Source organism: Pseudophryne corroboree, chromosome 9, assembly GCF_028390025.1.
Source record: "Pseudophryne corroboree isolate aPseCor3 chromosome 9, aPseCor3.hap2, whole genome shotgun sequence".
In the NCBI taxonomy this organism is placed as follows: Eukaryota; Metazoa; Chordata; class Amphibia; order Anura; family Myobatrachidae; genus Pseudophryne; species Pseudophryne corroboree.
The window spans coordinates 240,876,406-240,948,494 of record NC_086452.1 but is presented as its reverse complement, the minus strand read 5'-3'; the positions used below and the strand labels follow the sequence as shown (position 1 = coordinate 240,948,494).

General features: G+C 43.6%; 1 long non-coding RNA gene across 1 annotated transcript; it reads left to right on the top strand.

Annotated features, from left to right (window-relative positions):
• Nucleotides 1-22,109: 22,109 nt before the first annotated feature.
• LOC134956932 (uncharacterized) lies at nucleotides 22,110-70,486 on the top strand. Its single transcript, XR_010186310.1, has 3 exons — nucleotides 22,110-22,436; nucleotides 24,914-25,043; nucleotides 70,348-70,486. It is a non-coding gene; the product is annotated as an uncharacterized LOC134956932 (long non-coding RNA).
• The last annotated feature ends 1,603 nt before the right edge of the window (nucleotides 70,487-72,089 follow it).

Genomic DNA, 72,089 nt, shown 5'->3' with positions numbered 1-72,089 from the left:
GTGTGTTTTAAAAGGATCTTATTACATTTGTGCTACAAGTTTAAAAAAGTATAAATGTATTGGTACCAACAGGAGAAAAGCAGTTAGAGCAAGGATAAGACCATCCCAGGTAATAGTTAATGTAATGGCCATAACGTGCTAGAGCTAGAGATGTGAGCTGACCCCCATGTTTTGGTTTTGATGTTGGATCTGTATCTCCCTCATATTTTGGATCTGTATTTGGGGCCTAATTCAGATCTGATCGCAGCAGCAAATTTGTTAGCTAATAGACAAAACCATGGGGGTCATTCCGAGTTGTTTGCTTGTTGCCGATTTTCGCTATGCGGCGATTTGTTGCAAAATGCACATGCGCAAGGCACGCAGGGCACATGCGCTTAGTTATTTAACTAAAAACGTAGCACTTTTGCTGTGGATCCTGCGGCGCTTTTCAGTCGCACTGCTGATCGGCGAATGATTGACAGGAAAGGGGCGTTTCTGGGTGGTGACTGAGCGTTTTCTGGGAGTGTGCTAAAAAATGCAGGCGTGTCAGGGAAAACGCGGGAGTGTCTGGAGAAACGGGGGAGTGGCTGGCTGAATGCAGGGCGTGTTTGTGACGTCAAACCAGGTACTAAATGGACTGAGCTGATCGCAATCTGTGAGTAGGTCTGGAGCTACTCAGAAACTGCAAATAATCATTTAGTAGCAATTCTGCTAATCTTTCGTTCGCTATTCTGCTAAGATACACTTCCAGAGGGCAGCGGCCTAGCGTGTGCAATGCTGCTAAAAGCAGCTAGTGAGCGAACAACTCGGAATGAGGGACCATGTGCACTGTAGGGAAGGCAGATATAACATGTGCAGAGAGAGTTAAATTTGGGTGGGTTATTTTGTTTCTATGCAGAGTAAATACCATCTGCTTTATATTTGCAACGCAACTTAGATCTCAGTTTGAAGACACCACACCCAAATCTAACTCTCTGCACATATTATATCTGGCCCCCCACCCTGCTGTGCACTGGTTTTGACCATTAGCTAACAAATTTGCTGCTGCAATAAGATCTGAATTAGGCCCTTTGATTTTGCCAAAACCGCCCTTGTGGGTTTTGGTTTTGAATAGAGATGAGCGGGTTCGGTTCTCAGAGAACCGAATCCCCTCTGAACTTCTTGTTCTGAGCCGGAAACCGAGTCTGGCTCAGGACTTTCCACCAGAATCGGATCCCAGAGTGAGGCAACCATCATCATCCCACTTTCAGATTCTCACAGATTTTGGATTCTATTTAAAGAGACGCACGTCACCGCCATTTTCACTCTGGACTTGGAGAGTGAAGGAGACAGACCTCTGTCTCTCTCTGTGGGTGGTGGCATTGGGTGGGGTCACTGTGTGTTCTCTAGGGGTAATGTCCTGTCACTGTGCTGTCCTGTGCGGTTAGGGGTGCTGTCCTGTCACTGGTGTCATGTGCTGTTAGGGGTGCTGCAGCTGTACATGGGTGTTGCTGTCCTGGCTGTCACTTTGCTTTACAGGGTCACTGTATGCTGTGAAAATATAGGGTTGCTGGCCCTGTCCTGTATGCTGCAAAAATTCAGGAGTGCTGTGAAAAAAAATGTACACTGGCCCTGTCTTGTATGCTGTAAAATTACAGTGGAGTTGTTAAAATACAGGGGTGCTGTGAAAATAAATTTACAATGGCCATGTCCTTTATGCTGTAAAAATACAGGGGTTCTGAGAAAATAAATGTACACTGGCCCTGTCCTGTATGCTGTAAAAATACAGGGGTTCTGTGAAAATAAAGAGGCCCCGTTCTGTGTGCTGTAATAATAAAAGGGTGTTGTCCTATGAAATGGAGAAAAACAATTTGCTGCCTATTCTGTTTAAGTCCAGGAGTGCTGCCTGTCTGCTGTGTAAATACAGAGTCATTGTCATATACTTCCAGGGGTGCTGCTGTACTTGATACTAGGTTTAAATTAAAGCCTAGAGCAGAATAAGAAACAAGCTTCAACATCACAACCAGATTTGTGAAAACATATAGCCGCAAAGATGGAAATAAGTGTTTTCCAATTAGACCACATTTCTGGCCAAAGTCAGTCAGACTCAGAAGAGACATAATCATAGTCCAGCATAACTGCCGGAGAAAACTAGATTTTACACATACTTATGTCTATATGTCTGCCATATAATTCCAGAGGTGTCCTGTCTGAACCCGCTCATCTACATCTTCTAGTGTGCACTGTGTACCCAGCATTAGAGAAAGGTTCTTCTCAATTATTTCATGTTAGGGACTCAAATAAATTGCTCCAATTAGTCAACCTTAATTATGATTTATTATTAATGTTCCACATTTTGGGATTATTTACAAGATGCACATTTGTTGTACAGGGATCTTTTACTTTATTTTGCAAATGTTTTCTCCTTAATAATTGTACAATGTAAGGGCTGCGTTGGGTTATCGCAAGATCTTATGGTGTTCGAAGAACAGATTTTCAGTGATCTTGCAATGCATCAGCTTTCCATTGTACTGCAGCACTAGATGGGCCAGGAGTTCATGTGAGGCACAAACAGTTACTGAATAATGCCCAGTATGGAGTCTCATGGTGTCTTACAGCCAGGAAGATGTTTGGCTTGCCAGGCCGAGGCATGCTGTGGGCACAGAGGTTAGCATTTCTTCCTCTCACAGTCCTACTTATAGTATGAAATGAGTTTGGACAGTAGAATGGTAAGCTCCACTAGGGCAGGGGCTCAATAACAAAAAAATAAATGCACAGTCCTGCTTAGTACTGTACCGAACTCACCCAAATTCAAATTGCCTGATCCGGTGCTGTTGTGGGGGCTCAGGAGGGGCTGCTAAAACATCTAAGGGGCAGCTTTATTTAAAAATTAAATATGAATAAAATAAACAAGACACACAGTTATGTTCACATGCGTGCAACTGGGACACACAGGTATGCTCACATCTGTGTAACTGGGAGTGTGAAAAATGAAAATATGGCATCGGCCACAAAATATGTAAATAAAAATGCAATAAAAAAAATGGAAAGAAAAACCCCATGAAATTTTCACAAAATACAGTCAATTTCCAGACTCCGTGGAGGGGAAATATCCAGTCTTGATCCTGTGGTATACATCAGTTTATTTGCATACCAGCATTAAATCTGAGATGATCTAAATCCCTGAAAATGGAGAAGGGGGTACAAATTCAGAGGCTTTTTCCCCTAGTTTTTCGGTTTGTCCAGTAATGTGGTAATTATATATGCTTTGTTAAAGTCTTTTCATTCCACACCAATATAGGAGTGGAGGTGAAAGCCTGTGTGTTGTTCCTGATTGTGCCTCTCTATTTTTTAATCACTTTTTAGACACTGTCCTTTTCCTTTTGCCTCTTCTCATAATGTGAAAAGTCATCAAATATAGAGGTGGTATGTATGTATGAATCGGAGAACTTTTTCAAGCTGTTTCCATGGGGACCACCTATTGCTGAATTGATAGGTTTATTAAACTGTGCACGTCTTGTTTAAACAACATAACGGTGGGTGGGAGGGCCCAAGGACAATTCCATCTTGCACCTCTTTTTTTCTTTGCACTATGTGCTCTTTGGGGCCTAGTTTTTAAAACAACCATCCTGTCTTCCACTGCAGTGCCACTCCTAGATGGGCCAGGTGTCTGTGCCACCCACTAGTGTTGCTTAGCTTAGTTATCCAGCTACCTCCGTGCAACCTTTTGGCCTAAAAACAATATTTTGAGGTGTGAGGTGTTCAGAATAGACTGGAAATGAGTGGAAATAAATGTAATTGAGGTTAATGTAGGATCAAAACTACCTCCAAATTCTGTGATTTTACCTGTTTTTATGTTTCTTTAGAAAAAATCCAGATCCAAAACCACAATCTGAAAGGGTGGTTTTGGCAAATCCAAACCAGATCAAAAACACGACCGGAGATCCAGATCCAAAACATGACCGCAGATCCAGATCCAAAACTAAAAACACGAAAAGTGTCTTGCGCACATCTCTAGTTTTGAATCTGTATTTTTGTCAAATAAAAACATGAAAACAGCTAAAATCTCAGAATGTGGGTTTGTTTTTGTCCCTATATTATTATTAACCTCAAGAACATTAATTTCCAGTCATTTACAGTAAATTTTGACCAACTCACAGCTCACAATATTGTTTTCATCGATTTTAGGCTGAAGGCTGCAGCGAGCCAGTTGGTTACTAAGTGACACCGCGATACAAACACATGGCAGTCTATAGCACATCTATGAAACATTGTCGCACAGCAGTGCAGACATGAAAATGGTACAAGATTAATTTTTCCTTGGGCCCTCCCTCCCACCCTTGTATTGAATATTAGAAAGGACATGCACAGCTTACCAAATCAAGAACTTCAGTGACAGGGACTGACACTTTTGTGGCTGAAGTGTTTGCTTTGCTTGGGCCCCCACAAAGCTATTTTTTGGAAGGACTGCCGCCGATCACTAATGAGGATGTTGATGATGACAGTGTTATTTACATTATAATCTTGTACAATAAATTTCATGAACACACCGCAAATGACGTAACATGGAGAAGTTGCTAAGATGGCTAACGTCCCCATGTCTACTAATTTTTTCCTCACAAATGGAGCAGATGCCTTCACAAACATTGTCAGGATTTGGGTAAAAATAATCCCTCACCCAAGAGGTGGATTTTTTGGTCCTACGCCCAGGCATCATTGTGAGACCTTGCCTCCTAAATTAGGGCTTGGTTTTTTAAGTGATTTGTGAGTTTGAAACAGAAGCAGGTGTGTATTCTGAGTATTCCTTGTCTACCTATAAGGCTTGTGGGAGAAAACTGAGTGTGAATTTGGTTTTGATTGTATCTGTGCTGTGCTTTCTTAAATGATGTGAAGAAAAACTGGGAGGAGGGGCCCAATCTAGGTGTTAAGAGATTAGGAGGAGGGGCTGAATCTAACAGCTGCCTTAAATACTATTTAAACAAATGAAGAGAAGAAATAGGACACAAGAACATGCAGTGAGGCTGGAGGGAGGTAGGTACAGGGGAAATTTCAGGAAAACTTACATATGGAGCCCCGCTCATCTGAGGCGGCTCCATAGCAGGCGTATATATGTGTATGATTATACACTGTGGTCTTACCGGCAGTGTCACAAAAAAATAATAGTATTGTACACTGGGGTTTAGCACCAAGAAAAAAAATATGTATTTTTGAAATTATACATTAGCTTTTATAACTGGTGCAGAGCACTCCTAGATTGCCAAGGGACTCCTTTTTGTACAACAAAACATAGACCACGTACAGTTTCACTCACAATACATGTAGGTGGTCTGTGATGGGACTACTGTGTCCTCCAAGGGTTCTCTCTCAATCCATAAAGGGGCTGCTATATAATCGAAGTGTACACTTTAATATTACACAGCAGCTCCTTTAAGGATGGAGAATGCCCCTGGAGTATACAGCAGCTCCAGTCCCTTGATGGAACTCAGGAACCCCTCTAGCAGCCCCAGCTCCTTGATGGACAAAACTGGACAACAGAGTACTCCTGGAGCACCCCTGGATGGACACCGCATGGACAGGTCCATTCAATAAAGCTCCACAGCCGGAGTAGAATGGTGCGATCACCGGGGGTCTTATATAGAATTAAAAAAAAAAACATGGGAAACCAACAGCGGGAAGATGACGTTTTGCCTCGATTTGGGATCTGAGTCAGGCTGCGAATCACAGCTCAGATCGCAATGTTTGAGTGGGTCCGGTTCTAGGGGAACAGGACCCGGTCAACTCTAGCTATGTGGGTCATTCAGAGTTGATCGCTATCTGCCGTTGTTTGCAGCATAGCGATCAGGCTAAAAATCAGCATTTCTGCGCATGCGTATGGGCCGCAAAGTACTTTCACAAAAAACTATGCAGTTTTACACAAGGTTGAGCGACACTTTTCAGTCGCTCTGCTGATCGGTGAGTGATTGACAGGAAGTGGGTGTTTCTTGGTGCTATCTGAGCATTTTCCGGGAGAGTGCTAAAAAACGCAGGCGTGTCAGGTAAAAACGCAGGCGTGCCTGGGGAAACGGGGGAGTGGCTGGCCGAACGCAGGGCGTGTATGCGACGTCAAAACAGGAACTAAACTGTCTGCAGTGATCGCAAGGTAGGAGTAGGTATGAAGCTACTCAGAAACGGCATGAACATTTATTCGAGCAGTTCTGCTAACCTTTCGTTCGCACTTCTGCTAAACTAAGATACACTCCCAGAGGGCGGCGGCTTAGCGTTTGCACTGCTGCTAAAAGCAGCTAGCGTGCAATCAACTCAGAATGAAGGCCTATAACAGTACCATATTTGACCCCTTCCACCACAAACACACACACACACACACACACACACACACACACACACACACACACACTATACTGTACTGTGGACTATCACTTTGCAGTAAAAGGAGATATTACAACATGTGCAATGCAAAGCTGATGGACATTCTTAAAGAACAGGATATCCCTCCGTTTTGTCTCTGTTGCAGTGTAGTGTTTAGTGAAGGAAAAAAGGAGGCAATGGTGATCTCTGTATTGAATAGCTGTCAATACAATGCTTTTGTATAGTATGGCTGTCATTGCAGTGTTCTCAGTATAGGATGTATGTCACTAGGATTCTCTCATTGAATATCTGTCACTGTTGCTCTTAGTATTAAATATCTGACACTAGCATGCTCTCTCAATTCATTTTTGTTCCAGGATCCTCCCTATATTTTATGAAAATGATGTGGCTGCTATATGCTCTCTATAATGAATTGCCATAACTTGGCTGCTATTTGTACTGTATGATGGTCATTTATATACTGTCTGTATTGCTTTTAATAATTTGAATATGGAATTTAGATTTACATTGGGTAAATACATTTTATACTTTAATATATCTAGCAGTTTTTCCTAAACTGACTCAATTAACATATTAACTGTATTATTTTTATGAATATTATTTCATTATTCCTATTTTAATTTTAAATATTGAATCTATATCTATTTGTAAATTGTATATTATTAACACCATATAAGAATTGGTAGAGGTATTAATCAATTAATATATTAGTAGATCTAAATGACAATGGGTAAAAAAAACCTGTTGTAAATTGTGTAAGCAGACTTGGGAAAGGTTCTTTAACAAACAAAACATGTCAGTGGCCTGCTTACCGATCCATACAGAGGGTAAAACTTTGTTACAACAGTGGAGGTACAGTAGGAACCTTGGTTATGCAGCAAGTTCCCGTGAAATATATGAATACACTATACATTAGTATCTCACACCCCAGGCCTGGATACAGAGAGGAACTGCACATTACCTGGGACTGGTAATACCTCCTTGCTTTACTCTGACTGTTATCCAAAACTAGAGATGAGCGGATTCGGTTCACTGAGAACCGAACTCCCCCGAACTTCCGGTCCGGTTCAGGACTTTCCGCCAGACTCGAAACCCAGAACGAGGCAAAACGTCATAATTCTGCTGTCGGATTCTCATGATGTTTGGATTCCATATAAGCAGCCACAAGTCACTGCCATTTTTACTCTTGACTTGGAGAGTGAGGGAGAAAGACCCCTGTCCCTCTCTATGGGTGGTGGCATTGGGTGGTGTTAGTGTGTGTTCTGGAGGGGTGCTGTTGCAGTCTCTGTGGTGTACCTGTGCTGTGTTAGGGGTGCTGTCCTGGCTGTCACTGGCTGTCACTGGTGTTTCATGTGCTGAAGCTGTACATGGGTGTTACTGTCCTTGCTGTCACTGTGTTGTACAGGGTGCAGGGGCACTGGCCACCTGTATGCTGTAAAATATAGGGGTGCTACTGGTCCTGTATCTTGTAAAAAGTCTGGGGTGCAGTTGTTAAACATTAAAAGCACACTGCTGTATGCTGTAAAATATTGGGGTGTTACTGTTCAAATAACATTACACTGGCCCTGTATGTTATAAAAATCCAGGGGTGCTGTCTTGTATGTTGTAATAATTCTAGGGTGCAGTGAAAATCAATGTACACTGGCCCTGTCTTGTATGCTGTAATTATTCTAGGGTGTAGTGAAAATCAATGTACACTGGCCCTGTCTTGTATGCTGTAATAACTCTAGGGTGCAGTGAAAATCAATGTACGCCGGCCCTGTCTTGTATGCTGTAATAATTTTAGGGTGCAGTGAAAATCAATGTGCAGTGGCCTTGTCTTGTATGCTGTAATTATTCTAGGGTGCAGTGAAAATCAATGTACAGTGGCCCTGTCTTTTATGCTGTAAAATTACAGGGGGGTTGTGAAAATACATGTGTGCTGGCACTATCTGCAGTTGCGATGTCTAGGCCTGACCTTCATATCACTGTATGGGAAGAGGAGGCTCCTACCACCATTTGCATGCCCCCTGCAAGTGGTGGGTGGAGCACCGCCAGTACAGTTGCTGATATTGAAATTGGAGAGGTCACTGTAGAAGTACACCAGGATGAGGAGGATATGGGTGTAGCGGGCGCTTCGGAGGTAGTTGACGATGAGGATTCTGATGGTGATGTGGTTTGTTTGAATAAGGCACCAGTGGAGACAGTTGTTGGCCATGGGATGAATAAGCCCATTGTCATGCCTGGGCAAAATAACAAAAAAGCCACCTTTTCAGTGTGGAATTATTTCTTCACAAATCCAGTGTCCTGGTGTCAAGCCATATGTTGCCTTTGTCAATCCATAATATGTAGGTGTAAGGACGTTAACCATCTTGGAACATCCTGCCTTATACGTCACCTGCAGTGCATTCATCATAAGTCATTGGGGGTAATTCTGAGTTGATCGCAGCAGGAATTTTGTTAGCAGTTGGGCAAAACCATGTGCACTGCAGGGGAGGCAGATATAACAATTGCAGAGAGAGATAGATTTGGGTGTAGTGAGATAAATCTGCAATCTAAATTGCAGTGTAAAAATAAAGCAGCCAGTATTTACCCTGCACAGAAACAAAATAGCCCTCCCAAATCTAACTCTCTCTGCAAATGTTATATCTGCCCCCCTGCAGTGCACATGGTTTTGCCCAACTGCTAAAAAATGTCCTGCTGCGATCAACTTGGAATTACCCCCATTGTCAAGTTCAGAAACTTTGGGTAATAGCGTAAGCAGTCCACTGGCAACTAAATGATGTGGTTTTGTTTGAATATTATTTCTCTGTGAGGATGAGCATGTAAACATTGGAGGGGGGGGGATCTGAGGATGAGGACAACATATTGCCACCGTACAGCTAGTTTGTGGCAAGGAGAGATTAATTGCTTTTTTTTGGTGGGGGCCCAAGCAAACCAATCATTTCAGCCACAGTCATGTGGCAGACCCTGTCACTGAAATGATGGTTTGTTAAGGTATGCATATCCTGTTTATACAACATAAGGGTGGGTGGGAGGGCCCAAGGACAATTCCATCTTGCACCTCTTTTATTCTTTACAATTCTCTCCTCTTTTGTCAAAGCCGTCTTCAGTTACCTGTAACAAAAAAAAGTGTTGTAACTTTTGAACCATAACTGCTATTTCAAATCTGTTTGCAGCAATAAACTTTTTTCAACAAATTATGATGATGTTGTTTGACATGTTATATAACCCCCTTTCCATTTGAAATTACTGACTAAGATTCAAGATGACCGATTTCAAGATGGCTCCGATGTTCGGTACATACCCTAAAAGATAGCCCACCTCACCCATACCTTACTGCAGTATTCAGTTTTCCCATTTCCTGCACAGTTTTTGAAACAAAAGGGCGTACTGCAACTTATGAATCATATATATTAGAGATGAGCGGGTTCGGTTTCCTGAGAACCAACCCCCCACCCCACCCCAAACATCATGTCCCGAGCCTGGAACCGAGTCTGGCTCGGGACTTCCAGCCAGACTCAGAAACTAGAACGAGGCAAAACATCATCATCCCGCTGTCGGATTTTCGTAGGTTTTGTATTCCATATAAGGAGCCGCGCGACGGTGCCATTTTCACTCCAGTCCTGGAGAGTGTAGCGAGAGGACGTGTCACCTCAGTGTCTGTGCTGGAAAGTGGGGTGGCGACCTGCTCTTTTATGTCATTCCAGTGCTGTCTAGTGCTGCATCAGTCCAGTGGTGGTGTCTTGTGCTGCATCAGTCCAGTCACAGTGGTGGTGTCCTGTGCTGCCACAAGTCCAGTGCTGCTGTACAAGTCCACTCCAGTGCAGTGGTGCTGTCTTGTGCTGCATCAGTCCAGTGGTGGTGTCTTGTGCTGCCATAAATCCAGTGGTGGCGTCCTGTGCTGCCATAAATCCAGTGGTTCAGCTGTATAAGTCCAGGCCAGTGGTGCTGTGTTGTGCTGCATCAGTCCAGTGGTGGTGCCCTGTGCTTCAATGGAGGTGGTGTCTCACTTGGTCTTCCTCTTTGGCGTTGCACTATAGAGCCAGCAATGCTCGAGCAATGGATGATTTGAAATCCCTGATTCTTGTTATTGAATCCAGATATTCAATGCAGCAGGGCTGCATTTACTGTACACAAGTCCCATCAAGAAAGTGGAAGAACACGCAAATTTACCATCTCCTGTTTTTGCATCTGTGTGGGTATATTGCCACACACTTACCCATGAGATCCACTCCGCCATGTGCAAATTATACTACTCTGAACCTAATTCTGTTAATAAATGCTTTTGATATCTACAGAAAATACAAACAATACTAATAAAGTGTCCACCTCTTCTGCCACAGCTGTTACTAATGTTAATAATTTGAAATGATTTACCAATTTAAAAAAATTAATATAACATATAACGATACATATAAGGCTATCAGCTGCAAAACTGCCATATAGGGTTTTTATTTTAGGAAAATATTTAGGTTGTGCCTACATGCCAGGACAAGCCTTGCATATAGTATAGGTCTTTGTATTGCATGACATCCACTGAAGTGGACATATGATTTGACATCAATTGTGAAAAAAATAAATCGATCGTTTGATCAAAACATCTACCATATTGGAGGTCATTCCGAGTTGATCGCTAGCTGAATTTGTTTGCAGCGCAGCGGTCAGGCAAAAAAACGGCAGTTCTACGCATGCGTATGCAGCACAATGCGCACATGCGATGTATGGGCACAACGAATGATGTCGTTTTGCACAGGGTCTAGCGATGCATTTCAGTCGCAGTGCTTTCCGCAGAGTGATTGACATGAAGTAGGCGTTTCTGGGTGGCAACTGACCGTTTTCAGCGAGTGTGCGGAAAAACGCAGGGGTGCAAGGAAAAATGCAGGCATGGCTGGGCGAACACTGGGCGGGTTTGTGATGTCAAATCCGGAACTGAATAGTCTGAAGTGATCGCAAGCGCTGAGTAGGTTTTGAGCTACTCTGAAACGACACAAATTTTTTTTGTAGCCGCTCTGCGATACAACCATTTGCACTTCTGCTAAGCTAAAATACACTCCCAGTGGGCGGTGGCATAGCATTTGCATGGCTGCTAAAACTAGCTAGCGTGCGTTCAAGTTGGAATGACCCCCATTATGCCCTAAACGTTACTTTCCTTGATTTCATTTATTTATTTTTTTACCTCCTCTGCTATATTTGAGTAAAAATATTTGAGAAATCACTGAAGTGCTGGTGAACTTTTTCCACCATTTTATTTTAACCTTTTTGTTTTTGTAGGTATTAAAAACTGACACTAGGGGACATACCTTCTAAGTATGGTAGAGGTCCTAATGAGAGGACACTTTGCACTAGTTATATAAAAAGAGAGTTCCTATAAGAGATAATTACAGTACTTTAAACAACTACCCACCATAGTGGCCTCTAACCATTGCTCATATAGGACCTGACTCTGAGTTGGTAATAAAGCAAATAGCAAGTACAGTACAGTAACTGTGCACTTGGACATACCATGCTGCAATGCAGGTGGAGGACATTACAAATGTACTGAGATATTTAGATGTGAGAAAATAAATTCTAAATTGCTGTGTTAAAAATTAGCTGTTCAGCCTTTGTGATCTACATGCAAATGTATCTAGTATTTACTAGTGATGTGCACCGGAAATTTTTCGGGTTTTGTGTTTTGGTTTTGTGTTCGGTTCCGCGGCCGTGTTTTGGGTTCGAACGCATTTTGGCAAAACCTCACCGAATTTTTTTGTCGGATTCGGGTGTTTTTTTCAAAAAACCCTAAAAAACAGCTTAAATCATAGAATTTGGGGGTCATTTTGATCCCATAGTATTATTAACCTCAATAACCATAATTTACACTCATTTCCAGTCTATTCTCAACACCTCACAATATTATTTTTAGTCCTAAAATTTGCACCAAGGTCGCTGGATGACTAAGATAAGCGACCCAAGTGGCCGACACAAACACCTGGCCCATCTAGGAGTGTCACTGCAGTGTCAGGCAGGATGGCCCTTCCAAAAAATACTCCCCAAACAGCACATGACGCAAAGAAAAAAAGAGGCGCAATGAGGTAGCTGTGTGACTAAGATAAGCGACCCAAGTGGCCGACACAAACACCTGGCCCATCTAGGAGTGGCACTGCAGTGTCACGCAGGATGGCCCTTCCAAAAAATACTCCCCAAACAGCACATGACGCAAAGAAAAAAAAGGCGCAATGAGGTAGCTGTGTGACTAAGATAAGCGACCCAAGTGGCCGACACAAACACCTGGCCCATCTAGGAGTGGCACTGCAGTGTCACGCAGGATGGCCCTTCCAAAAAATACTCCCCAAACAGCACATGACGCAAAGAAAAATGAAAGAAAAAAAGAGGTGCAAGATGGAATTGTCCTTGGGCCCTCCCACCCACCCTTATGTTGTATAAACAGGACATGCACACTTTAACGAACCCATCATTTCAGCGACAGGGTCTGCCACACGACTGTGACTGAAATGACTGGTTGGTTTGGGCCCCCACCAAAAAAGAAGCAATCAATCTCTCCTTGCCCAAACTGGCTCTACAGAGGCAAGTTGTCCACCTCATCATCATCGTCCGATTCATCACCCCTTTCACTGTGTACAGCCCCCTCCTCACAGATTATTAATTCGTCCCCACTGGAATCCACCATCTCAGGTCCCCGTGCACTTTCTGGAGGCAATTGCTGCTGGTGAATGTCTCCACGGAGGAATTGAATCTTATATATTATATATATTGAATTAAGTCTTTTCATTTTTCTAGCGAGAGGATGAGTGCTTCCATCCTCATGTGAAGCTGAACCACTAGCCATGAACATAGGCCAGGGCCTCAGCCGTTCCTTGCCACTCTGTGTCGTAAATGGCATATTGGCAAGTTTACGCTTCTCATCAGACGCTTTTAATTTTGATTTTTGGGTCATTTTACTGAACTTTTGTTTTTTGGATTTTACATGCTCTGTACTATGACATTGGGCATCGGCCTTGGCAGACGACGTTGATGGCATTTCATCGTCTCGGCCATGACTAATGGCAGCAGCTTCAGCACGAGGTGGAAGTGGATCTTGATCTTTCCCTAATTTTTTAACCTCCACATTTTTGTTCTCCATATTTTAATGCGCACAACTAAAAGCCACCACAGGTATACAATGTAGATGGATGGATAGTATAGTATTATTATATTACTTATGGACGACGAGTGCATTGACGACACAGAGGTAGGTACAGCCGTGGCCTACCGTACTGCTATATGTATATATAATGTATAATAATAACGGACCTGGTGGACACTGTCAGCAGACTGCTAAACTAGTATGAAGAAAAAAAAAGCCACCACAGGTATACAATGTAGATGGATGGATAGTATAGTATTATTATATTACTTATGGACGACGAGTGCACTGACGTGACGACACAGAGGTAGGTACAGCCGTGGCCTACCGTACTGCTATATATATATATATATACTGTATAATAATAACGGACCTGGTGGACACTGTCAGCAGACTGCTAAACTAGTATGAAGAAAAAAAAGCAACCACAGGTATACAATGTAGATGGATGGATAGTATAGTATCAGTGGCGTCACAAGGCGGGTGCGGGGGGTGTGGCCCGCACCCGGGTGTGACGCCTGGAGGAGGGTGACACCAAATGTCAGCTCCTCCGCACTGACTGGAACCAGGTGCTGCAGTGAGAAAGTCTCCTACAGCACCCGGCTCCTGTCACAGAAGAGGAGCTGACAGTGGACGGAGACTGGCTTTGGGGGAAGCCCAGCATCTCCGGAGATGCTGGGCACGCCCCCAGAGTTACGATTCCGGGATCCCGTGAAGCCACGCCCCCTAAGTGCAAGGCCACGCCCCCTTTTTGCCGCGATCGCGGCAGGAGATCAAGGGCACGCACTGGGTGTCACCACACCCGGTGACGCCTCTGTATAGTATTATTATATTACTTATGGACGACGAGTGCACTGACGACACAGAGGTAGGTATAGCCATGGCCTACCATACTGCTATATATATATATATATATATAATGTATAATAATAACGGACCTGGTGGACACTGTCAGCAGACTGCTAAACTAGTATGAAGAAAAAAAAAGCCACCACAGGTATGCAATGTAGATGGATGGATAGTATAGTATTATTATATTACTTATGGACGACGAGTGCACTGACGTGACGACACAGAGGTAGGTACAGCCGTGGCCTACCGTACTGCTATATATATATATATATATATATATATATATATATATAATGTATAATAATAACGGACCTGGTGGACACTGTCAGCAGACTGCTAAACTAGTATGAAGAAAAAAAAAGCCACCACAGGTATACAATGTAGATGGATGGATAGTATAGTATTATTATATTACTTATGGACGACGAGTGCACTGACGTGATGACACAGAGGTAGGTACAGCCGTGGCCTACCGTACTGCTTTATATATATATATATACTGTATAATAATAACGGACCTGGTGGACACTGTCAGCAGACTGCTAAACTAGTATGAAGAAAAAAAAAAGCCACCACAGGTATACAATGTAGATGGATGGATAGTATAGTATTATATTACTTATGGACGACGAGTGCACTGACGTGATGACACAGAGGTAGGTACAGCCGTGGCCTACCGTACTGCTATATATATATACTGTATAATAATAACGGACCTGGTGGACACTGTCAGCAGACTGCTAAACTAGTATGAAGAAAAAAAAAGCCACCACAGGAGTATTTTTCAGGCAGACAAACGTATACTGGACTGGTGGTCACTGTCAGCAAAACTGTGCACTGTACTCCTGCTATAACTGCTCCCCAGTCCCCACAATTAGGCAGTGTGAGCAGTGCACTCAGCATAGATATATCATGCAGCAGTGCAGCACACTGAGCACAGATATGGTGGAGCGTTTTTTTCAGGCAGAGAACCAACGGATTAAACTGGTGGTCACTACTATTATAATCAAAACCCTGCACTGTACTCCCTAACAGCTGCTCCCCGTCCCCAATCCTCCCCACAATTATAACACTAAGTCACTCTGTGTCTTTTCTACTATAACGGAGAGGACGCCAGCCACGTCCTCTCCCTATCAATCTCAATGCACGTGTGAAAATGGCGGCGACGCGCGGCTGCTTATATAGAATCCGAGTCTCGCGAGAATCCGACAGCGGGATGATGACGTTCGGGCGCGCTCGGTTTACCCGAGCCACACGGGAGAATCCGAGCATGGCTCGGACCCGTGTAAAAAGGCTGAAGTTCGGGGGGGTTCGGTTTCCGAGAAACCGAACCCGCTCATCACTAGTATTTACCCTGCATGCAAACAGAAGCAAATGTATTTTCATCCCTTACTGTACATTACAACATGGTTTGTCCGGTTCCGGTGTGAATGGTCGACCATGTTATGGTCGACAGTCATTAGGTCGACCACTATTGGTCGACATTGACATGGTTGACATGGACACATGGTCGACACATGAAAATGGTTGACACATGAAAGGTCAACATATGAAAAGGTCGACATGAGTTTTTTAACCTTTTTTGGTGTCGTTTTTTGCGTAAAGTGACTGGGAACCCCAATTAGTGCACCGCGTCCCCACGCATGGCTCGCTTCACTCGCCATGCTTCGGGCATGGTGCCTTCGCTCCGCTACCGCTTTGCTCGGCACACTTTACCGTTCCAACCGTAGTCCATGTGGATCGTAAAGTATGGAAAAGTCCCCCAAAAGAAAAAAAAAGTTAAAAAAATCATGTCGACCTTTTCATGTGTCGACCTTTCATGTGTCGACCATTTTCATGTGTCGACCGTGTGTCCATGTCGACCATGTCAATGTCGACCAATATTGGTCAACCTAATGACTGTCGACCATAACATGGTCGACCATGTGAACGGATACCGGTTTGTCCAGGTGAACAGTTACTTGCTCTTTTTGCCTTGCTCTCAACTCAAAATCAGCCTATCCTCTGTCTGTATAGTTAATATTTAGAAACTTTCTCTTAAACTCCCTACAATTTTTTTTATTGTTTTTTATCCATTTTAGGAGTTGCAATACTCCTTGAGGTTGCAGTATAAATATATGGGGATTAGTTTGGTGAACAGGGCCCGAGTTGGTGTAGCCTGGATGTGGCCTGCAGTCAGTTGAATGGTCTCTGTACAGTATTTCACTAGGATGCATTAATTTATTTATTTATTTTTTCTTCTTTTACCCTGCCAGGGAAAATTTATTTTATCTTTACCTATATTTGTGTTTTCTAATCATACATTTGAAATATATGAGACCATTTTAAGTTCCCAATTCACCCCTGCATAGCAGCATATATATATATATATTTTTTGCAATTGCACATTGATCACTGAACAGCACATAGTATTACTAGCTGGTTAGTAACACTTTTTGCAGGAATTTCAATTGTTTAGCAAGTGTGCGCTTAACGGCCCTCATTCCGAGTTGTTCGCTCGCAAGCTGCTTTTAGCAGCATTGCACATGCTAAGCTGCCGCCTACTGGGAGTGAATCTTAGCTTAGCAAAATTGTGAACAAAAGATTCTCAAAATTGCGAATAGAAATTTCTTTGCAGTTTGAGTAGCTCGGGACTTACTCTGCCACTGCGATCATTTCAGTCAGTTTCGTTCCTGGTTTGACGTCACAAACACACCCAGCGTTCGCCCAGACACTCCTCCGTTTCTCCAGCCACTCCCGCGTTTTTCCAAGAAACTGTAGCATTTTTTCACACACACCCATAAATCGTCCAGTTTCCGCCCAGAAACACCCACTTCCTATCAATCACATTACGATCACCAGAACGATGAAAAAAACTCGTAATGCTGTGAGTAAAATTCCTAACTGCATAGCAATTTTACTTTGCGCAGTGCGAACATTGCGCATGCGCAATTAGCGGAAAATCGCTGCGATGCGAAGAAAATTACCAAGCGAACGACTCGGAATGACCACCAACAAGCGATGAAGACCAGAAATCTGTATACAGTATTGTATAGATGTTATAAAAGGCCAAATTAGCACTACAGTAAGTGAGACTTTCAACTGCAGAAAAGAAAAACAATCATAACAAATTAGAAACAGGTATTAAATAAAATTTAAAAAAAGTAAGATAACTCATCAGGGGTAAAGTGGACAAAACTGAGTTCATCAATTTTAATCTTAGGCGGAACCTCTGCCCGCCCACCTTGCCTGGCCACAGCAGAGCCAGATTTGTGCTTGAAATCTGTTCAAAAAGGTGCACAACATGTTCGGTAAACGTTGCGCCACATCAGTATGTTATGCCGGCGGAACCATCCGTACTCCCAGAGTCCCGCTGCCTGCACTGGGAGGAGGAGAAGGCTCTAGGGTAGGAGCAGGAACAACTGAAGATGAAGGTGAGGAGATCTCACTCTGGTTGCTGCCTTTTTCACTGACAGACCAGCCCACCCTCTCACTTGCCCTTGCAGTAGCCTGGCCACCACCACAACCTGCTCCTGCTTTACTGATGAGTGCCATGTATGAGGAGATCAGCAAATAAGGAGACCCAGGGAGGAGAGGGCACCCAATGGAGGACATAGGAAGGTGACGGGGCAGCCTGGGATCAGAAGAAGCTACAGAGCAGGCAGGGGATCAGCAGAGGGGACAGTGAAGACACTTGTCATAGCACAGAGGGTGATAGGGCATACCTAGAATAGATGGCAGACTGGTGTGTATGGTGATGGGGACATTACAGTTGGGCTGCAGGGATAGGGCACTGCAGACTGGACAAGAGAAGGATCTGGTTAGGGTTATCAGTGAGATTAGAGGGCAGAGATTTTTGGGCAGAAAGGAAAGAGGTACATGAAAATGATCAGAGTGTAATTGACATTAGCAAATGCTAAATAATGTATTACACTTGAAGGGCAATTCAGTTATCTGCAATAAATTACTGCAGAGCTATTCAATTAGCCCAGTAAGTTAGAACTATCAGGGATTTTTTTTCACCCCCCGGAGGCAGGAAAAATATATCCCCAATTACTGACCCATTTCCGTGACTGCGTTAGTGAAAACACATGGATCAGGGAACTTATCCCTGATCCATGTGTTTTCATGTGAAAATGGGTAAATTTTCACACAAAAAGCACACTTTGAAATGTCTGTTAAAACAACATTGGGTACAAATTGCGAAAACAGACTATTTCTTTTTTTGCAATAAAAATTATTGAGCGCAATTAAGTTTCCTCCTTAAATATCCTTCTAATGACTTGGTTTAACTAGTTTTTATTCCCTGCTGCAGAGGTTTCCAAATCTCTTTTGAATCACAGTGCCAAAAGTTTAAGAAATTTTGAAAAACATATTAAATTACGTAAATTGTCTTTATATGTCATCCTTAGGTTCCGTTATGTGGTGAGAGACAAAATGTATTTCTGTTTGTGCACATATTTATAATCGGCAGCAACCAAAACTGGTTTTGTCTATTTACATTGACCATAAATAATTTGAATTGGCCCTGGACCACCAATCCAAGGCACCCTTGCATGTGTCCTGAGGCACCCCAGGGTGCCGCAGCACGCAGTTTGATGAACCACTGCACTAGTGAATTAACAATTCTTACTTATGAATTGGATGCTAATTTTTAGTATCAAATCAAATTATATTGCTAATAAATAACAGTAAATAGAAACTGACTCTTCTGATGTACTGTATGTCAACAAGTTTTATTATGACTAAAAATATTTGTTGTGAAAAGTATCACAGATAAAGACATTGAATCTAGAATTACAGTAATACAGACATTATAATAAAAAACAATACAGTTGTATTTGCTTATACCTATTTTACCATGTCAGTTTTTGCTATATTTGGAAACTTGTAGATAAATAATTCCTTCAGATGGTCTATGTAATGAGTCCACTGACAGTTTTTGATCTGATTCAATCTTATAAGGTTTGTCATGCAGCCATATCATTTGTGAATGATGCCAATAAATCAACAGAATGATGCCATCCACCTGTTTCTTTCATTTATATAAAACAACATCAAATTCAGTCTTTACTCTGCTGCCAACCTGCTCTTGTAATAAGAACGATAATCTGCACAGTGTATTCATTGTCCCTTTCCTTCCAGCATGTTTAAAGATTGCTGCAGGTGGAAATCCATCTGTTGTGTTCCCCTGTGAGAAATATATTTTAGTCTCCAATCTTTCAGAATACTGAAGAAATAAAAGATGTAACTTTTGTTTTACTCTCATATTTTATTGTTATTACTCTTTATCTATCTATCTATCTATCTATCTATCTATCTATCTATCTTTACACACAACATGTCTGATTAAGCCTTCTTATACATGATCTAAAATTTTTATAAAAATGTTGTAACTCCACTTTAATTTGTAATAGCAATGACATTCCGATCATTAAGGCTGAAGCCTTAATGGACTTGTTCCTTGTGCCCTTGTGCTATACATACATTTGACCCTAAGTATAGGAGACTGGCAGAACTTGTGAGCGGTGGGCCCTGGTGCAAATGTATACTTTGGGACCCCCTCCTCTGACCCACCCCAAGTTCAGAATATGTCACACGCCAGTGGGTGACCGGGAAAACAGTGGGTATTAGCAGAAGTGGATTTAGACCTCATTGGGCCCTAAGCAAGACACTGATTTGGGGTCCCTTTCTGCAAACTGATTGTAGCATGCATTTCGACCACGGCCTAAAGCTGCAGTATACTGTGTAGAAAAGTTGCAGCTAATTGTGATTTTTTTATCCACTTATGATTCGAATGACCCCCACTGTAAACAACAAATAGCCTAGTACATCTGGACAAACCATAATATATAACATGTGATAGACAAAAATGTATATGCTGTAGAGCTGCACTGTCTCCTATGCTAGGGATCACCAGCAATCAGTATGTGATGGCCTGGGGGAAACTGGGAGTGCTAGTGTCTCAGAGGAGTTCCAATCCACTTTGCTGCGTTGCTGAATGCATGGAGTGCTCAGTGGGTCACCTGCACAACAGTGACGTGCGGCGGGGTGAGGCAGGGGAGGCAGAGCCTTTCCTGACATATCAACGTTTGTGCCAGAGTGTTGACTGTATAAAGTATATGAAAAATACAAAGAATATGTTAGAAATATCATCTTTGCATTATTCTAATTATTTTTATAGCCAAAACTCCAGCGTAAAAAGTCTTTGGCAGGTGAGGCAGTGCCTCACCTGGCTAACTTTTCCGCACATCTCCGTTCAAATCTCACCAAATTTCCAGGAGTTATTACAGCTGCACCTGTGTATAATGGCCGGATGTACGCTTTGGCTCATATTTTGCATGTAAATCTGGCTCTGGTGTTAGCCAGTGCCTCCTGAGCCATTTTGCTCACCGCACGTCCCTGCAGCACAATCACATTGCAAGGAGGTAAGAGGCAGTGGCTCTCTTCCTCCTCCTTCTTCCTTAGAGTATTTACTCTGATATCCCCGGCCCCTTACATTCTGTGCTGAGAGAGGATATGTGGCTGACTCCACTCTCACTCTTCTCCTTCTGTTCGGGCTGTTTGTCCAGAGTCCACAGCTATGTTATACCGATTACTGTAGCGCCACTGGTGGGAGCACCACATGCTCCATTTTCTGTGCAATCTTCTCCACAGGAAACGTCCCATAACACTGTCAGCCATGCCCCCTTCCATACTTACTGCAGTGACCAGAACACTCAGTTAAGCAAAGCAGATTCCCGTTACCTACGCTGTCATTACGCCCCTGCTGCCTCCCTTCCCCCGGCTTCGCTACTAACCTGAGCGCCACCCCTCTGTCAATCAACAATGCTCTCCAGCCTTCTCCTTCCTGCTGCTCAGCTGCTGGACATTTTACTGCTCCTCCTGCAATGCCATTACCAGGAACCACAGCAGCCCTTTAAGTGTCTGTCCATCCGCCAAGTCATACCCCCTGCAGTGGTTGTGCTGTGTTGCCTGGCACTACCACCCTGCTGGTGGCCCTGCTGGTGTATGACTGGGTGCAGAGGGGAAGGCGGGCCCATAAGTACTCAGCCATCCCGGCCATCACAATCAAACATGCGTCTGCCCTCCATAATGCATTGTGAGCTGTGAGGTGGTTCAAATTGCCTGAAAATTACTGGAAATTAATGTTATTGAGGATAATAATACTGTAGGAATAAAAACATACCCTAATTACATGATTTTAGCTGTTTTTAGCAATTTAAAAAGAAAATACCAAAAACCAAAACACTCAGAAACAGACAATATGTATTTCCATAAGTAACATGAATTATAGATACATGTCACATATTCTATTCAAAATGGGAGTAATCTAAATCTTAGTCTTCAGGACAAAGTGCAAATGTGCAATTAAAACAAATAAATAGACTTACTGTACTTACCCCCCACTGATTCCCCCCACCAGCGTTCACTGCGGCCATGCTGTCTGGACTTCCTGGGTGGCACCACCCTAGTGTATAACATATGATGCGGAAGTGACGTTGCGGCAACCAGCTGTGTGGCCATGGCAGCGCTGTCAAAAATAACAGCGTGATAAGCATGCTCAAACAGTGACAAGAGTTAATACCAAGAGCAAAACACAATTCAATTAGTATGGCATGCATATCTATCGTGATCTCCTAATCAAACAGACATATGTAATGCCCCACTGTGTGGGTTGTCATGTCCCGGACTATTCCTCACGCTACAGCACGTGAGTTGTGAGCGGTATGTCGTTGCATAGGCTGATGACAATTCCCAGCAGTCTCTGCAGCTGCTAAGGAGGTCAAGCGCACATCACATGACCTGTGTCAGGGAGTACAGCAAGTGACAGTTGAAAAGTGAGCAGCAGTTTGTCAGAGCAGTCCTGAGGTAAATGCTATGAGAGACTGGCAGCTGGCAGCGCCTGTGAGTGAGAGCAGAGCCGAGACCCTCTCGAGAGCCCTGGTGACGTCGGCCGTGAGGTCTTGCTGATCCGCCCCAGAGGGCGGGTAAAGGTGGAGCCCATTGACTGAGGGATAGTGCGGAGGAGTGGCCTGCTCCAGCTGGGGAGCTGTGGGCGTACCCATCACATCAGCCCCAGCGTAAAGAGAGACTTGGAAAGGCGAACTGTGAAGCGAAGCCACTCGCCATATAATGCTGTAGGAAGCCAGTTACAGCCGAGGCAACTGAAGAGGTACTGTATATTGAAAGCACAAAGCAGCGTTAATGCTATACCTCAGTGAACAAACACTATTTTCCCAGCAAGTCACCTTCAAACATTTCTGTATTAATAAGTGCACTTATTACATAGTGAGCCTATTACATACTCAGTCTACAGCATTCTGCATTTCTGCTTGCCTGTGATAATTCAACTATAACAGCAGTTATTTGGTAAACCAGTGTACTGTGCCAAAATCTCTTGGATATTTAATTTGGTACCAGCGGTAAGCAAAAGAAAGGGAGAAGAGAGTTTGACCTTAAGAATACCCCTCTCAGTTAACATCAGGATTAGCAATACAGTCTCTTTCCTGTGGAAGCATCTCCGCTAGCCCTAGCCACAGCCACAGCGTGACTATTATCTACATTTGTTAATCCTATCGTAGTCTTTCAGGAATAATAAATCCTCCTATTGTATACGACAATAATTTAACAGGAAGGAACTAAAGTGTTAATAAGCAATAACTCAAACTGGATTATTTGCAATAACCCCAACAGTTTTTTCATTTATCACATGGGAATTCTAAATTACACTGGCAAAGTAGTACCCAACCGAACTGTATTGTGTGGACAATCTTGGGGTAATTGTAGATGCTAATAGTAAGTATAGTATTTACGTTAAGTTAAAGTATATGTGTAAAGTAATACTGTTTCATATACCCTCAAGGGGGTTACGTAAAATTGCATTTATGGTCACATATAGCCTATTGTATATGCTTAAATGTCTAAATTTAGGTATCTGCTCACTGAGAGGAGAACGAAGGAGTCAAGATGACTGGAAGCAGTTTAATAAACGAGTTTATCGACCTTAGTGTGAAACACATTGTTATAATTTGAAGTTAATGTATGGCACTGTAACTGGTCTTTTACAAAGTACTGTTTCAACTTTCGCAAAGTTCACTATTGAAATCTGTGTGCTAAATAAACCGATATTTAGAGTTATATAAGTAGTTCATTCTGTGGAAGCTCTTATCCTCACCTCTGTGAAAAATCAAGAACCGGTAAGTCCTAAGGGAAAAGAAATGTCGTAAGGATTTACCTGTATAATTAACCACAAATTTAAACCTAATACTTACCTGGTTATTACAGATATACAGTGAGATTTCATAAAAAAAGAATGTGCTATACATCACTTAGTTAAAAGAACCCGCAACCTAAAAATGTAATTACATTTCCGGCATAAACAAAAACATTTACTTACACCTTCCAGTCCCAAGGACATGACGAACATAATCCCAGGAGTCAATGAATTTAATTCCAACAGTGAGTTTACAAACAGAAAGATAAAAGCATTATGGCCCATAGTGACATCTGACCCAGATTTAAGGGTGTTGCATAATAAGCAGCTAATGCCCAGTTATAGTATTAAATGTATTGTGATGAAGACAGACATAACAACATTTAAAAAGACACCTATCAACTTTCTGACCCATAAGAACAAGTGTTATAAGTGTACGGGCTGTACCACACGATAGCACATCCATTTTATGGAAAGAAATTCCCCATTATGTGGCCTCTGACATGTAGTACTTAGTTTGTCATCTACGCCACCAGTTATGCGTGTGGACGATACTACATTGGTAAAACCAAATGCCAATTTAAAACCAGGAAGGCTCAGCATAGACAAGCCATTCATAATGCATTGTCTTCTGTTAGTGGTGAGAAGCCAGTAGTCCACCACTTTGTAGAATTTACACACAACATGGCTATGCTCAAACACTGCATCATTGATTAATGTAACTAAATCATTAAGAGGGGAAAATAGAGGAAAACACTTCTGCAATTAGAGTCTATGTGGATACATTGACTAAACATGTTGCGACCTGGAGGTTTAAATTACACCTTGGGATTGGTTCATTTTCTGTACGGATCCTTATGATGCACTGTAATTAATATTGTGGTCATTTCTTTTAGCATGTTCTTCCAGCAGACCCGTTTTCATAGCTACTGTGATCTAGTCATAGCCATCATGTGCTGGACTAGTGAGGAGTATTGTAAAGCCAGTTTAGGGTCCTTTGCACGCACACACATATGTATATATATATATATATATATATACTGTATATGTGTGTGTTTACTTTATATGTCTGTATATGGCTACCTTGTGAGAGGGAACTGTATCATATTACTCAGTGTTTTTTCAGTAAGATTCTTTTTTTATTATCACTTTTTATAGTTGTTCACAAGCAGTTTTTTAGTCTAATGACATGCTGGGTATATGTATATGAATCAATGTTTTTTTAAGCCGGCAATGCAATTCCATTTTTAGGTTGTGGGTACTTTTAACTAAGTGACGCATAGCACATTCTTTTTTCATATCTCACTGTATATCTCTCTTTAATTAGGAGATCACAATAGAATGTATGCCTTACTAATTGAACTGTATTTTGCTACAGGTATTAACACTTGTCACTGTTTGATCATGCTTATGGCGCTGTTTGTTATTATTGACAGCACTATCATGGCCACGCGGTTGGATCCTGTGACCTCACTTCTGCATCACATGTTGTACACAGAGGTGTCGGGGCAGGAAGTCTGGACAACATGGCCACAGTGAACACTGGTGGGGGGGAATCAGTGGTGGGTAAGTAAGTCTGTTTATTTGTTTTATTTGCAACTTGCACTTTGTCCTGAAGATGGGGAGGTGGTTCCCGAAACATTGAATTCACTAATGCACTACTTGTTGTGATTTCAAGCCTGCATTGTTGTGACCAGTATATAGTAGTACAGTGCTACATTGTGGTGACCACCAGTATATAGTAGTACAGTACAGTAGGCCATTGCTGTATCTCGCAGCTCCGTGTCAGACTCAGTTCTATTCTCCTGATCAGTGCTCAATATCTGTGCTGCATTGTGGTGACCACCAGTATATATTAGTACAGTGCTGCATTGTGGTGACCACCAGTATATAGCAGTACAGTACAGTAGTCCATTGCTGTATCTCGCAGCTCCGTGTCAGACTCAGTTCTATTCTCCTGATCAGTGCTCAATATCTGCTGCATTGTTATGCCCGGTATATAGTAGTACAGTGCTGCATTGTGGTGGCCACCAGTATATAGTAGTACAGTAGTCCATTGCTGTATCTTGCAGCTCCATGTCAGACTCAGTTCTATTATCCTGATCAGTGCTCAATATCTGCTGCATTGTTGTGAACAGTTTATAGTAGTACTGTGCTGCATTGTGGTGACCACCAGTATATAGTAGTACAGTACAGTAGGCCATTGCTGTATCTTGCAGCTACATGTCAGACTCAGTTCTAGTATCCTGATCAGTGTTCAATATCTGCTGCATTGTGGTGGATACCAGTATATAGTAGTACAGTGATGCATTGTGGTGACCACCAGTATATAGTAGTACAGTACAGTAGTCCATTGCTGTATCTTGCAGCTCTGTGTCAGACTCAGTTCTATTCTCCTGATCAGTGCTCAATATATGTCCTGCATTGTTGTGACCAGTATATAGCAGTACAGTGCTGCATTGTGGTGACCACCAGTATATAGTTGTACAGTACAGTAGTCCATTGCTGTATCTTGGAGCTCCGTGTCAGACTCAGTTCTAGTATCCTGATCAGTGCTCAATATCTGCTGCATTGTTGTGACCAGTTAGTAGTAGTACAGTGCTGCATTGTGGTGACCACCAGTATATAGTAGTACAGTACAGTAGGCCATTGATGTATCTTGCTGCTCTGTATCACTTCTATTCTCCTGATCAGTGCTCAATATCTGTGCTGCATTGTGGTGGCCAGTAGATATAGTAGTACAGTGCTGCATTGTTGTGACCACCAGTATATAGTAGTACAGTACAGTAGTCCATTGCTGTATCTTGCAGCTCCGTGTCACTTCTAGTGTCCTGAACAGTGCTTAATATCTGTGCTCAGTGTCAGTGCTGCATTGTGGTGACTAAAAGTCCAGTGTCTTGTGCTGCATCTTGCTGCTGTAGGGAGCTGTGGTAGTGTCCTGTCACTTTGCATAGGTCATCATCATTCCAGTCACAGTGGTATCTGGTATCTATCTAGTGGTATCTAATTCCAGACATTACTGCCGTCTAATTCCAGATATATTGATGGCATATAATTCCACACATTATAAAATAGAGAACAAAAATGTGGAGGGTAAAATAGGGAAAGATCAAGATCCACTTCCACCTAGTGCTGAAGCTGCTGCCACTAGTCATGGCAGAGATGATGAAATGCCATCAACGTCGTCTGCCATGGCCGATGCCCAATGTCATAGTAGAGAGCATGTAAAATCCAAAAAACCAAAGTTCAGTAAAATTACCCAAAAATCAAAATTAAAAGTGTCTGAGGAGAAGCGTAAACTTGCCAATATGTTATTTACAACACGGAGTGGCAAGGAACGGCTAAGGCCCTCTCCTATGTTCCTCATGACTAGTGGGTCAGCTTCACATGAGGATGGAAGCACTCATACTCCCACTAGAAAAATGAAAAGAGATAAGCTGGCAAAAGCACAGCAAAGAACTGTGTTTTCTTCTGAATCACTAATTCCCAAAGAGAGTCCAATTGTGTCGGTTGCGATGCCTGACCTTCCCAACACTGGAAGGGAAGAGGTGGCTCCTTCCACCATTTGCACGCCCCCCTGCAAGTGCTGGAAGGAGCACCCACAGTCCAGTTCCTGATATTCAAATTGAAGATGTCACTGTTGAAGTACACCAGGATGAGGATATGGGTGTTGCTGGCGCTGAGAGGGAAATTGAGCAGGAGGATTCTGATGGAGAGGTGGTTTGTTTAAGTCAGGCACCCGGGGAGACACCTGTTGTCCGTGGGATGAATAAGGCCATTGACATGCCTGGTCAACATACCCCATAAATCACCTCTTCAGTGTGGAATTATGTAAACAGAAATGCGGACAACTGGTGTCAAGCCATGTGTTGCCTTTGTCAAGCTGTAATAAGTAGGGGTAAGGATGTTAACCACCTAGGAACATCCTCCCTTATACGTCACCTGGAGCGCATTCATCAGAAGTCATTGACAAGTTCAAAAACTTTGGGTGACAGTGGAAGCAGTCCACTGACAACTTTATCCCTTCTTCCTCTTGTACCCAAGCTCCTGCAAACCACACCACCAACTCCCTCAGTGTCAATTTTCTCCTTAGACAGGAACGCCAATAGTCCTGAAGGCCATGTCACTGCCAAGACTGACTAGTCCTATCCTGGCTGGGATTCCTCTGATGTATTCTTGAGTGTAACACCTACTGCTGCTGGTGCTGCTGTTGTTGCTGCTGGGAGTAGATCATCATCCCAGAGGGGAAGTTGGAAGACCACTTGTACTACTTCCATTAAGCAATTGACTGTCCTTTGCGAAGAAGATGAAATATCACAGCAGTCATCCTGCTGCAAAGCGGATAATTCAGGCCTTGACAGCTGTGTTGGTGTTAGATGTGTGTCCAGTATCCGCCTTTAGTTCACAGGGACTTAGAAAATTTCTTGAGGTAGTGTGTCCCCGGTACCAAATACCATCTAGGTTCCACTTCTTTAGCAGGCGATACCGAGAATGTACACAGACATCAGAAAAAGAGTCACCAGTGTCCTAAAAAATGCAGTTGTACCTAATGTCCACTTAACCACGGACATGTGGACAAGTGGAGCAGGGCAGACTTAGGACTATATGACTGTGACAGCCAACTGGGTAGATGTATTGCCTCCCGCAGCAAGAACAGCAGCGGCGGCACCAGTAGCAGCATTCTGCAAATGCCAACTCGTTCCTAGGCAGGCTACGCTTTGTATCATCACTTTCCATAAGAGGCACACAGCTGACAACCTCTTAGGGAAACTGAGGAACATCATCGCAGATTGGCTTACGCCAATTGTTCTCTCCTGGGGATTTGTGACATCGGACAACGCCCCCAATATTGTTTGTGCATTACATGTGGGCAAATTCCAGCACGTCCCATGTTTTGCACATACAATGAATTTGGTGGTGCAGAATTTTTTAAAAATCGACAGGGGCGTGCAAGAGATGCTGTCGGTGGCCTGAAGAATTGCGGGCCACTTTCGGCATTCAGCCGCCGCGTGCTGAAGAATGGAGCACCAGCAAACACTCCTGAACATTCCCCGCCATCAGCTGAAGCAAGAGGTGGTAATGAGGTGGAATTTAACCCTCTATATGCTTCAGAGGATGGAGGAGCAGCAATAGGCGATTCAAGCCTATACATCTGCCTACGATATAGGCAGAGGAGGGGGAATGCACCTGACTCAAGCGCAGTGGAGAATGATTTCAATGTTGTGCAAGGTTCTGCAACCCTTTGAACTTGCCACACGTGAAGTCAGTTCAGACACTGCCAGCCTGAGTCAGGTCATTCCCCTCATCAGGCTTTTGCAGAAGCAGCTGGAGAGATTGAAGGAGGAGCTAAAATGGAGCGATTCCGCTAGGCATGTGGGACTTGTGGATGGAGCCCTTCATTCGCTTAACCAGGATTCACGGGTGGTCAATCTGTTGAAATCAGCACACTACATTTTGGCCACCATGCTCGATACTAGGTTTAAAGCCTACGATGTATCTCTCTTTCCGGCAGACACAAGTGTGCAGATGTTCAAAGACCTGCTGGTGAGACACTTGTCAAGTCAAGTGGAACGTGACCCACCAACAGCTCCTCCTTCATTTTCTACCGCCACTGGAGCTGCCAGGAAAAGGATAAAATTTCTAAAACCACCCGCTGGCGGTGATGCAGGGCAGTCAGGAGCGAAAACTGACTTCTGGTTTGGACTGAAGGACCTGCCAACGATTACTGACATGTCGTCTACTGTCACTGCATATGATTCTGTCACCATTGAAAGAATGGAGGAGGATTATATGAGTGACAGCATCCAAGTAGGCATGTTAGACAGTCCGTACGTATACTAGAGATGAGCGCCTGAAATTTTTCGGGTTTTGTGTTTTGGTTTTGGGTTCGGTGCCGCGGCCGTGTTTTGGGTTCGACCGCGTTTTGGCAAAACCTCACCGAATTTTTTTTGTCGGATTCGGGTGTGTTTTGGATTCGGGTGTTTTTTTCAAAAAACCCTAAAAAACAGCTTAAATCATAGAATTTGGGGGTCATTTTGATCCCATATTATTATTAACCTCAAAAACCATAATTTCCACTCATTTTCAGTCTATTCTGAATACCTCACACCTCACAATATTATTTTTAGTCCTAAAATTTGCACCGAGGTCGCTGGATGACTAAGCTAAGCGACCCTAGTGGCCGACACAAACACCTGGCCCATCTAGGAGTGGCACTGCAGTGTCACGCAGGATGGCCCTTCCAAAAAACACTCCCCAAACAGCACATGACGCAAAGAAAAAAAGAGGTGCAATGAGGTAGCTGTGTGACTAAGCTCAGCGACCCAAGTGCCCGACACAAACACCTGGCCCATCTAGGAGTGGCACTGCAGTGTCACGCAGCATGTCCCTTCCAAAAAACCCTCCCCAAACAGCACATGACGCAAAGAAAAAAAGAGGCGCAATGAGGTAGCTGTGTGAGTAAGATTAGCGACCCTAGTGGCCGACACAAACACCGGGCCCATCTAGGAGTGGCACTGCAGTGTCACGCAGGATGTCCCTTCCAAAAAACCCTCCCCAAACAGCACATGACGCAAAGAAAAATAAAAGAAAAAAGAGGTGCAAGATGGAATTGTCCTTGGGCCCTCCCACCCACCCTTATGTTGTATAAACAGGACATGCACACTTTAACCAACCCATCATTTCAGTGACAGGGTCTGCCACACAACTGTGACTGATATGACGGGTTGGTTTGGACCCCCACCAAAAAAGAAGCAATTAATCTCTCCTTGCACAAACTGGCTCTACAGAGGCAAGATGTCCACCTCATCATCATCCTCCGATATATCACCGTGTACATCCCCCTCCTCACAGATTATCAATTCGTCCCCACTGGAATCCACCATCTCAGCTCCCTGTGTACTTTGTGGAGGCAATTGCTGCTGGTCAATGTCTCCGCGGAGGAATTGATTATAATTCATTTTAATGAACATCATCTTCTCCACATTTTCTGGATGTAACCTCGTACGCCGATTGCTGACAAGGTGAGCGGCGGCACTAAACACTCTTTCGGAGTACACACTTGTGGGAGGGCAACTTAGGTAGAATAAAGCCAGTTTGTGCAAGGGCCTCCAAATTGCCTCTTTTTCCTGCCAGTATAAGTACGGACTGTCTGACGTGCCTACTTGGATGCGGTCACTCATATAATCCTCCACCATTCTTTCAATGTTGAGAGAATCATATGCAGTGACAGTAGACGACATGTCCGTAATCGTTGTCAGGTCCTTCAGTCCGGACCAGATGTCAGCATCAGCAGTCGCTCCAGACTGCCCTGCATCACCGCCAGCGGGTGGGCTCGGAATTCTGAGCCTTTTCCTCGCACCCCCAGTTGCGGGAGAATGTGAAGGAGGAGATGTTGACAGGTCGCGTTCCGCTTGACTTGACAATTTTGTCACCAGCAGGTCTTTGCACCCCAGCAGACTTGTGTCTGCCGGAAAGAGAGATCCAAGGTAGGTTATAAATCTAGGATCGAGCACGGTGGCCAAAATGTAGTGCTCTGATTTCAACAGATTGACCACCCGTGAATCCTTGTTAAGCGAATTAAGGGCTGCATCCACAAGTCCCACATGCCTAGCGGAATCGCTCCCTTTTAGCTCCTTCTTCAATGCCTCCAGCTTCTTCTGCAAAAGCCTGATGAGGGGAATGACCTGACTCAGGCTGGCAGTGTCTGAACTGACTTCACGTGTGGCAAGTTCAAAGGGCATCAGAACCTTGCACAACGTTGAAATCATTCTCCACTGCACTTGAGACAGGTGCATTCCACCTCCTATATCGTGCTCAATTGTATAGGCTTGAATGGCCTTTTGCTGCTCCTCCAACCTCTGAAGCATATAGAGGGTTGAATTCCACCTCGTTACCACTTCTTGCTTCAGATGATGGCAGGGCAGGTTCAGTAGTTTTTGGTGGTGCTCCAGTCTTCTGTACGTGGTGCCTGTACGCCGAAAGTGTCCCGCAATTCTTCTGGCCACCGACAGCATCTCTTGCACGCCCCTGTCGTTTTTTAAAAAATTCTGCACCACCAAATTCAAGGTATGTGCAAAACATGGGACGTGCTGGAATTTGACCATATTTAATGCACACACAATATTGCTGCCGTTGTCCGATGCCACAAATCCACAGGAGAGTCCAATTGGGGTAAGCCATTCTGCGATGATCTTCCTCAGTTGCCGTAAGAGGTTTTTAGCTGTGTGCGTATTCTGGAAAGCGGTGATACAAAGCGTAGCCTGCCTAGGAAAGAGTTGGCGTTTGCGAGATGCTGCTACTGGTGCCGCCGCTGCTGTTCTTGCGGCGGGAGTCCATACATCTACCCAGTGGGCTGTCACAGTCATATAGTCCTGACCCTGCCCTGCTCCACTTGTCCACATGTCCGTGGTTAAGTGGACATTGGGTACAACTGCATTTTTTAGGACACTGGTGAGTCTTTTTCTGACGTCCGTGTACATTCTCGGTATCGCCTGCCTACAGAAGTGGAACCTAGATGGTATTTGGTAACGGGGGCACACTGCCTCAATAAATTGTCTAGTTCCCTGTGAACTAACGGCGGATACCGGACGCACGTCTAACACCAACATAGTTGTCAAGGACTCAGTTATCCGCTTTGCAACAGGATGACTGCTGTGATATTTCATCTTCCTCGCAAAGGACTGTTGGACAGTCAATTGCTTACTGGAAGTAGTACAAGTGGGCTTACGACTTCCCCTCTGGGATGACCATCGACTCCCAGCAGCAACAACAGCAGCGCCAGCAGCAGTAGGCGTTACACGCAAGGATGCATCGGAGGAATCCCAGGCAGGAGAGGACTCCTCAGAATTGCCAGTGACATGGCCTGCAGGACTATTGGCATTCCTGGGGAAGGAGGAAATTGACACTGAGGGAGTTGGTGGGGTGGTTTGCGTGAGCTTGGTTACAAGAGGAAGGGATTTACTGGTCAGTGGACTGCTTCCGCTGTCGGCCCAAGTTTTTGAACTTGTCACTGACTTATTATGAATGCGCTGCAGGTGACGTATAAGGGAGGATGTTCCGAGGTGGTTAACGTCCTTACCCCTACTTATTACAGCTTGACAAAGGGAACACACGGCTTGACACCTGTTGTCCGCATTTCTGGTGAAATACTTCCACACCGAAGAGCTGATTTTTTTGGTATTTTCACCAGGCATGTCAACGGCCCTATTCCTCCCACGGACAACAGGTGTCTCCCCGGGTGCCTGACTTAAACAAACCACCTCACCATCAGAATCCTCCTGGTCAATTTCCTCCCCAGCGCCAGCAACACCCATATCCTCCTCATCCTGGTGTACTTCAACACTGACATCTTCAATCTGACTATCAGGAACTGGACTGCGGGTGCTCCTTCCAGCACTTGCAGGGGGCGTGCAAATGGTGGAAGGCGCATGCTCTTCACGTCCAGTGTTGGGAAGGTCAGGCATCGCAACCGACACAATTGGACTCTCCTTGTGGATTTGGGATTTCGAAGAACGCACAGTTCTTTGCGGTGCTACTGCTTTTGCCAGCTTGAGTCTTTTCATTTTTCTAGCGAGAGGCTGAGTGCCTCCATCCTCATGTGAAGCTGAACCACTAGCCATGAACATAGGCCAGGGCCTCAGCCGTTCCTTGCCACTCCGTGTGGTAAATGGCATATTGGCAAGTTTACGCTTCTCCTCCGACAATTTTATTTTAGGTTTTGGAGTCCTTTTTTTACTGATATTTGGTGTTTTGGATTTGACATGCTCTGTACTATGACATTGGGCATCGGCCTTGGCAGACGACGTTGCTGGCATTTCATCGTCTCGGCCATGACTAGTGGCAGCAGCTTCAGCACGAGGTGGAAGTGGATCTTGATCTTTCCCTAATTTTGGAACCTCAACATTTTTGTTCTCCATATTTTAATAGGCACAACTAAAAGGCACCTCAGGTAAACAATGGAGATGGATGGATACTAGTATACAATTATGGATGGACTGCCGAGTGCCGACACAGAGGTAGCTACAGCCGTGGACAACCGTACTGTACTGTTTCTGCTGCTAATATAGACTGGTTGATAAAGAGATGTAGTAGTAGTATGTATGTATAAAAAAGAAAGAAAAAAAAACCACGGGTAGGTGGTATACAATTATGGACGGACTGCCGAGTGCCGACACAGAGGTAGCTACAGCCGTGGACTACCGTACTGTACTGTGTCTGCTGCTAATATAGACTGGTTGATAAAGAGATGTAGTAGTAGTATGTATGTATAAAGAAGAAAGAAAAAAAAACCACGGGTAGGTGGTATACAATTATGGACGGACTGCCCAGTGCCGACACAGAGGTAGCTACAGCCGTGGACTACCATACTGTACTGTGTCTGCTGCTAATATAGACTGGTTGATAAAGAGATGTAGTAGTAGTATGTATGTATAAAGAAGAAAGAAAAAAAAACCACGGGTAGGTGGTATACAATTATGGACGGACTGCCCAGTGCCGACACAGAGGTAGCTACAGCCGTGGACTACCGTACTGTACTGTGTCTGCTGCTAATATAGACTGGTTGATAAAGAGATGTAGTAGTAGTAGTATGTATGTATAAAGAAGAAAGAAAAAAAAAACACGGGTAGGTGGTATACAATTATGGACGGACTGCCCAGTGCCGACACAGAGGTAGCTACAGCCGTGGACTACCGTACTGTACTGTGTCTGCTGCTAATATAGACTGGTTGATAAAGAGATGTAGTAGTAGTATGTATGTATAAAGAAGAAAGAAAAAAAAACCACGGGTAGGTGGTATACAATTATGGACGGACTGCCCAGTGCCGACACAGAGGTAGCTACAGCCGTGGACTACCGTACTGTACTGTGTCTGCTGCTAATATAGACTGGTTGATAAAGAGATGTAGTAGTAGTAGTATGTATGTATAAAGAAGAAAGAAAAAAAAACCACGGGTAGGTGGTATACAATTATGGACGGACTGCCGAGTGCCGACACAGAGGTAGCTACAGCCGTGGACTACCGTACTGTACTGTGTCTGCTGCTAATATAGACTGGTTGATAAAGAGATGTAGTAGTAGTATGTATGCAGGGCCGGCCCTAACCAATATGATGCCCTAGGCAAGATTTTGGCTGGTGCCCCCTAGCACCACCACTGGTTGCACCTCTTTCCCAGCACCATCACCCCTCACCCATAGCAGTCCTTATTTTGGTGTTTGTACCCCCTATATTTAAAATAGGAACAGTTCGCACATTTGGCGCACAGCCCAAAAAGGGTGTGTTTTTGCTTGCAAGGGGCATGGCCACACAATAGTAACCCCAATTCCAATTACGCCACACAGTACTGCAACTTTATTCACATTTGATCATGCGATAGTGTCCATAATTCATATTACATCCCACAGTAGTATTACTTTACCTTATAAACATTACTCCTCACAGTAGAGCCCCTTATTCACATAACATCACATTGAATTGCTCCTTATTCACATTACATCACACCCTATTGCTCTTTATTCATATTAGATGACACAGTAGTGCCCTTTACTATACGCAACGCCACATAGTAGAGCACCCTACACACATAATGCCACACATTAGTAATGCATTTATACACATAATTCCACACAGTAATGCCCCTTACACATTATTAATGTCCTTATAAACATAATGTGCCTTACACATTATGACAACCTTTATTAATGCCCTTTTACACATAATGTCCCTTACATATATGCCGCACATTATTAATGCCCTTATACACGTAATGACACATAGTGCACCCTACACATTTGCTGCACATTATTAGTGCCCCTATACACATAATGACACACATACAGTAGTACCCTGTTACACATATGCCACACATTATTAATGCCCTTATACACATAATGACACACATAGTGCCCCTTACACATGTGTTGCACATTATTAATGCATTTTTACATGACACACATAATGCTCCTTACACATATTCCGAACACTACTGCACAACCAACCCACTCACATGCACACAGCACTCACACTTCCACTAACACTGTGACCTCTGCCTCTGCTTGGATACAGATGTGTACTCATAAATCTTGCCTCAATGCTAACGTCGGGCACCTTTTTTTTATGAAAATGCATCTTATTTGCATTTGCTATGTGGCTAGGATGCACAAGCAGATTCTGCTGATTAAAATGATATGCAGCATGCCTATATACTGTGTGAGACTGTGGCTGTATCTGCATATGAAATGCTATACAGAATATAGGCATGCCGCATATCATTTTAATCAGCAGAAGCTGCAGATGCCCTTAGGCATATCAAATGCCCTAGGCAATTGCCTGGTTTGCCTATAGCTATGGCCGGCTCTGTATGTATGTATAAAGAAGAAAGAAAAAAAAACCACGGGTAGGTGGTATACAATTATGGACTGACTGCCGAGTGCCGACACAGAGGTAGCTACAGCCGTGAACTACTGTACTGTGTCTGCTGCGACTGGATGATAAATAATGATATAAAAAATATATATATATCACTACTGCAGCCGGACAGGTATATATTATATAATGACGGACCTGCTGGACACTGTCTGTCAGCAGAATGAGTTTTTTATAGAATAAAAAAAAAAACACCACACAAGTGAAGTCACACGACGAGTGTTTAACTTTTTCAGGCAATCACAATATAGTATACTATACTACTAACTATACTGGTGGTCAGTGTGGTCAGGTCACTGGTCAGTCACACTGGCAGTGGCACTCCTGCAGCAAAAGTGTGCACTGTTTAATTTTAATAATAATATGTACTCCTGGCTCCTGCTATAACCTATAACTGGCACTGCAGTGCTCCCCAGTCTCCCCCACAATTATAAGATGTGTGAGCTGAGCACAGTCAGATACGAGTGTTTAACTTTTTCAGGCAATCACAATATAGTATACTATACTACTAACTATACTGGTGGTCAGTGTGGTCAGGTCACTGGTCAGTCACACTGGCAGTGGCACTCCTGCAGCAAAAGTGTGCACTGTTTAATTTTAATAATAATATGTACTCCTGGCTCCTGCTATAACCTATAACTGGCACTGCAGTGCTCCCCAGTCTCCCCCACAATTATAAGATGTGTGAGCTGAGCACAGTCAGATATATACATAGATGATGCAGCACACTGGGCTGAGCAGTGCACACAGATATGGTATGTGACTGAGTCACTGTGTATCGTTTTTTCAGGCAGAGAATGGATATATTAAATAAAACTGCTCTGTCTGGTGGTCACTGTGGTCAGTCACTAGTAAACTCTGCACTCTCTACAGTTCTACAGTACTCCTAAGCTCCAGTAAATCAGGTCAATCTCTCTCTCTCTCTCTTCTAATCTAAATGGAGAGGACGCCAGCCACGTCCTCTCCCTATCAATCTCAATGCACGTGTGAAAATGGCGGCGATGCGCGGCTCCTTATATAGAATCCGAGTCTCGCGAGAATCCGACAGCGTCATGATGACGTTCGGGCGCGCTCGGGTTAACCGAGCAAGGCGGGAAGATCCGAGTCGCTCGGACCCGTGAAAAAAAACATGAAGTTCGTGCGGGTTCGGATTCAGAGAAACCGAACCCGCTCATCTCTAACGTATACTGGCAGGAAAAAAAGGCAATTTGGAGGCCCTTGCACAAACTGGCTTTATTTTACCTAAGTTGCCCACCCTCCAATGTGTACTCCGAAAGAGTGTTTAGTGCAGCCGGTCACCTTGCCAGCGATCGGCATACGAGGTTACTTCCACAAAATGTGGAGAAGATGATGTTCATCAAAATTAGTGATGTGCACCAGACATTTTTCGGGTGTTGTGTTTTGGTTTTGGATTCGGTTCCGCAGCCGTGTTTTGGATTCGGACGCGTTTTGGTAAAACCTCACCGAAATTTTTTTTGTCGGATTCGGGTGTGTTTTGGATTCGGGTTTTTTTACAAAAAAAACTAAAAACCAGCTTAAATCATAGAATTTGGGGGTCCTTTTGATCCCATAGTTTTATTAACCTCAATAACCATAATTTCCACTCATTTCCAGTCTATTCTGAACACCTCACACCTCACAATATTATTTTTAGTCCTAAAATTTGCACCGAGGTCGCTGGATGGCTAAGCTAAGCGACACAAGTGGCCGACACAAACACCTGGCCCATCTAGGAGTGGCACTGCAGTGTCAGACAGGATGGCACTTCAAAAAAATAGTCCCCAAACAGCACATGATGCAAAGAATAAAAGAGGTGCACCAAGGTCGCTGGATGGCTAAGCTAAGCGACCCAAGTGGCCGACACAAACACCTGGCCCATCTAGGAGTGACACTGCAGTGTCAGGCAGGATGGCACTTCAAAAAAATTGTCCCCAAACAGCACATGATGCAAAGGAAAAAAGAGGTGCACCAAGGTCGCTGTGAGACTAAGCTAAGCGACACAAGTGGCCGACACAAACACCTGGCCCATCTAGGAGTGACACTGCAGTGTAAGGCAGGATGGCACTTCAAAAAAACAGTCCCCAAACAGCACATGACGCAAAGAAAAAAGGAGGCGCACCAAGGTCGCTGTGAGACTAAGCTAAGCGACACAAGTGGCCGACACAAACACCTGGCCCATCTAGGAGTGGCACTGCAGTGTCAGGCAGGATGGCACTTCAAAAAAATTGTCCTCAAACAGCACATGATGCAAAGAAAAAAAGAGGCGCACCAAGGTCGCTGTGAGACTAAGCTAAGCGACACAAGTGGCCGACACAAACACCTGGCCCATCTAGGAGTGGCACTACAGTGTCAGACAGGATGGCACTTCAAAAAAATAGTCCCCAAACAGCACACGATGCAAAGAAAAAAAGAGGTGCACCAAGGTCGCTGTGAGACAAAGCTAAGCGACACAAGTGGCCGACACAAACACCTGGCCCATCTAGGAGTGGCACTGCAGTGTAAGGCAGGATGGCACTTCAAAAAAACAGTCCCCAAACAGCACATGATGCAAAGAAAAAAAGAGGCGCACCAAGGTCGCTGTGAGACTAAGCTAAGCGACACAAGTGGCCGACACAAACACCTGGCCCATCTAGGAGTGGCACTGCAGTGTCAGGCAGGATGGCACTTCAAAAAAACAGTCCCCAAACAGCACATGACGCAAAGAAAAAAGGAGGCGCACCAAGGTCGCTGTGAGACTAAGCTAAGCGACACAAGTGGCCGACACAAACACCTGGCCCATCTAGGAGTGGCACTGCAGTGTCAGGCAGGATGGCACTTCAAAAAAATTGTCCTCAAACAGCACATGATGCAAAGAAAAAAAGAGGCGCACCAAGGTCGCTGTGAGACTAAGCTAAGCGACACAAGTGGCCGACACAAACACCTGGCCCATCTAGGAGTGGCACTACAGTGTCAGACAGGATGGCACTTCAAAAAAATAGTCCCCAAACAGCACACGATGCAAAGAAAAAAAGAGGTGCACCAAGGTCGCTGTGAGACAAAGCTAAGCGACACAAGTGGCCGACACAAACACCTGGCCCATCTAGGAGTGGCACTGCAGTGTAAGGCAGGATGGCACTTCAAAAAAACAGTCCCCAAACAGCACATGATGCAAAGAAAAAAAGAGGCGCACCAAGGTCGCTGTGAGACTAAGCTAAGCGACACAAGTGGCCGACACAAACACCTGGCCCATCTAGGAGTGGCACTGCAGTGTCAGGCAGGATGGCACTTTAAAAAAATTGTCCCCAAACAGCACATGATGCAAAGAAAAAAAGAGGCGCACCAAGGTCGCTGTGAGACTAAGCTAAGCGACACAAGTGGCCGACACAAACACCTGGCCCATCTAGGAGTGGCACTGCAGTGTCAGGCAGGATGGCACTTCAAAAAAACAGTCCGCAAACAGCACATGATGCAAAGAAAAAAAGAGGCGCACCAAGGTCGCTGTGAGACTAAGCTAAGCGACACAAGTGGCCGACACAAACACCTGGCCCATCTAGGAGTGGCACTACAGTGTCAGACAGGATGGCACTTCAAAAAAATAGTCCCCAAACAGCACACGATGCAAAGAAAAAAAGAGGTGCACCAAGGTCGCTGTGAGACAAAGCTAAGCGACACAAGTGGCCGACACAAACACCTGGCCCATCTAGGAGTGGCACTGCAGTGTAAGGCAGGATGGCACTTCAAAAAAACAGTCCCCAAACAGCACATGATGCAAAGAAAAAAAGAGGCGCACCAAGGTCGCTGTGAGACTAAGCTAAGCGACACAAGTGGCCGACACAAACACCTGGCCCATCTAGGAGTGGCACTGCAGTGTCAGGCAGGATGGCACTTTAAAAAAATTGTCCCCAAACAGCACATGATGCAAAGAAAAAAAGAGGCGCACCAAGGTCGCTGTGAGACTAAGCTAAGCGACACAAGTGGCCGACACAAACACCTGGCCCATCTAGGAGTGGCACTGCAGTGTCAGGCAGGATGGCACTTCAAAAAAATTGTCCCCAAACAGCACATGATGCAAAGAAAAAAAAGAGGCGGATAAAAGAGATGGATAGTATACTTAATGAATGACGACACAGAGGTAGGTACAGCAGTGGCCTTCCATACTGCTATAGTATACTGGTGGTCACTATGTCAGCAAACTGCAAAACTAAAATGCACCACAGGTATAGAATGTAGATGGATAGTATACTTAATGAATGACGACACAGAGGTAGGTACAGCAGTGGCCTTCCGTACTGCTATATGTAGTATACTGGTGGTCACTGTGTCAGCAAACTGCAAAACTAAAATGCACCACAGGTATAGAATGTAGATGGATAGTATACTTAATGAATGACGACACAGAGGTAGGTACAGCAGTGGCCTTCCGTACTGCTATAGTATACTGGTGGTCACTGTGTCAGCAAACTGCAAAACTAAAATGCACCACAGCTATAGAATGTAGATGGATAGTATACTTAATGAATGACGACACAGAGGTAGGTACAGCAGTGGCCTTCCGTACTGCTTAATATAGTATACTGGTGGTCACTGTGTCAGCAAACTGCAAAACTAAAATGCACCACAGGTATAGAATGTAGATGGATAGTATACTTAATGATGACACAGAGGTAGGTACAGCAGTGGCCTTCCGTACTGCTATATATAGTATACTGGTGGTCACTGTGTCAGCAAACTGCAAAACTAAAATGCACCACAGGTATAGAATGTAGATGGATAGTATACTTAATGACGACACAGAGGTAGGTACAGCAGTGGCCTACTGTACCGTAATGCTATATATTATATACTGGTGGTCACTGGTCAGCAAAACTCTGCACTGTACTCCTGCTATATAATATTATACTGGTGGTCCCCAGTCCCCACAATAAAGCAGCACACTGAGCACAGATATGGAGTGTTTTTCAGGCAGACAACGTATACTGGTGGTCACTATCAGCAAAACTCTGCACTGTACTCCTGCTATATAATACAGCTGCTCCCCAGTCCCCACAATTAAGCAGTGTGAGCACAGATATATGCAGCACACTGTGAGCACAGATATGGAGCGTTTTTTTCAGGCAGAGAACGGATAACTGGTGGTCACTGATCAGCAAAACTCTGCACTGTACTCCTCCTATATAAAGCTGCTCCCCAGCCCTCCCCACAATTAAGCAATAGTGCACAGCACAATCAAGTTCAACAATAACGGAGAGGACGCCAGCCACGTCCTCTCCCTAACATTTCCAATGCACGAGTAAAAATGGCGGCGACGCGCGGCTGCTTATATAGAATCCGTATCTCGCGAGAATCCGACAGCGGGATGATGACGTTCGGGCGCGCTCGGGTTACCCGAGCCATACGGGAGAATCCGAGTATGCCTCGGACCCGTGTAAAAAGGGTGAAGTTCGGGGGGGTTCGGTTTCCGAGAAACCGAACCCGCTCATCACTAATCAAAATGAATTATAATCAATTCCTCCGTGGAGACATTTACCAGCAATTGCCTCCAGAAAGTACACAGAGACCTGTAATGGTGGATTCCAGTGGGGAAGAATTAATACTCTGAGGAGGGGGATGTACACAGTGAAAGAAGTGAGGAATCGGAGGATGATGATGAGGTCGACATCTTGCCTCTGTAGAGCCAGTTTTTCAAGGAGAGATTGATTGAATCTTTTTTGGTGGGGGCCCAAACCAACCAGTCATTTCATCCACAGTCGTCTGGCAGACCCTGTCGCTGAAATGATGGGTTTGTTAAAGTGTGCATGTCCTGTTTATACAACATAAGGGTGGGTGGAAGAGCCCAAGGACAATTCCATCTTGCACCTATTTTTTTATTTATTTATCTTTGCATCATGTGATGTTTGGGGCCAATTTTTTTAAGTGCCATCCTGTCTGACACTGCAGTGCCACTCCTAGATGGGCCAGGTGTTTGTGCCGGCCACTTGGGTCACTTAGCTTAGTCATCCAGCGACCTCGGTGCAAACTTTAGGACTAAAAATAATATTGTGAGGTGTGAGGTGTTCAGAATAGACTGGAAATGAGTGGAAATTATGGTTATTGAGGTTAATAATACTATGGGATCAAAATTACCCCCAAATTCTATGATTTAAGCTGTTTTTGCGGGGGTTTTGAAAAAAAAACCCTAATCCAAAACATACCCGAATCCGACAAAAACTTTTTAGGGAGGTTTTGCCAAAACGCGTCCGAATCCAAAACACGGCCGCGGAACCGAATCCAAAACTAAAACACAAAACCTGAAAAATGTCCGGTGCACATCTCTAATATATATATATCATGAACTGCTCTGGTACACAGCATATATACAAGCACATGCTGCTATTCACCATATGAAGAGCCACATGTATTTTTTTATTTTAGTGATTGGTTTATTTATGGTGTATGTCATGCTTATATGTCCTAACTCAAAAATGTATATGCATATATGATGTGACGATCAGGATGTCTTATTATTATTAACACACTTTTACAATTGAAACTAATGCTCCTCATCCCGGTGTGTTTTATATTGTTGTTTTTACCTGACCAAGACATTGGTGGTTTTGTGTACATTATTATTACTCTTTGTGGGACACTGCTCAATAATCTAAAAATAAAAAACTAGATACGGTAAAACTTTGCACTGAAAGATATTCAAAATTATTAAAAACCAAGTTACATCATGGAAAGAAAATTTATGAAATCTCCCATGTTTGTAACATGATTAAGCCCATAGGGAAATAATTCCTTAAGTTATTTGGCTTCCATGCATGGAGGAGCTCTTTAATCAGTGACCCAACATAAGACATCAGTCCCTAGATACACTTTGGTAATGAATGTCTAAAAAAATAAATAAGCAATGTCAATAAGGGCCTGTGTAAAGTGACTATGGCAAGTCAGTTACAGTAGTGTAGTACAGATTCCCCAATATCTTACAACTGGTGTTGGAACAGTATGACTGATATGAGGCATAGTCTAATGGCCGTGAGGGGAAGCAATGGTCTACCTGCTCCGGCCTTGTGGAACATTACAATGAATAGAGAACATTACACACGGATATGAGATAGATAGATAGATAGATAGATAGATAGATAGATAGATTTTTTAGCATATTATTGGCCAAACATATGTGGTTTGGCAGGCACTAAAGTATGAAAAACATTTATTCATTCACAAATAAAACCCACAAAGGCTCTTACTTGGGCCTAATTCAGATCTGATTGCTGTTGTTTGCGTTTGCAAGCACCAAACGTAAGGTTGTGAACATAATGCACATGTGCAATCACAAGGAAAATCACACCTATTACGCACGAGTACAAAAAATGTGCAACAGTGCACAAAAGAGGTGTTTACCATTGTACATCACAGAGGAGTGATGCAATCGCATAGTTGTGAATTGCAGCACTTGCATCAGTGAGCTTGTCGTACATGTGCATAGCAATCGCTAGTTTGCAAACAATGTTTTTTTATTTAAAGTTTAATCAACCAATAAACCTAAGAAATTGAACCTTGAGAAGTAAAACAAAGACAAAATGAAAAAAAAAAAAAAGAATTCCAAAACACACTCAGAAAAGACACATATAAACCACACACAGCACCCCAACACATAAAACCTTCACATACTTACCAGCGGAAGACAGCAAATGAAGACTACAGCAAAAAGCTTAAACGAAAAATAGCTTACTCTGTCAAAAAAGGAACTAAAATAACACGCGCCCTTGAGAAGTAAACCAAAGACAAAATGAAAAAAAAGAATTCCAAAACACACTTACTGTAGGTAAAAATGTACAAACACAGCACTACAACACACACTTACCAGTGAAACAAAAAAACATTGTGTCGACCACACAAAATGAATAAAGAAAACAACAGATGTATCCTTTAAGAGAAAACAAACAAAAAAAAACACATTATTTGAGAAACACGTGCGAACACAAACCACCATATACAAAAAAGCATACGTAAAAACGTCAGAGAAGATGAAAAAAATCGCACTACTTTGCACAATAAAATAAAAAAATCCCTATAACAATACACATGGACACATACATGTGTTACACAGACATGCTGTATGAACACAAACAACCATAGCAAACCACCACATACTTACTAGCACAATCACACCACTACTGAGAAACACGAACAGTCTACATAAAACATTATATAGTAAATATTAGTCTCAGGAAATATGACTACTTCTAATACACTTTTAACTTGAAAAACTAATAAAAAACACTTACCTTCACCAATAACACCTGACACGCTATCTCCAACAGCATCACCCACAATTAACAGATGCCTCGAGCCGCCTTAAATATGGTAGTCAATCAATTTAATTTTGGCAATTATGTATGCATCACCTGTGTGATATTACATTAATCATGCATACGCATGTATAAAAATGCACCCCCTGATCCATACGCAGATGCTACCACCACTATGAATCCCATTGAGGAAGAGTTAAATGTCCTTAATGCCCAGCTATGTGCAGTATTCCAAAAGAGAAGAGAGATACAACTCAGAAGTGAAGGTCAAATGGCACAGCAAATACCAGCACCTGGCTGTGCAGAGGAGGAAGGAGCTGGACCCAGTAGGCAGTAACTGTTATGTACACAACAAACAGCTGGTCCCAGTTCCCTGGCTGAGGAATATGTGAGTAAAAGAGAGGAAGAATCTGGGCCCAGTACCCAAACACAACAGTCTGGCTCACAAATAGAAGAGGAAGCTCACCCAAATTCCCAGTCTACTCAATCACAGACAGGGAAAGAGAAGAAAAAAAGAAAACCCCCATTTGGCAGGAGGGAGTTGGACATTCTTCTACCACAAGCCATAGATAAAATTCACTATGGTCCAAAGAACATGAGCACAGAAACCAAGGAGCGCATCTGGAGAGAAATCACCAATGCTGTGAATGTGGAGGCACCAATTGTCCGCACACCACAGGAAGTGAAGAGACGGTAAGTACATATTGATTCACACTCTAACACACTATTGGGTACATTTACTAAGATGGAAGTTCAATTTAAGATGGGATGTTGCCTATAGCAACTGAGACAATTCCATGTATTATCTCCTAGTAGGTGCAAGAAAAAGGAGCAGTTTAATGTTTGGTTGCTATGGCCAACATTCCCTCTTTAAATACAACTTCCATCTTATATTTACTGCTATGTATGTGTACAAGGAGAAGTAGGCCTAAGTAATGTAGTGTATGTTATTTGTGTTGTTTGATGTATACAATTAGACCAATATTTCACTAAAAAGACAAAAAGAAAACATGGTATGTTAAACATGGTGGACAGATTAATAAAAAGTCAAACATAAATTAATGTTAACAATGTTATGGTTATAAAGATAAATATGTATGCTAATTGTTGTTGTAAATCTGTAGATGGGCTGACTTCAAGTGCCGGCTGAAGGGCAAGATGGCTGCACGGTGTAGATTTATCAGGCAAACTGGTGGATGCAGACTCACTGAGAGTCTGGAATACTCGGCCTTTGAGGAGCTTGCCTTGGGCTGCATGGCCAATGAGGAGGTGTCAGGTGCGTCAGAGATGGACACAGACATGCCTGCCTTTGAAGCTCCGCATATCTTGCAAGGTAAATATTTAATTAATATGTTAATAAAGGTAAGCTGAATTACAAATGGGATTAGTATTTCTTTTGTCTCCTTAACAAAATACAGCACAGGAGGTGCAGCTCACCAAGGCTGGGAATGGTGTATCTGAGACCATCCCTGGCCTGGACAGCCCACCACCCTGGGAACACACAGAGGCACCCTCCCCCCCAACAAACTCTCCAGGACCTTCTGTTGGCCATCCAACACCAAGGCCAACGAAATGATGAATTTCAGCAACAGATGCTCCTGGAGGTCCGTGAGCTCACCTCTACTATGCGGAAAGGCATGCATGAGCTAACTTCCATTCTTGGCCCCATTGCCCAAGGCATGCAGGCCATTGCAGCACTCCATGGCCAGACTCTCAGGGAGTCAACAACACCAGCCCCATCCCCTAGCCCTGCCCAGGAACAAGATCTCACTGGACAGGTCCCTCGCAGATCAGCATGCAGAAGCCATTCCCCAGAACTACCCCTTCAGCCAGCTAAAAAAAGAGAAAGACAGTGATTTTTCTCCCCAGATGTGCTACCTGGTTCCTGCCCACATATTCTTTGGGACATAGTGGATTTGTTCCACGGCGTGCAGAACAAGAATGTCCAACTCCATCCTGCCAATTTTTTTCTCTTTACCTGGCTGCAATTGAGTAGACTGGGAATATGGGTCAGCTTCCTTTTCTGTTTGTGGGCCAGATTGTTGTGTCTGGGTACTTGTAGGCGCCCAAAATGGCTGCCTCATCTTTTGCATGCTCCTGATCATCTCCATAAAACAGCTTAAATTCTCCACAAAAGACCTATGAATCACCATAAATGTCCAAGGACTTACCTTTAACTTGTACTACTCTACGCGGACATCTCATCATAACCAACGGATTGCATTCCTGTGCTGAGATACAGACTAGATTGAATCCTCTGCAACTCTCCACTGAGAAGTCCTTCAGTTTGGAATCTGCTGTACTCTGCATTGGACATCCCAGACAAGGTACTGTGGACTACAACCTATATTTGGCTCCATCCAGCCCCTCATTTAGTCATCACCCACCTCTGTTCTCTGAGCAACAAATAACTCTGACTTCTTGCATTTTTCAACTAATATCAGTATAGTCAGGCTTTGAATGGTTAAGGGTCACCATTTCAAATAGCGGGTGTGGTATAGCTCATAGACAGATAAAAGATAGACAGTCATTAGTTAGACACTATATGGTTGACAGTCAAAAGTCAGACAGGGTCAAAAGTCAGACAGTCAAAAGTAAGACAGGGTCAAAAGTCAGACAGTCAAAAGTCAGACAGGGTCAAAAGTCAGACAGGGTCAAGAGTCAGACAGTCAAAAGTCAGACAGGGTCAAAAGTCAGACAGGGTAAAAAGTCAGACAGAGTCAAAAGTCAGACAGAGTCAAAAGTCAGACAGGGTCATAAGTCAGACACACAAAAAAATAATTTTCCTTTGTGTTTTTAAACATTTTTAACCCAAAATTGGTGAAATTTGTCCGCTCGCCACGCTTTGGGCTCGATGTCTCATTCCGCTCCGCTTCGCTCACCACAACTTTACTAAAAGGTAATAGTTTGTGTGACATGGATAGTAAATGAGGCAAAAGTTGTAAAAAACAGAAAAATCAAACATTTTTTTGTGTCTGACTTTTGACCCTGTCTGACTTTTGACCCTGTCTGACTTTTGACCCTGTCTGACTTTTGACTGTCTGACTTTTGACCCTGTCTGACTTTTGACCGTCTGACTTTTGACCCTGTCTGACTTTTGACCCTGTCTGACTTTTGACCTTGTCTGACTTTTGACCCTGTCTGACTTTTGACCCTGTCTGACTTTTGACCTTGTCTGACTTTTGACCCTGTCTGACTTTTGACCCTGTCTGACTTTTGACTGTCGACCATATAGTGTCTAACTAATGACTGTCTATCTTTTAACTATCTGTCTATAGACAGGAACCCTCAAATAGCAGCATTCTCCAGGACAAAGGATATCACTACCCCCACCAGAAATCTACTTCAAAGGCCCCTCACACTGAAACTTTTCCCACCTACACAGAAGGAATTGGATTCTAACACCATCCACTAGCCTGCTCTGTTCCAGAATAATTTACTAAAACAGCAATAGAAAAGTAAAGTTATTTTATTTATCACTTGTTTCAAACATACACATTGGATTATTGGAGCAGCAATAGGATATAGCAATAACTCTGTTCATGTACCCATTATAATTTTAGGATCACATATCGAATTGGGGGAAAGATAAAAAAAAATATGTATATATATATATATATATATATATATATATATATATAGATTAGTGATGAGCGTGTTCGTTTCGTCGGAATCCTAACCCCCCCCCCGAACTTCCCCTATTTTACACGGTTCCGAGGCAGATTCGAATCTTCCCGCCTTGCTCGGTTAACCCGAGCGCGCCCGAACGTCATCATCCCGCTGTCGGATTCTCGCGTGATTCGGATTCTATATAAGGAGCTGCGTGTCGCCGCCATTTTTCACTCGTGCATTGGAAATGATAGTGAGAGGACGTGGCTGGCGTCCGCTCAGTTTTATTCAGGTGGCTGCAAATATCTGTGCTCACTGCTTTATTGTGGGGACAGGGGACCAGCAGTATTATATAGGAGGAGTACAGTGCAGAGTTTTGCTGACCAGTGACCACCAGTATTATACCTTCTCTGCCTGAAAAATGCTCCATATCTGTGCTCAGTGTGCTGCATATATCTGTGCTAACATTGCTTTATTGTGGGGACTGGGGACCAGCAGTATTACATAGGAGGAGTACAGTGCAGAGTTTTGCTGACCAGTGACCACCAGTATTATACGTTCTCTGCCTGAAAAACGCTCCATATCTGTGCTGCATTGTAGTATATAGTAGGAGTACAGTGCATACATTTGCTGACCATCAGTATATAATATATAGCAGTACGGTACAGAAGGCCACTGCTCTACCTACCTCTGTGTTGTCAAGTATACTATCCATCCATACCTGTGGTGCATTTCAGTTTTGCACAGTTTGCTGACAACCAGTATATAATATATAGCAGTACGGTACAGAAGGCCACTGCTCTACCTACCTCTGTGTCGTCAAGTATACTATCCATCCATACCTGTGGTGCATTTCAGTTTTGCACAGTTTGCTGACCACCAGTATATAATATATAGCAGTACGGTACAGAAGGCCACTGCTCTACCTACCTCTGTGTTGTCAAGTATACTATCCATCCATACCTGTGGTGCATTTCAGTTGTGCGCAGTATATATAGTAGTAAGCCATTGCTATTGATAGTGGAATATAATTCCACACATTAAAAAATGGAGAACAAAAATGTTGAGGGTAAAATAGGGAAAGATCAAGATCCACTTCCACCTCGTGCTGAAGCTGCATCCACTAGTCATGGCCGAGATGATGAAATGCCATCAACGTCGTCTGCCAAGGCCGATGCCCAATGTCATAGTAGAGAACATGTAAAATCCAAAAAACAAAAGTTTAGTGAAATTACCCAAAAATCTAAATTAAAAGCATCTGAGAAGAAGCGTAAACTTGCCAATATGCCATTTACGACACGGAGTGGCAAGGAATGGCTGAGGCCCTGGCCTATGTTCATGGCTAGTGGTTCAGATTCACATGAAGATGGAAGCACTCATCCTCTCGCTAGAAAACTGCAGTGCCACTCCAGGATGGGCCAGGTGTTTGTGTCGGCCACTTGGGTCGCTTAGCTTAGTCACACAGCTACCTCATTGCGCCTCTTTTTTTCTTTGCATCATGTGCTGTTTGGGGACTATTTTTTAAATCTGCCATCCTGTCTGACACTGCAGTGCCACTCCTAGATGGGCCAGGTGTTTGTGTTGGCCACTTGGGTCGCTTAGCTTAGTCACACAGCTACCTCATTGCGCTTCTTTTTTTCTTTGCATCATGTGCTGTTTGGAGACTATTTTTTTGAAGTGCCATCCTGCCTGACACTGCAGTGCCACTCCTAGATGGGCCAGGTGTTTGTGTCGGCCACTTGGGTCGCTTAGCTTAGTCATCCAGCGACCTCGGTGCAAATTTTAGGACTAAAAATAATATTGTGAGGTGTGACGTGTTCAGAATAGACTAGAAATGAGTGGAAATTATGGTTATTGAGGTTAATAATACTATGGGATTAAAATGACCCCCAAATTCTATGATTTAAGCTGTTTTTGAGGGGTTTTTAGTAAAAAAACACCCGAGTCCAAAACACACCCGAATCCGACAAAAACTTTTAAGGGAGGTTTTGCCAAAAAGCGTCCGAATCCAAAACACGGCCGCGGAACCGAATCCAAAACCAAAACACAAAACCCGAAAAAAAATTCCGGTGCATCTCACTAATATATATATCTATACAGTTTTCTCTCCCTCTCTCATCATCATTTGCAGCTCATACTTATAGTAATCTGTCATTGATGACCCAATGTATATGTATGTATTCCTCCAGCTTCATTCTTTCACTCTGCCCACCACGTTCCGCAGTTCCTATAACACCATCACAGGCTTCTATCCTCCAATCCCTTGGCATTTTAAAAAGAAAACACAGGCGCATTCGTGGGAAGCGAGCAGGCCGGAAACTTCTTTTCCCCGGTAACCACCTAACACTTTTGCCCACCTGCTCACCCCCAGCTTCAAAGAACAATCAAATAGAAGTGATACCCAAAAGACGGCCCTGTGCTTGGAAGAACAGAACTGTCAATTCTAGCTTGGTAACCCCCATACCCAGAGCTCCTGCACCTAACATAAAGAAAACTGAAGGCACACTGGTATGCCCAATCAGGTCAGTCCTGTGTAATGCCAGATCTATAAGAAACAAGACTGCAACAATTGCTGACCTTATTGAATCTGCAGATCTAGCCTGTATTACAGAGACCTGGCTAGATGAAAATGCAGCACCTATATTGGAGGCTGCAGTCCCAACAAACTACTCTGTCATCCACAACCCAAGACTGGACCGCAGGGGTGGCGGGATGGCTATCTGCTTCATAAAAGAACTTAAACTTAGGGTCCACCCTGTTGAAATTACTCGCTCATTCGAGTGCATTGCTGCCCGGAGTTCGACAGGATTAGGTTTCAGAGTACTTCTCATTTACCGGCCCCCTGGAGATGGAAAGTTATTTCTACAAGAAATTGCAGACACTGTTGCTGGCCTGGTTCTGGAACATCAAAGATGGTTCATCCTCGGGGATTTCAATGCATGGGTAGATGATGAGCTCTCTCGCCTTGGCCAAGACCTCCTGTGCACAATGAATGGTCTGGGCTTCACACAGGTCATTCCTTCTGCCACACATAATAGTGGTCACACTCTTGATCTTGTCTATCAGATTGGATTAGATGTCACTGACCTGAAAATAAACCCAGTCATCTGGTCAGACCACCACGCCCTTTGGTTCTCAGTTGCAACCCCTCAAATAAAAACTCTGCCCGTGGAGTTGACCAGGTATCGTCCAAGGAGGGGTATGACTCCCCGGGCTCTAACATACAAATCTGGATCTCTCTGCTATACTGGGTGCCTGTGAAGATCCCTGTTCCCTAGTCCGTTATTATAATAGGGATGTTATGGCTGCAATTGATATTATCGCCCCTGTACGTATAAGACTTCATAAACCACAACGTCGAGCTCCCTGGTTCGACAACAGTGTTAGTGAGCTCAAGAAAAGGGGGCGTAGACTGGAAAGACGATGGAGGAAGACTAACCTAGTGGATGACAAAATAAAACTAATAAAGCATAATGAAGAATATCAATCGACAATCACCCGTAAGAAATCACAGTTTTTGTCAAATGAGATCACGGCAGCAAACAATAGGCCAGCTCAACTTTTCCGCACAGTAGAGATGCTTTGCAAGCCAGCATGCCTGCAGACTGATGAAACCCTCTCCCAGGCAAGATGCAACGAGTTTGCAAACTTCTTTACAGATAAAAAATCCACCATTCGGGCTGGAATTTCCACAGTGCCATCAAAGGAGTGTCAAACTACAAAACCTGCCAATATAAGCCACCTGCCTTCATGGACCAGCTTTCACCCAGTGGATGTAAAGGACATTGCTGAAATTGCTCGGATTTTGCGTCCCACCACCTGTGATCTGGACCCTGCCTCATCCAAGCTTCTAATAGGTTGTATGGATATAATTGGTCCTGTCTTTGCAAAAATTGTTCAATGCTCTTTGCAGACAGGCATATTTCCTGGACCCCTAAAGGAAGAAATTGTTAGACCTCTTCTTAAAAAATCTAATTTAGATCCCGACTGCATGACCAACTATAGACCGGTATCAAACCTTCCTTTTCTAGGAAAGGTTATTGAGAAAGTGGTTGCAAATCAACTGAATACCTGCCTGACAACCCATGATATCCATGATCCATTTCAATTAGGATTCAGGAGAAGACATAGCACTGAAACAGCCCTGGTGTGTGTGTTAAATGATCTTCTGACGGCAAGAGACAGAGGCGACTGTTCAATATTAATCCTTCTGGATCTCTCTGCAGCATTGATACCCTGGACCATGGGCATCTGATTGAGCGTCTGATACATTTTTGTGGACTGGATGGCACAGTCCTAAATTGGTTCAAATCATTTCTCACAGGCAGGTTACAGAGAGTATTGTCTGGATTATACTCATCACCACCAGTGCCATTGCCATGTGGTGTCCCACAAGGTTCTATACTATCCCCCATGCTTTTTGCAGTATACATGCTCCCGCTGGGTGAAATAATCAGGCGCCATGGACTAGTCTACCACTGCTATGCAGATGATACACAACTGTACTTGTCCTTTGCTCCGGGCACTGATAACCCAATAGCAACCCTAAATGGCTGTCTAGCTGAGCTACAGGAGTGGATGAGTGCTAGTTGGCTGTGACTGAACCCGGATAAAACAGAGGTCCTTATGATAGGACCGCAACATCAAAGGACAAGACTGCAGCATAGCCAACCAACTGGACTTACACTCGGGGATTCGGAATTACAAACCACTGATCGTGTGCGGAATCTTGGTGTTGTCCTGGATGGTGGCTTGACACTTAAACATCAGATATCAGCCACAATCAAATCCTCATTCTTTCACCTGAGGAACATATGCAGAATCAAGCACTTAATTCCCTCAGATGATCTGCCAAAAGTCATCCACGCATTTGTATCATCTCAATTAGACTACTGTAATGCCCTCTACCTTGGTCTCCCAGCAAAAGAATTGCACCACTTACAGCTGGTGCAAAACACCGCTGCCAGGCTGTTAACCAACCAGCCCCGTACTAGCCACATAACACCCATACTCTACTCCCTTCACTGGCTGCCTGTAAGATGGCGAATCATCTTCAAGATTGGCTTACTGAGTTTCAAAGCAATACATGACCAGGGCCCAAGGTACCTGAAGCAGCTACTGACCCCATACTGCCCCACTCGATTACTGCGATCTGTAGATGAAGGACTTTTAGCAGTACTTAGAATCTCCCGTAATTCATCTGGGGGTCGAGCTTTTAGTCATGCGGCTCCGACTCTATGGAACTCACTTCTCCGGACAGTGTGAGAGGCCCCAACTATAGAATCCTTCAAAAGTAGACTCAAGACTTTCCTTTCTACTCAATCATTCCCATAATTGTCCCTTTAGTATCTCCATGCTTCTGTATTTTATGAAAATCTGTTCTGTACTTCATTATTTTCTGTACTATATTTATGCTATGTATCTGTTAAGTGCCTTGAGTCCTATTGGAGAAAGAGCGCTATATAAATAACATTATTATTATTATTATTACTAGGCCCAGTTTCTTCTTTTGTTTGGCTCACATATTCCGCATCCAGAGTGCTGGGACCATCATTTTGTTCTGTTTGTTGCGGAGATGCGGGTAACTGCCTACTGGGTGGTCTAAGCTTCTTTTCTGCACAGCTAGGTGCTTGTTTTGTGTTTTGAGTTTGTTAATAACATTTATTTATATTGGCTTACACTTTGAGCACAAATAGTGTTAATTTTCTTGTGGTGTATCGTAATGCAAAAATATGTTTACAAACCACAATGCTTTAAAAAAAATAAAAAAAAATATCATTAAGCCATCTACTGTATATTGTTACTCTTTTAATTGTAGCATGATTACAGAACATTATAACAATAATTACAGTATGCTGGTAATGTTGTAATATGAGTAACACAAGAAATGTATTATTTCAGAAAACATGGCATGTAGGTGGGAGAGATGCATACAGCAAGTCTATTTAGATTGCACACAGCAGTTTGAAAGGCAGCTCAAAGCAAAGTGAACACACACACACACACACACACACACACACACACAGGGTTAGTGAAAATGAGTTTATCTGTTGTAAGAGTGTAATGCTTAGAATATTGTTCGTAAAAAGACACATGTAGTACATGTGTAGTAAACATGTAGTGGTTGTAATCAAACAACAGTGGAGATTGTGTGTTGCACATATCCAGAGAATGACAGGCTACATACCATTTCACAGAGATCTAGAGATGTAATGAGGCATTGAGGCATTTGGATTGTAAGCAGGTGTTTGTGGTTTGCTATTATTTGCGGGAAGATCGATGGCAGGACACCTGTGTTGAGCATGCTATGTGCAGCCGTGGACTTATAGGCCCTACACACTTGGCGATATTCTGAAAGATATGAACGATCTCGTTCATAAATGAACGAGAACTCGTTCATATCTTTCAGTGTGGAGACTTAAGCGATGAACGATGCGCGTCCCCGCGCTCGTTCATCGCTGGTCTTTCGTCGGCTGTGCATGCAGGCCAATATGGACGATCTCGTCCATATTTGCCTGCACTTCAATGCAGCCGGGTGACGGGGGGAGTGAAGAAACTTCACTCCCCCCGTCACTGCCCCCCCGCCGCCGGGTTGCTCGTCGGCCGTATCGGCCGTCGGGCACCTCGGCGGCGCATCGCCGAGTGTGTAGGGCCCCTTACTCGGCATCTGCGAACGCTCAGTGTGCAGTGACAGAGATTCGCTTTGCAGTTGTGCAAAAACAACGCCTGCAGCCCATGGCACACCCTCCTCGCTACACGCCCAACTTCACGCCCCTTTTCACTTACCTGTGAATCCTTACCCCCGCAACAGCTCCACCACACCTCTCTGTCATTGCCTGTATGCGTTCCAAATTTTCATGTGTATGTGTGCACATTTATTGCACATTATGTCTGGCACATGTGCATTCGTGACTTTGCGCGTGTGCATTTAGCTAGAAAACGCCGCTTGCAATGTGATTTGCAGCAGCGATCAGATCTGAATTAGGCCCTTGGTTCTAGAAATTGATAGCATAAGGGCAGTTTCAGAGAGGTTGAACAATTAAATCTGTTTGTCTGTTTACATTTAATTGCCCTATCACTGACAATTAAGGTAGAACCTAAATTACTAAAAAGGTCTTTGTAATCATCTGTCTCTGTTGTGAATATTTTATAGGAAAATGTATTTTATGCTGTAGCTCAAACTAAATGATCTAATTGGTGTCTTTTTAGTTTAATATATCAATTACGATCAGTCTAACAAATGCCATGATGCACTTAAAGTTAAACTTTTTGCTTCATCAATTTGTGCAAATAGTGTCAGAATGTTAAGAGTATTAAGGAAACAAGCAATTAAGAAATTCCACAGCTATTGTATAACATAAATGTTTCCATACAAAAATGACTTGCCACACATTACATGAATGATATATAAGAAGTATTCATTCTCTCTCTCTCTCTCTCTCTCTCTCTCTCTCTCAATACATACATGACGAAGGGTAATAAACCTGAAACGTTGCATCACGCTTGATTGTCTGGAGGTGTTATTTGTTGGCAGAGTGTTATGGTGTCAGATAGGATGTTAGTCCACACAGTGGCACTTAAACAGGACGATTGATTTATTCATGTAACAGCAGCAGGAACTCACAGTATACATGTGAAGCAGTACAGCGGTAACACAGCATCTCAGTACACACAGGATGCGGCTGGAGGGTAGACAAGGTCACACACTGAGGAGAGCTGAAGCTGTACGTCAGTGCAGTTGTCTCTCCCAGGAGAACTCTCTCAGACTGTGCACTAAGCACCTCCTCCTGCACTGAGCTGACACTAGGAGGGAAAATACTAGAGCAGGGAAGCTGCCTCTAGTGCTGGGAATGGAGACAGACACCAGAGTGATCCAATGTCTACCATTCCCCTCACTCAAGGTTGTCTCCGGTTACATACATTATCATAACACTTTATCAAAAACATTTCTCAATAAAGTTTTCCTGTAACCAAAAACACATTAATAAAGCATGGTAAGCCAACAGTAAAACAAATCAAAAGTCTCTCAATAAAAAAAAAGTTTCTCAAAAGTATTCCAGTCCACATTTTGTCATAAACATATCCAGCAAGTGTGATGACAGTCCCTTTGTCAACATATTAGCAGCATTGCCCTCGCTTGCTATGTAGTCCACAATGACAGACTTGTTCTCCACTAACTCACGGATAAAGTGATGTCTAATGGCAATGTGTTTGGACCATCCATAATGCTTGGTTCTGGAAGACAAATCAATTTCTCCCTTGTTATCACACGCAATGTTGATAGTCTCACTGTGGTAAAGAAGGTTAAGCTCACATAAAGTCTCCTTTATCCATAAAGCTTCTTTTACTGTTTCTGTAAGTGCCATGTACTCTGCCTCAGTGGTGGATAGGGCAACAGTGGGTTGCTTTCTGCTCACCCCGGCTGATGGCTGCGCCTGCCAAAACAAACAAGTATCCTGTGTAGGAGTGACAGTCATCCTCATATGATCCCCATTTGGCATCACAGAAAACTTCCAAAGACTCCAAAGTCATACCTTTTGACTTTGTAAACACCAACTTTAATGAACTAATGAACTTGTACCTTTTAAGTACCTTAAGATTCTTTTGACTGCAATCCAGTGTTGCCTCCCAGGGCTAATTGCAAACTGGCTTGCCCGGCTCACTGCATCTGTGATGTTGTGGCGAGTCCCAATACTTGCATACATCAAACTACCAACAGCATTTTGCTAAGGAACCTCTCTCATTTCCTCTATCTTCTCCTGGCTGGTTGGTGACATGACCTTTAACATCTTTATGCTTTTGACAATAGGAGTGCTCACTGGTTTTGCATCAGACATTCCATACTTGCAAAGTATTACTTCAATATATGTCTGTTGATCAATTGTAACAGTCCCATCTTTCAGGTTTTGTACAATCCTCATGCCTAACAAATGATTTGCAGGGCCTACATGTACCAGCGCACTGGGTTTAATGAGCTCGGCGAGCTGCTAACAAAGTAGGGTGACTGACCTACGGAGAGCAGTATACAATTGGTATTGTATCTTTGTTTCTCAATTAACTCTCCATTCAGGAATGCAGAATCAAAGTCTAACTGGTATAACAATAAATCATGAATTGTAACAAGGGCAATGACTAACCTCAAGGTGCTGTACCTTGCAACAGGCAAAAAGATCTATCCATAGTCAATCCCGGGTTTTTGTTTGTATCATTTAGCAACAGGGGGGCTTTATAATGAGCAATAGTCATGTCCACATTCAGCTTTCTGCAAAAGACCCACTTGTTCTTGATTGTCTTATAGTTATTCGGCTGTCAACTACAGTCCATGTACTGTTATCATCCAGAGCTGACAGCTCTGTATCTATTGCTGACTTCCATTCTTTCCAGTCGCCATTTGATTTTGCTTCCTGTATATTTTGGGGTTCACAGTAAGTTATGTTTGCATATTCCTCACTGTATCTTTTGGATGGAACACCTTTATTGCTCCTCATGGAACTTCTGTTTCCTGATTGGGTACCCCCATTAACACTTTCAGGATCAGACACGCTTTCTGCTGCCTGTACATCCAGCAATACATATTGTTGCTGTTATTCTTGTTCCACTGTTCCAGTGATTGTTGCTATCTCATGGAACACCACATCTCTAGACTTTAGAAGACATTTGTTTATAATGTCCCAAAGCCTGTATCCTTTGCTTTCTTCACAGTATCCTAGCATAATACAGTACATTCCACTGATCTTGGATCTAATTTCCATCTTTTCTCCTTAGGAATATGTGCATAAGCTTTACAACCAAAAAAATGGAAATGATTGACAGGTGGCTTTTCCTTGGACCATGCCTCCAGTAGCATTTTACCTTTTACGGCTACTGTGGGCACACAGTTTTTAAGATATACTGCAATAGACACTGCTTCCACCCAAAAGCTTATATCCAGGCCAGCGTCACTAAACATAGTCAATGCTCAATCAACAATTGTATGATTTGCACGCTCAATAACACCATTTTGTTCTGGTGTGTAAGCAATTCTTTATGCCAGATTTTTTCATGAACTATGCTAAAACTCTGTTGTAATACTCTCCTCTGTTGTCAGATCTCAAGACTTTTAATTTCAGATCTTTCTGAGTCTCCACCAGGTTCTTGTATTCCACAATTTTACTGACAACTTCACTTTTAGCTTTCATGAAATATACATGTGTCATCTATCAGGTCTCTGGTTTTGTCTGTCCCAGGCGGGGGCACTAGTGGGTCAGTGTTTGTGCGATGTACAAAGTGGGGAGGCAATATGAAAGTCCTGCGCATAAGCGCTGATGTTTATTAATGCAAAACAGATGGTATAATACTGAATACACTGAAACCGGTAATGTGGAAAACATTGACAGGTAACTGAATCCAAACAACTTAAAAGTCTCTTGCAGCAGAACGTAAAATAACTTGATACTGAATGCAGGTGAAATAACAGAACTCCAATATATATTAGAAACTCACAGTCTCTGTAAAGCATAAATCCATATAGCCATACTTAGGCTAAAGCAGGAGACAGTCTCTAAGCAAGTAGATGTTATTACTGCTGAGTTGCACAGATGGTATGCTGACAATTAGTGCACAGGTAAGGTAATATGAAAGTACACCTGAGGAAAGTCTCTTACTGCTGATGGGTTTGAAGCTGGATGTAGCTGAAGTCCGGAGTAACAGGAGAGCTGTAGAGATGGTAACTGGAACTATGAAGATAACCACAAGGAATGCTGGAAACAGGAACACAGGAACTGGGAGAACTAGACACAGGGTATGTGACTCGTTGTCCGAGGCGATGTGAGTGAGCCCCGGACAGGAACTTATACCCCTTGCTCTGCAGTGATTGGTCACAGGGCCAGGTTGCCGGTTTCAGCTGAGTGCAGGTGTCATGGCAGCGTCCATACAGGCCAGATGCTGGCACACAGCGGAACACATATGCAGGACCAGACTCAGGGGCACTCAGCAACATGGGAGATGATGCTCGCGGTCAGCGCATCCATGCAGCCGCGACTGGGGCCATGACCTCCGGAGGCCTGCACACCAGCGCGCTGGTAAGTGAGACGCAGCTGACCGCCGATTCCTGACAGTACCCCCTGCTTTATGGGTGGGTACCGAACACCCACGAGGCTTGGCAGGGAAGAGTCTGTGGAAGGCTTGTACCAACCGTGGAGTGTGCACATAAAGGATGGGGTACTGTCAGGAATCGGTGCCACGTTAACCCAATTCCTCTCTTCAGGACCATATCCAGACCAGTCAATCAAGTATTGCAAACGACCATAGCGATGACGAGAGTCCAAGATCTTTTCCACCTCGTATTCCACGCCCTGATGAGTTTGTACCTTTGGAGCTACTGGAAGCGCTCTCTGGAAACGATTAAGAATTAGTGGTCTGAGGAGAGAAATATGGAATGAGTTGGGAACTTTCAAATAGGAAGGCAGTTTTAACTTATAAGCCACCAGATTTATAACACTTTCTACTGGAAATGGTCCAATAAACCGCAGAGCAAATTTCATTGACGGAACTCTGAGACGGAGATTCCGAGTAGATAACCAGACTTTGTTGCCTGGCTTTAAGCTAGGGACTGCTTGTCTCTTTCGATCAGCAAACATTTTGTACCGTTGAGACACCTTAAGAGATAGATGAATCTTCTTCCAAATTTGAGAGAACCGCCGAAGAGCAGAAGCAGCCGCAGGCACGTCTATGACGGGTAAATCTTGGAAATCCGGTACTCTAGGATGTTGACCATAAACTGCGAAAAAAGGAGTTGTATCTGTAGAAGTATGATAACGGAAATTATGAGCAAACTCCGCCCAAGGCAATAAATTTACCCAGTCATCCTGTGAAGAGGAAATATATAGTCTTAGATAGGTCTCAAGCTCTTGATTTACCCTCTCCGTCTGCCCATTTGTTTGAGGGTGATAGGCCGTAGAGAACTTAGGTTTAACCTGCAGCGCAGAACACAGAGCTCTCCAAAACTTTGCCACAAACTGTACACCACGGTCAGATATTATTTCTGTTGGAAGTCCATGTAACCTAAAGATTTCACAAAGAAATAACTGTGCCAGCTTTGGAGCAGAGGGTAACCCCTTGAGTGGAATGAAGTGTGCAATTTTTGAAAACCTATTGACCACTACCCGGATGGTATCATACCCGTTAGAGGGAGGAAGATCTGAAATAAAATACATTGATAAATGAGACCAGGGGTGCTTGGGAATGGAATTTGGTAACAATTGACCTGCGGGAGCCTGACGAGGAACTTTGTGCTGAGCACATTTGGGACATGAAACTATGAATTCTTGAACATCTACTTTCATATGAGCCCACCAGTAATTTTGGGATAGGAACTTGAAAGTTATTAGGACTCCAGGGTGACCAGTAAGTTTAGACGTATGAGCCCAGGACAGAAGATTTGGATGAATCTCAGGAGAGACAAACATCTTGCCTGGAGGTAGAACTTGGGACACCCCTGTAGCTGCGAACACCACAGGATTTAACACGGGTCGAGCAGCTTGTTCTGATGATTCCTCAGTTGAACACATAGAGCGAGATAATGCATATGCCTTAACATTTTGTGAGCCAGGTCTAAACATTAACTTAAAGTCAAAACGAGAAAAGAATAGGGCCCACCTTGCTTGTCGGGGATTCAGGCACTGCGCTGCTTTCAAGTAAAGGAGGTTATTGTGATCCGTGTAGATAGTAATAGGGAAGCTCGCACCCTCCAGCAGATACCTCCATTCTTCAAGGGCCAATTTGATTGCCAACAGCTCCTGGTCACCGATGGTATAGTTCATTTCTGCGGGCAAGAATCTATGAGAGAAAAACCCGCAAGGGTGAGTCTTACCATCAACACCCACCTGGGAAAGGACTGCGCCCACGCCAACCGTTGAGGCGTCTACTTCCAAGACGAAGGCCTTATTGACATCTGGCTGTTGTAACACGGGAGCTGAAATAAAAGCCTGATTTATTTTATGAAAAGCAGACAGTGCTTCATCAGACCATTGGAAGTATTTCCCCCTTTTCGAGTAAGGCAGGTAATTGGGGCTATTAATGTGGAAAAGCCCTTAATAAACTTCCTGTATTAGTTAGCGAAGCCAATAAAACGTTGAACTGACTTGAGTGTTGTTGGAAGAGACAAGTTTTCTATGGCTTCTATTTTAGCTGGGTCCATTTGAAGGTCTGTTCCGGAAATGATGTATCCCAGGAAAGATATTGAAGAAGCTTCAAACATGCATTTAGATAGTTTGCCATACAGATGATTCTGTCGAAGACGTCGAAGAACCTCTTTTACCTGTTGGCGATGAGAAACTAAATCACGGGAGAATATCAAGATGTCATCGAGGTAAACTACCACACACTTATACAGGAGATCTCTGAATACTTCGTTGACAAAGTTTTGAAACACAGCCGGGGCATTACTCAAACCGAAGGGCATCACTAGATATTCGTAGTGACCATCACGAGTATTGAAGGCGGTTTTCCACTCGTCGCCACTTCAAATCCTGATAAGATTGTAAGCCCCGCGAAGATCCAGATTCGTGAAGATGGAGGCACCTCTGACTCTGTCAAACAGCTCTGTGATAAGAGGTAACGGGTAGCTGTTTTTAATCGTGATGTCATTTAAACCCCGATAATCAATACAGGGGCATAGTCCTCCATCTTTCTTCTTAACGAAGAAGAACCCCGCACCGGCCGGGGAAGAAGATGGATGGATAAACACCTTCTGTAAATTCTCCTTTATATATTCACTCATTGCTTGGGTCTCTGGAACTGAAAGAGGGTATGTACGCCCTCTAGGTAGCTTGCTCCCTGGAACCAAATCGATGGGACAATCCCATTCTCGATGAGGCGGCAAGACATCCGCAGCTTTCTTACTGAAGACGTCAGTGAATTCCTGATAGGCCTCTAGAAGGCCAGACTGAGGTTTTACACTTGTAGATTTTATTGGACATACTTGAGCTAAACATGAATGAAGACAGGAGGAACTCCACGCCGTCAACTGTAAGGTAGACCAGTCAAATTGTGGATTGTGCAATTGAAGCCAAGGCATACCCAGTACAATCTCATAGGTAGCTTTTGGTATGACCAGGAATTTGATTAGCTCAGAATGCAGGAAGCCCACTCCCAGAACTACCGACTTGGTCTGCTGAGTGATGGAACCTTCAGCAATACGGCTTCCATCTACGGCAGTGAGATAAACCAGACTAGACAGCTTTGACACTGGGAGAGAAAGTCTATCCACTGCAGCTTATGTGATAAAATTCCCAGCAGCGCTACAATCCACTAAAGTGGACAGAGACTGGAGTCCATCTGGCATTTCCAAAGTGACAGGCAATATAAGGTCTTGAGATGGAGGAGCTTTATTCAAGGTCCCTAACTTGACTCCTCCTTTGCAAGTTAGGACCTGGCGTTTCCCGACCGAGCAGGGCAGGAACCAATCAGATGACCATCAGCAGCACAATAGAGACAGTCTTTCCTTTAATCTTCTGGACCGCTCCTCAGGTGTTAAATGAAACTTGTTTACCTGCATGGGTTCGTCAGCAGTAATAGGTAGAGACTGTACAGGAGGCATAACTCGGTGCTTGCGAAGATCACCTCGAGAGCGTTCACAGGCTCGCTCGCGTAAACGTAGATCCAACTTGACACATAGAGAGATTAGGGCTTCCAGTTGCTCTGGTAGATCTCGGGTAGTGAACTCGTCCTTTATGTGGTCAGACAGACCATGCCAGAAGGCGGCAACCAATGCCTGGTTGTTCCACTTCACCTCTGATGCCAATGTCTGGAACTGAATGATGTACTGACCCACAGTACGTGTTCCCTGGCGAATCTGAAGGAGGTCTGAAGAAGCAGAGGTCGTACTCCCTGGTTCGTCAAAGATGCGTCGGAATGCAGCAACAAACTCTGTATAGTTATTCAGCAATGCATCTGCTCGCTCCCACAGCAGAGAGACCCAATTCAGAGCAGAACCAGCTAAAAGAGAGACAATATATGCAACCTTTGCTCTGGGTGTTGGAAAGTTCTGTGGTTGCAATTCAAAGTGGACTTCGCATTGATTCAAAAATCCACGACACATTTTAGGATTATCATCAAATTTACTTGGTGTAGGAAAGTGGATGCGAGACATTGGAACAGAAGCAACTGGAGAGCTAGAAACTATGGAACTAGGAACAGGAGCAGTAACTGATGAGGACACTGAAGGAGCTGAAGTTGGAAATGATTGTTGCAGAGTATCTAAACGAGAAGACATTTCTTGCAGGAATTGAATAATCTGCTGCTGCGCAGCCTCTTGACCATCTAGTCATCACACTAAGCCTTGGAGTGTCCCTGACCCCACACTCTGACCACCGTCCGGGTCCATGGGCCTCGGACAAACTGTCAGGTCTCTGGTTTTGTCTGTCCCCGGCGGGGGCGCTAGTGGGTCAGTGTTTGTGCGATGTACAAAGCGGGGAGGCAATATGAAAGTCCTGCGCATAAGCGCTGATGTTTATTAATGCAAAGCAGATGGTATAATACTGAATACACTGAAACCAGTAATGTGGAAAACAATGACAGGTAACTGAATCCAAACAACTTAAAAGTCTCTTGCAGCAGAACGTAAAATAACTTGATACTGAATGCAGGCGAAATAACAGAACTCCAATATATATTTGAAACTCACAGTCTCTGTAAAGCATAAGTCCATATAGCCACACTTAGGCTAAAGCAGGAGACAGTCTCTAAGCAAGTAGATGTTATTACTGCTGAGTTGCACAGATGGTATGCTGACAATTAGTGCACAGGTAAGGTAATGAGAAAGTACACCTGAGGAGAGTCTCTTACTGCTGATGGGTTTGAAGCTGGATGTAGCTGAAGTCCGGAGTAACAGGAGAGCTGTAGAGATGTTAACTGGAACTATGAAGATAACCACAAGGAACGCTGGAAACAGGAACACAGGAACTGGGAGAACTAGACACAGGGTATGTGACTCATTGTCCGAGGCGATGTGAGTGAGCCCCGGACAGGAACTTATACCCCTTGCTCTGCAGTGATTGGTCACAGGGGCCTGGTTGGAAACACAGCGCTGGATTGGATGCCGGGATCAGCTGAGTGCAGGTGTCATGGCAGCGTCCATACAGGCCAGATGCCGGCACACAGCAGAACACAGCTCGACCTCCAGAGGCCTGCACACCAGCGCGCTGGTAAGTGAGACGCAGCTGACCGCCAATTCCTGACATCATCCTTGTGGCATCATCAATAAATATTCTAAAATACCTGTAGCCACTCATTGATTCCATCTCTATCGGACCACATACGTCAGTATGCACTAGGTCTAGTGGTATTTCTGCTTTACTAGTAGACTTGGGAAATGGGGTGTGAGCCTGCTTTCCTTTTATACAACTCTCACACACAGGTCTCTTAGTATTACTCACATTGATTCCAGTTTCCATTCCATCGAGTAGTTTCTGGATGTTGTCATACAGTATACCAGATGACCTAGGTGCCTGTGCCACAGGTCCATCGACTGATTTAATCAGAGGCTGCTATTGCAGAATACTGTTTGGTATCAAGGACATACAGTTGGTTGCACCGAGTTGCTGATGCAATTACAGTACCTTTCTCATTTTGTACCATACATTTGCCCTTTACAAACTGGACTCTGTAACCCTTTTTCTTCAGGATGCTTATAGCAATGAGATTGCTTTCCAATTCTGGCACGAACAAGACATCTTAGATGTCCTTAATAACTGTTTCACTTTTAATTCTCCTTAACAGTAAGGACTGTGTCTCAAATCCCTTTTACTGTAATGGGTTCACATGCTGTCCGTGAATTAAACCATTCCTGATTTCAACTGAAATGCCTAGTGACCCCCGAGTCCATGCACCAGCAATCCTTCTTGTGACTATCTGCTACATTCAATACTGACTCATTTGGTTTATCACGCTTCTTCTGCGTACCACTGCAATTTCTCAGTCTGCAATCTGGGGCCTTGTGCCCCACCTTGTGACATATAAAGCACTTGAACTTGAGCTTTGTGGACTTAGTACCTTTTGTGAATAAGGCAGAACCCTCAGCATGTGTCTCTACAGGAATATGTTCTTGAAACTGCAGCAGCTTGGCTCTTACAATTTCTGTTGTCAGCTTGGTATCATTAGACTCCAAAGCTACTACCCGGAAATTGAATTATGATTGCTGACTCCAGAAGTGCCATAGGGGAAGCCAGGGGTATCCCCAGGTAAGCTGGCTCTCAGATGCTGTAGGTGCCATTACCATGTGGCCTTACACTGGGAATTTAACCCAGATATATTTGTAATTATTTATGGGGTGGGTGTGGGGTGCGGTGGCCCCTGTGTCGGTATGGCTGGGCTGCTTCAGGTCGGCACACCCTAACACTTTATTAACACTTATTATTTTTCCTATCACTTTTTATATATTATTTTAATCACACCACTTACATAGCACTTCTGTGCTTCTTATTAACCCCTATTAACTCTCACCTGTGTGCTGACCTGGGGTGGCCGACCTGTGCCGACATCGTGGGGTCCTGCACCCCAGGCCCATACCTAGTATTAGGGACCCCCAGTGACGGAGAAGCCTGGTCGATCGGCCTGGGGGCTTAACCCTATATCTGCAGATATACGCAACTAAGATCTCCGTATTATCTGACTATTATTATGTAGTAATATTATTCACTCGGTGTGCATTAGGGAACACAGTTTTTTTCCTACACAGAATTACCCCTCCCCTTTTAGCACCTGAGTGACATTACAATCTGATTGAGCAGCTTTCCACTTTGTGAATTGAATTATGGTGTCAGATTTTGTAACATCGCCATGGCCATTTCCTCGTCATCCACCTGTGCCCCTACAGATGCCAACTGCTGAGCTATTGACAGTATTTTATCAATATAATCATTCATGTCTTTACAGGCACTTAACTGTGTCCTATACAGCATATGCCTCAAGTTTTTCTTCTCATCAGACCTTTGTCCACATACACCATTTGCAGAGCTGCCCACATGTCTTTGGCTGACACTTTCCGGCTAATAATGGAGTAGACGTGTTGTTCCACGGCCAAGCCTATCGTCCCAATGGCTCTATCCACTTCAACTCGGTTTGGATCTGCTCCTGGCTCAATTGTGACTTTCCACAACTTATCCCGCTTAAGCTGCATCTCCATGGCGAATTTCCATGTTCTGTAATTCTCTGAGCCTTTTAGCTTTGTAAAGTTTGTGCAGTTCCCCGTACTATACATTTTTCTCTATATTTAATAAAAGTAGTCCTTTAATCAGCTGCACTTTTATTTCTTATTTACCTCTGTTTTAGAATGCCTTTCTTACTTGGGGTCCTGTTGGCAGAGTGTTGCGGTGTCAGATAGGGATGTTAGTCCACAGAATGGCACTTAACCAGGATGATTGGTTAATTCATGTAACAGAGATAACAGCTTGTACTATATAGAAGATGTTCTGCAGCAGCAGGAGCTCACAGTATACATGTGAAGCAGTACAGTGGTAATAAAGCATCTCATACACACTGGATGCGGCTGCAGGGTAGACTAGCGTCCTTTTGCAGCAGCTCCAAAGCTATATCCAGTTGTGTCTCAGTTTCCAACATCCTTATTACTAAAGTCACTTGTATTATCTCCAGTAATTCAGGAACGTATTAAGAAATGTTTTTCAGAAATGGCCTGGAATGAGACACTTGGGGGGTAATTCAGAGTTGATCGCAGCAGCAAATTTGTTAGCAGTTGGGCAAAACCATGAGGGTCATTCCGACCTGATCGCATGCTGCAGTTGGTCGCAGCGCAGCAATCGGGTCAGAACTGTGCATGCGCCGGCGCATGCCAGACGGCCGAAGGCCGACGTTACCTAGCGATCGCCTCTGCCTGATTGACAGGCAGAGGCAGTCGCTGGGCAGGAGGGGGCGGCATGGCGGCATTTGCCCACCATTTTTGGGGCACGGACCGGCCAACGCACACGATGTCACACGCAGCTGCTTCGACCCGGGGCAGCGATGGGTAACTCCCGGCCAGCCACAGGAGCTGTGCTGCCTGGGAGTTACTCTTCAAGTACAAAAGCATCGCCGCTGTGCGATGGTTTTGTATTTGTGCGGGGGGGGCGGACTGACATGTGGGGTGGACTAGCCCACCGCATGTCTGAGTTGACAGCTATGATCAACTCAGAATGACCCCCTAAGTGCACTGCAGGGTTGACAGATATAACATGTGCAGAGAGAGTTAGATTTGGGTGGGGTGTGTGTAAACTGAAATCTAAATTGCAGTGCAAAAATAAAGCAGCCAAATCTAACTCTCTCTGCAAATGTTATATCTGCCCCACCTGCAAATCATACTTGCCTACCTGACCCTCTCCATGAGGGAGAAAATGCTCTGTTCCTGGACTTTCCTGGTAATGTATGATTGCCATCACCTGTGGTGAGCTAGTTCATTGATAAGAAAGGCATTTCACCACAGGTGATGGCAATCATACATTACCTGGAAAGTCCAGGAACAGAGCATTTTCTCCCTCATGGAGAGGGTCAGGTAGGCAAGTATGCTGCAAATTTGTTCTGAATTACCCCCCCCCCCCCAGTCAGGTACAAATACATAATAAGTAGGGAATGTTCTTAAAATTCACACAGGTGTGCAGGGAGAGGAAGATGAGGGCTAGCACCGATAATTATAAGGAAGGCAACTAGACCAGGGCCCTAGAGAGTGCAAAGGCCAGGTCCAATGTACTGTACATGTAAACAGTGTTCACTAGCACAGATTCTATTAACCAGATACACAAAAATGATATAAAGTGTTTATAACACAAGTATTTTACATGTCATGTCTTATTTATCTTTTATATTTTCGTTTACTGTATGTAATTTTTCTTTTCTTTGGGGCATCAATAACAGATGTTCAAGTTTTAAATTGTAACATGGTTTCTATATAATGGTATGTGCAAATATAGAAATTTATTAAGGCGCCCATAATTTTATTGTGATAACTTATACTTTAACTTTAAGCTAGCTTAAAACTACAAATAAAGACACGGACACCGATAGCAAGATTTAAAGGGTCAGACGGTATTTATTGATAGCTGACCTGAACTTTAAACTAGATTTTATGTTGGATGATGGAAAAAGAAAAGGTGCTACCAAAGCCAGCTCCAGTCATCTAATTATTCATCCAAAAACTGAGGAGGGGACTACCAACGACAAACCACCTCCTACATGCCTAACCCGCATTGTGCAGGACTCACCACTCATTCCTCTGGCAAATATGGATGCTCCCGTAGGGGAGTGTCCGATTGTCCAACTGCAGGGTAAGGACACACTTGCCGTCTTTACAAAAGAGGGTGCCCCACAATGACCACTTAGGCCTTAATGACAGCTGTCTGGTAGCGACTTTCCCGCATATCTGGCTGTTAATAGCCGTCAAAAAGCGAAAACCCAGAACACAAAAATTTACATCAGAGAAAAACATGAGGGAGGGCGGGAGGGGCTGTCCAAAATGGCAAGAGGAAGTATGAAGCACATGACCCAAGCTTTTATATGCACTGAAGCCTACACCCACAAATACTGATGGACAAGGAAAACAACCTATGGAAAATTTTCAAGATCCCTTGGAAAAACTAACTAGCAACTGCTTTGTCATTAACCACCAATCACAAAAAATGGGGTCTTATATGGCTTCACGCTTATTCAGCCCTCACCTAATCAAAACAAAAAGATGTTATATAAAAAATTCTGCGTTACTGTATGTATGATTTATTGATGTGTTAGGTGGCACATTAATACTGTTGTTGCAGCTCCCATTTTGAGCATTGGTCATCTATATAGTTTTTCCACATTTAAAAACCATTAGTGTTGTGAAATTTGGATGCAAATGTCAAGAATTTGTGACTGTTAAAACGATAGGTGTAATACTCTAAAGTGCAGATACTTGATATACTCCTGTCAACTAATTGCACAGTATAATGGTCTTGTTGATTTATTGTAAAAATTAAAAAAATACATTAAAATATATTGTTTATACATCTTTGGTTATTTGTGTCATATACACCTAAACAATCCTAGTCAAGAGCACAGTCTTGGGGAGTTTGAGTCTACCAATTCTGCAACCCTACTACTGGTCAAGCCATCTCAACTACATTGTTTCCTTGCATTCTACCCTGGGGACTAAGAAATGGGTAAACATTGAAGACTCCTTATTTCAGGGATGCACAATTGGCATCTTAGTTTTGCTTCCCAGATCACATAGAACAGTCTCGGCTTACTTAATTCCAACTATTGATTTTACTCTCCAGATATGGGTTAAGCTTCATACCAACTAGTGATTTGCACCGAAAATTTTTAGTGTTTTGGATTCGGTTCCGCGGCCGTGTTTTGGATTCGGACGCGTTTTGGCAAAACCTCCCTGAAATTTTTTTGTCGGATTCGGGTGTGTTTTGGATTCGGGTGTTTTTTTACAAAAAAAACCCTCAAAAACAGCTTAAATCATAGAATTTGGGGGTCATTTTGATCCCATAGTATTATTAACCTCAATAACCATAATTTCCACTCATTTTCAGTCTATTCTGAACACCTCACAATATTATTTTTAGTCCTAAAATTTGCACCAAGGTCGCTGGATGGCTAAGCTAAGTGACCCAAGTGGCCGACACAAACACCTGGCCCATCTAGGAGTGGCACTGCAATGTCAGACAGGATGGCAGATTTAAAAAATAGTCCCCAAACAGCACATGATGCAAAGAAAAAAAAGAGGTGCACCAAGGTCGCTGGATGGCTAAGCTAAGCGACCCAAGTGGCGACACAAACACCTGGCCCATCTAGGAGTGGCACTGCAGTGTCAGATAGGATGGCCGATTTTAAAAATAGGCCCCAAACAGCACATGATGCAAAGAAAAAAAAGAGGTGCACCAAGGTCGCTGGATGGCTAAGCTAAGTGACCCAAGTGGCCGACACAAACACCTGGCCCATCTAGGAGTGGCACAGTTTTCTAGCGAGGGATGAGTGCTTCCATCCTCATGTGAATCTGAACCACTAGCCATGAACATAGGCCAGGGCCTCAGCCGTTCCTTGCCACTCCGTGTCGTAAATGGCATATTGGCAAGTTTACGATTCTCATCAGACGTTTTAATTTTGATTTTTGGGTCATTTTACTGAACTTTTGTAGTATACGACACAGAGGTAGAGCAATGGACTACTGTACCGTACCGCTATATATTTATTAATGAAAAACTAACATGGAGTGTTTTTCTTTAAATCACAATTTATCGGCTAGTTCAGTACATGCCTTTTTTGTAGTTAAATACACTCTTCTTTGTAGTCAATTATATTTATCTTAAGGTGTTATTTGCAGCTATGTGTAGCCTGTGGCTCCGATCATCAGGTTTTATAACAATAAGAGACAATGCAGATTAGCATTGTTATATAGTTAAATACTATGATAGTTTATTTTAATCTTGTACACACGATCGTCCAGCCTTTTTAAGTATTTTTTCACTTACACTTGTTGGAAATGTTATTTTGTTTCCTCTTATTAATTTATTATAACACTGTTACACTTTCTTTACCACATGCTCTCTCCTTGCAGCTCAATAACGCGATGCGCCGGGCGCTGACACGCTTTGGTAGCCTAGCAACGGTGACGTCATCTTCAGCCGCCCGAAGCCGGAGCCGCCAGCGTCTCTCCCGCCCACCGCACCTGCGCCCGTGCTGACATCAGGTGAGCATTTAAGGTAAGAACACTGCACACACGTTTGTTTTCACCATGTATCCTTGAAAAAAACACCCATCGCGGTGTTGAAACGTTGGATTTTGACATGCTGTTTGCTGTATAAATAATTTTTTCACCACTAAATCCGAGGAGTGCCGCCTGTTTCTGTGGTGAGGGGGTCAGTGACTTGTGACTCCAGTCACCACGAACACTCACACCGTGCATACAACTGAGGAGGGCACCCCGGTCTGCAACATTGTTATTGTTCCTGAGTGCCGACTATTTCCACTATATATATATATATATATATATATATATATTGGTGGTCAGCAAAATTCTGCACTGTCCTCCTACTATATACTGCGCACAACTAAAATGCAGCACAGGTATGGATGCATAATATACTTGACAACACAGAGGTAGAGCAATGGACTACTGTACCGTACTGCTATATATACTGGTGGTCAGCAAAATTCTGCACTGTCCTACTATATACTGTGCACAACTAAAATGCAGCACAGGTATGGATGCATAGTATACTTGATGACACAGAGGTAGAGCAGTGGACTACTGTACCGTACTGATATATATATATATATATATATATATATATACTGGTGGTCAGTAAAATTCTGCACTGTCCTACTATATACTGCGCACAACTAAAATGCAGCACAGGTATGGATCCATAGTATACTTGACGACACAGAGGTAGAGCAGTGGACTACTGTACCATACTGCTATATATATATACTGGTGGTCAGCAAAATTCTGCACTGTCCTCCTACTATATACTGCACACAACTAAAATGCAGCACAAGTATGGATGCATAGTATACTTGACGACACAGAGGTAGAGCAATGGACTACTGTACTGTACTGCTATATATATACTGGTGGTCAGCAAAATTCTGCACTGTCCTCCTACTATATACTGCGCACAACTACAATGCAGCACAGGTATGGATGGATAATATACTTGACGACACAGAGGTAGAGCAGTGGACTACTGTAATGTACTACTCTGCTATATATATACTGGTGGTCAGCAAAATTCTGCACTGTCCTCTTACTATATACTGCGCACAACTGAAATGCAGCACAGGTATGGATGCATAGTATACTTGACGACACAGAGGTAGAGCAATGGACTACTGTACTGTACTGCTATAAATATACTGATGGTCAGCAAAATTCTGCACTGTCCTCCTACTATATACTGCGCACAACTACAATGCAGCACAGGTATGGATGCATAGTATACTTGACAACACAGAGGTAGAGCAGTGGACTACTGTACCATACTGCTATATATATGTATATATATATATATACATATACATATACACTGGTGGTCACAGCAAAATTCTGCACTGTCCTTCTACTATATACTACAATGCAGCACAGATATGGAGCGTTTTTAAGGCAGAGAACGTAGAGATTTTCAGCACACTGAGCAGATATTTGCAAGCACACCGAGTACAGATATTTGCAGCACACTGAACACAGAAACTGAGAGAACGCAGCCACGTCCTTTCGCTATCATCTCCAAGCACGAGTGAAAATGGCGGCGACGCGCAGCTCCTTATATAGAATACGAATCTCGCGAGAATCAGACA